This window comes from Eschrichtius robustus, chromosome 13, assembly GCF_028021215.1.
Source record: "Eschrichtius robustus isolate mEscRob2 chromosome 13, mEscRob2.pri, whole genome shotgun sequence".
In the NCBI taxonomy this organism is placed as follows: domain Eukaryota; kingdom Metazoa; phylum Chordata; class Mammalia; order Artiodactyla; family Eschrichtiidae; genus Eschrichtius; species Eschrichtius robustus.
In genome coordinates this window covers 91,039,457-91,100,404 of record NC_090836.1, presented here as the reverse complement: position 1 = coordinate 91,100,404, position 60,948 = coordinate 91,039,457, and the positions used below count along the sequence as shown (strand labels likewise).

General features: G+C 39.5%; 1 protein-coding gene across 1 annotated transcript; it reads right to left on the bottom strand.

Moving 5' to 3' along the window:
* Positions 1-214: 214 nt before the first annotated feature.
* TMEM263 (transmembrane protein 263) lies at positions 215-17,114 on the bottom strand. Its single transcript, XM_068560167.1, has 3 exons — positions 16,909-17,114; positions 6,466-6,535; positions 215-3,106 (listed from the first exon to the last, which is right to left on the bottom strand). Exons 2-3 carry the CDS (start codon positions 6,527-6,529, stop codon positions 2,820-2,822), a joined length of 351 nt encoding a protein of 116 aa, XP_068416268.1. The 5' UTR covers positions 6,530-6,535; positions 16,909-17,114; the 3' UTR covers positions 215-2,819.
* Between the last annotated feature and the right edge of the window lie 43,834 nt (positions 17,115-60,948).

The window sequence follows — 60,948 nt, the reverse complement described above, 5'->3', positions numbered from 1 at the left end:
TTAATCTTTATTAGAGTTGTTTAAAATATATTTGTATTTCATTGTTGTGTTGGCATCAAAATTCATATTTGGAGATGTTCTATCATGTTTGTGCATTAGTATCAAAAAATTTTAAAACTGGCTACAGTACTTTCTGAATTGCTATATAACTAAAATTTTAAGACTACCCTGTTTTAAAATTTCATTTCCTTAGATCTTTATGAAACAGTTCATCTTTTGCAGATCATAGTGCTTTATTAAAGATTCATGTCTTCTTTTCCCATTCCTTTAATACAAAAAAATTTATTCAATCATCAGTTATTTTCATCTGACATTTCACTAAGTACAGGATTAATAACGTCAACATTATTAGATCAGTCATTCAAGTGGGTCACACAAGTTTATCCTCATTGTGCTGAATACCCACTCAAAAGATAAGCTGAATAAGAGATGCCTCCAGGTGTATACAACAACAACCTTAGCTTCTTGAAGTGAACTAGTACTGTTTAACAGGTCAAATTGCTAGTCTACGAAATAAACTGAAGAAGACTCAAGTGTATAGCTTTACATATCATCAAATGGCAAGTTCATTTCAACAAGAACGTCTACAACTAACTTCATTTGTACAAGTTCTCTGCTATCATTGCAAAGCCTCTCCTGAACAAAGTTATAATTTAAAATTTAAAACAAACTTGATGAGATAAAATGTACCAGGTGGCTTTTCTGTAGCAGAAATTAATTACAACCATTTTTCCTCAAGCAATTTTAAAGACAAGCAAAGTTGAAAATAAATATTCAAGCATACAGTAAACTAAAGTCTATATTTAGAAATTCAGGTACAAAGCACAGCAGAGCCGATGAAGATAAGAAGATAATTTAGAAATATAAACTAGCAATGAAGCAATAATTTCTTTCAAATAGCAGGAAACAAATTCTTCAATACCATTACTTAGATCATTATTTAGTGTTCATCCATTAATTTTGGTTTTTGTTTTTTACATCCCCTTTGCTAATTATGACATTTGACCAGATATACCAACAGATATACCTTTAATCATACTGGATGAAATAAACAACAATTTAATTTTTGATTAATTTAACTCCCTAATGACTTTCCAGTTTTGTATATGGTAGAAAGGTTCAAGAACCTTTGTGGATTTACTTCAATCCCTGCTGGTATTTATGAAAGCTTTTAAAAGCTAAGTTTTGTTCTTACCCATTTGTTGATCCACATTATCAATGTACAACTCTTAGTGGGTTGCAAACACACACTTAAGCTTTGGGTGTTGGAGTGATCTAAGTTCTCAGGAATGCTATTTTGACTTACTCCAGAGCATCACCTCCTTTCTTCCCCTCGCTCATTAAAAAAAAAAAAAAAAAAGTCTACAGAATGGTGGCAAATTTCCAAACTTAAATGAAGGAAAATTAAGATTTTTCAGGCTGGGATTAAACCCTTAGTTAAGAGAAATGCCACTTTTAAAATTTTTATCAAACTGAACATGAAACGAAAAACAAAAAGATGAATTCCAGCTAAGTCATATTCTTTTAGAATGAATGAGACATGATGAGACGTTAATGAGACACAACACACTTACCATCCGCAACCAAAAAATTCAATTTCCCGCCTGAAGTTGACTTGGAAAATGGTACAAAGTTTACAGCTGCTTTAAAGGAGTGTAAGATGACATTTTAAAAGCCTGTCAAACACAGAAAGCACTTACATATATTTTACATTCAAAGCTAATCTATGGAGCCCATTCCGTTCAATTTAAGAGTCAGCCCCCACACATCTGTGGCTGCTTTCACTGTGTTTTTTGAAAGGGGTACTGCTAGTAATTTAAGCCATCCTGGAGACAAAATAGGTGTGAAGAATTTTTTATATCTTGGATGCTTTAGGTAATTCTTCAGAACTTAAAATGATTTATGTTTTCCTCCTTAATATGAAACTCTTTTATTAACATAGCTTCTGACCAGCAAAGAAATGTTCCTTAGGCACTGTGAGGTTTATTAATGATGGAGCATGAACCCAGGTTGAAGTGTACAATTTGGTTATAACTACTGACAGTTATCAAACACTATCCTATCTGCTGAGAGCAAGAAATGCCTTTACGCCACTAATCCTGAGATTCTTGAGGGAAAACTAATTTCACAAACAACTTTTGAAAGAATCCATGTATAATAATAATCCTAAGAACTGCACATATTCAGGGTATTAGAAAAGATGTTTTCTTTTGTAAGGCATCAATGATTAAATTAATATAATGCATATCTAACAAAAGATGGTTAATATTCATAAAACCATGAACCTTTTCTTTTAAACTTCTCTAGTTCCTGCTACTTTTACCATCTTGAATAAGAAAAGAATGCCTCTTCGTCTAATCAACTATGGTTATTAAAAAAACTAAGACATCTGAAACTATTAGGCACATCAAAGGTACGTTTATGTAGGTCAAGGTTCCCTTCTTAAGGGGCACATGAGTTACCTGGCACATTATACATATGGAACTGTAAAGATCATCCACTAAATTCAACTTTCACATTTTTAGTTAAACTGAAAGACTTATGTAGTAAATATTCAAATATACCTTATCTTCAGTTACAACTGAATAAGTGTAACATTTTACCAGATAAAAAGCTGGAATTTAAGTATGAGAAACCTTCATACACTGTGCTAGTATTGGTCTCTTCTTTTTAGACAAAAGCCAGTCAGTCATCAATACTTTCAACACAGCAGTTAGAAGATAAACGTCCAAAACAGGTGACTTGGTTGTAGTCCGTAATTTAGCAATTCAATGCCACTGGCATCATAATGCTGTGGAGAGCAAGTGTATCTCCGTATTTTAGTCAGATTTGTCTTTCTTCTTTCCTGTTAAGGGCACTTTGTTTACAACAGCAGAGCCAACAGCTGTAACACCTCCAGCCACAGCAGACACGCCCCCTTTCACCAGCCCTATTCCCATGGAAGGCACAGTTGTAACAGCTGTTTTGGTCACCTCCAGACTCTTTCCACCAATCCAAGCCACACCACCAATGGTGGCACCAACGGCTCCCTTTGTAACACTGAAGATACCCCCAGTCACACGGGACAGCATGCCTGGTTGCTGCTGTGGGTGATCTTTCATTGAACCTAATAAGAGAAAATATCATAAGACAGTCAAATGTAAGTCTTTGTAAGAACAATACAAATCACTGAGTAACCTTCCTAACAATCAGCAGATTGTATTGAAAAGGTCAACCACATAAATACATATCTGATCAAGACATCAAGAGCTCTTCCCTCAAGGGTATAGTTGTACATGTTTTTAAAACATCTTGGTCCAGTGCTAAGTCTTAGTATCTATGAGAAGAAATGCTTTAGAGACTAGACAACTTTCATAAAATAGAAGACTATTTTAAATGTCTCCTTGATTTACAGTTTTATTGCTGTTAATAAAAAAATCTTTATTTTATATCCTAAAAGGAGCATGAAAAAATAAAAATATAAATATATTTAGCCCTTATTTCCTTGATAGAATTCAATCAGTCATTACTGAAACAACCTTCATTTAAAGCACTGGTTCTCAAGGTATGGTCTGGAACCCTTGAGTATCCCCAGGACCATTTCGGGGTAAAAACTGCTTTCATAATAATATTAACATGTCATTTGTCTTTCACTTTCATTCTGTCACCAGTCTAAAACAGAATTTTCCAGAAGCTAAATGATGGGCAGTAACACAACAGACTAAACACAGAAGACTAAACTGTGAGAATCTAGCTCTCTTCTATTAATCCAAATATTAAAGAGATTTGCAAAAATTTTAAAACAATGTCGGGAATTCTCCAGTGGTCCAGTGGTTAGGACTCCGCACTTTCACTGCCAAGGGTCTGGATTTGATCCCTGATCGGGGAACTAAGATCCCACAAGCCGCACGGTGTGGCCACAAACAAATCACCCTCCCTGCTCACAATTTTTTTTTTTGTTTTGGAAAATAGTTTCATATTTTTCAAAAAATATGTTAATTATGTTAATATGTAATGGGCCTACTGAGTTCTTTTCATAATAAAATACTTAATTTCTGTTTTTAATTGTTAATACGGCAAATACCAACAAAGACATAAGCTCTTTGGAATCCTCAATTTTTTTTAAAGTAGAAAGCATCCTGAGACCAAATAATTTGAGAACCACTAACTTAAATATGTTTGGGTTTCTATTCTATGTGCTCCTTAATAATGTATTTAAAGAGCTAATATTATATGTAAAAATAGGAAAATTATTCATCACTTAAAATCTTGTTACCTACATATAATCTTTTTTGTAACATGGAGAGACCAGAGCTATGGTTAATACTTCCACTGCCTCAGTAATTTTTATAAAAGAGAGTATGTGATTTAAGTATCTAGTTTGTAAAAACTCTTCATATACCCCCAGAAAAGGTAACATCAATATGAGAAATTCAGATTTATTGTCACGAGTCTTTTCTCTTTGGTTTCTTTGTTTGTTTAATAGAGGCACTCAAACTGGCATGCAACCCCAAACTCCAGCATAAAATGACTAGCAGGAAGATTTCATAAAACTTGCTTCTGCCAGCCTCAAACACACACAGACCTTTTCTCCTTCATAATCTAATGACTCAGGCAGCGACAACACATGAGCAATAGTGTTTTTATTTTTTTTAATTTCATGAAAAAATACTTGGTAACTATACAGTTCAGGCTATAACCACTAAAAAGGTATAATCTCACACAAGAAAGGTAAATTCTTGGGTACATAAGTTCAACTAAGACACCCAAAGCTACTATAACCTAGCAGAATGTGGTTATCAGAGAAGATAACATTGGAAAACCAACAATATTTGAAAGAGAAAAAAAATCTGAAAATTGAGTTTCTTTAAATACACAGACACAAATTTACCTTGAGTAAGATTTTCTTTTCACTGTTTGGAGATTTTACATCCTTTCACAAGGAAGAAAGTCTCATTGATTAGCCAAAATAGCTCACTGATGAAAATATAGCAATGGCTAAATTTATAAAACCAACTGTTTAATTGAAACTGAGTAATAAGCATAGTTAATATAAAATTTTAAAATAGCTGAAATAAAAGACTTAAGACATAGATAAGCATTTGAATATATTAATTATAAAACTATGATGGAAAGGATTACGTAAGTGGTCATTCTTTTGTAATCAAGGTTAGTAACACTAGGAAAAGGGAGGAAAATCTTAATTTGAGGATAAAACAGATAACTACCTCATGCTGAGTACCTCATTAGTATTATCCTGCTATGCCAAATTTGGTGTACATGCATTTAATGAAGACAATTTTTCTTAGTGAAATCAGATAAATACTAATGCTGTTGATCTCATAATTACAGTGTACTCTTTTTTTTAAATTACAGTGTACTCTTAATTACCACCATATAAATTATCCACTTTGCAGACTACTTTTAACAGGTTGCCAATATAAAGGCATCCCTGAGGCTGTTCTCTTCCTTAACAATCATGCTCCTGGACAGCCTTTATCTCTTTCCTGACTTCTTTCTCATAAGTCCTTCCTAACTTTCTCATTGAGCCCTAACTTTTCTTTTCAAAACTCTAGACTTCTAGTCCTAAAAAATAAAGAGAGAAAATAAAGAAAACAGCTAGTCTGTTTCTGTACATAGTGAGGACATGCATGTGTGCATTTAGTGTTTCCAAAGATTTTTGAAGTAAAGGTAAGAATAAAATGATTCCTGGGCTTCCCTGGTGGTGCAGTGGTTGAGAATCTGCCTGCCAATGCAGGGGACACGGGTTCGAACCCTGGTCTGGAAAGATCCCACATGCCACGGAGCAACTAGGCCCGTGAGCCACAATTACTGAGCCTGTGCGTCTGGAGCCTGTGCTCCGCGACAAGAGAGGCCGCGATAATGAGAGGCCCTCGCACCGCGATGAAGAGTGGCTCCCACTTGCCTCAACTAGAGAAAGCCTCACACAGAAACGAAGACCCAACACAGCCAAAAATAAATAAATAAATAAATAAATAAACCCAAGAGTTTAAAAAAAAAAAAGATTCCTGATGTCACAATTTTCACACTAAAAAATAAAGCAGACTCTAAAACCATGTATTAAAAAAGGAAGAGTTACCCATTATAATGTAATGAATAATAGGATTTTAACAACAAATCTCAAGTGCCTCTTGAAGTGAGTTTTTGTATGCATGACATAACCTAGTCCATCCTTCCTCTGCACCTCACCCAACTCTTTACAAATGAAAGGATACTCGTGAAATGGTCTTAAAAGAATAAAAGAGTAGCAGAAAAATATTGATAGACCTTATATAAAAGTTAAATTGTGTCCCCATTTACCAATAATCTATGCTTTCTTATTAAAAGCTAAAAATGTTTAAGTATTTTTGGAACACATTTACTGACAAGGAAAACAGGTTATGTTACTTTAAAGTTAATGAAAACAATCAGAAGTTTAATTCACTAGGATTTTTTTCATTCTTAGTATTACAGATGCATACTTACCTTCTGGTGGTTCATCACTAAGGTATGATGGGATTTCTTGTTGATTTTTATCTGTCTGATTCATGATCTCCTAAAAAAACACACACATTTCATTTTAATTTCAACATCTGAGACTACCTCTTTTTATATGCTTGATCAAGACTTAATCAACTTTATTCAGATAAACAACATTCTACTTATTTTTTTTTTATTTTGGCTGAGCCGCACAACCAGGGATTGAACCTGGGCCACAGTAGTGAAAGCGCAGGATCCTAATTACTAGACCACCAGCAAACTCCTGATAAACAACATTTTTAAAACAACCATAACAAGACTACTTCACCTTGTCTGTCTCCTACTTTGTGGTGTTTGAGAAATACTTTCAAATATACTAGTGGACAACATAAATCTTATCTCAAATCAAGCAAAGATTGGCAGGCATGGTACAAGCTTTCCTATGTTGTTACTGCTGCTTCAACTTAAATTGAAAATTACCAACTGAAAGAAAGTTGGAAGGTGGGGGTTAGCAGACAAAAATTTTAAGTGCCTCCTCCTACAGATTTATTTCACAACAGACTCAAAGAAAAACCTATACTATGAACTAAAAAACATGTTCTATCTGAAAATTTCCTCAAAAACATGACATTCTTCTCCTATAAAGATGACAGCACCAATTTGAATCACTAAGAGAAGGATTTTGATTACTTTTTTATTGTTACTTTTGGAACTCGTATGAACAGAAGTAGCAAAAGAATTCAAAATCTACTATAAAAACATATATATATATACTATAGACTACATCTAAGTACAAGTAATAATGGAAACTAAGAAATAAAATAAGCTATGTTGGGATGAAGAACACAAACTTTCTTTTCCCAATCTCCTTACTATCTTAAAATATTTGATTTTATATTCCATTGACTAAGTAAAGATTAAAACAAGTCAAGATTGGTCTAGGGGCTTTCCTGGTGGCGCAGTGGTTGAGAATCTGCCTGCCAATGCAGGGCACACGGGTTCGAGCCCTGGTCTGGGAAGATCCCACATGCCGCGGAGCAGCTAGGCCCGTGAGCCACAACTACTGAGCCTGCAGATCTGGAGCCTGTGCTCGGCAACAACAGAGGCCGCGATAATGAGAGGCCCGCGCACCGCGATGAAGAGTGGCCCCTGCTTGCCGCAACTAGAGAAAGCCCTCGCACAGAAACGAAGACCCAACACAGCCATAAATAAATAAATAAATAAATAATTTAAAAAAAAAAAGATTGGTCTAAAAGCTTTCTTGCTTGGCCAGAAAACTAGGGTTGTGATCCCAGTAGTCAACTAAGTATTTCTTAGTCATAAAACCATGAAGCCTAAATTATTCTATCTGTACATATATAATACAACAGATTTTAAAGGATATTGTAAAATCCTGCCATCTGCAAAACAACATGGATGAACCTTGAGGACATTATGCTAAGTGAAATAAGTCAGACATAGAAAGACAAATACTATATTATGTCACTTATATATATGGAATCTAAAAAGGCCAAACTCATAGAAAGGTGGTTGCACGGGGCGGGGGGTGTGGGGTAGGGGAAATAAGATGTTGGTCAAAGGGTACAAGCTTCCTGTTACAAGAGGAATAAGTTCTGAGGACCTAATGCACAGCATGATGACTATAGTTAAAACTACTGCATTGTATACTTGAAAGTTGCTACGAGTAGATCTTAAAATGTTCTAACCATAACAACAAAAGTAATTATATGAGTTGAAGGATGTGTTAACTAACCTTAATCTGGTAAACATTCTGCAATATATATGTGTATCAAACCATTACATTATACACCTTAAACTTACACAATGTTGTATGTCAATTATATTTCAATAAAGCTCGGGAAAAAAATAATATTGTGAAAACTACCAATGTACTTTAATACGCTGATTAAAAAATTATTGAGTACCTACTAAGGGTCATGTTTTAGGTGCATGGGATATAGCTGTGATCAATACAGACCAAAAAAATCTCTGCCATCATGAACATTCCATATTGGCTAGTGGGGAAGACAATAAATAAATATTCAAAGAATATACTGTATATCAAATGGTGTTAAATGCTATGGAGAAAAAGGCATGAAGGGGAAGAGGATGTGATATTTTAAATGGGAGAGTCTGTGAAGGCCTCATTGTGGTGACATCCCAAAGGAGGTAAGGATACAAGATATCCTTTCTGCCTTGAGGGCTCTTGGGTCAAGAGCCCTCAAGGCAGAAAAAACAGGAAATGCAAAGGTCCTGAGGTAGGAGCTTACTACAGACAAGAAGGAACAGCCAGAAAAATGTGGCAGGGGCTGCAGCAAAAGGCAGTAGAAGAAGAGGTCAGAGTGAGGTCTGGATGACATAGGCCCATATAGACCATCGTGGCAATTAGCTTTTTAACTCTGAGATGGGGAGCCAGTGAAAGGCACTGACCAGAGGGGTAATGTGTTCTGATTTACACTTTTTAAAGATCATTCTGGCTGTGTGGGGAGAACAAGCAATCAGAAAGCAAGAACAGAGACAGAAAGACCAATTGGGAGAGTTAATGTTTTCAAGGTTCACACGTATTGCAACGTTTATCAGAGCTAATTTTAAGTGGTCAAAGAAGGGTCAGGGAAGTTCCCCTTTCCTTTATGACTCCTACTGCTTTCAGCACCAGATGATCAGATGAAAAGTCATTCATATTTCCTTCTATATTTCAATAATTCAGGCAAAAAACACTGGTGGCAAATGAGGGTGGCAGAGGTAGCAGTGTGAGAAGTGGGATTTTTCAAAGGTAATTTAACTTCATGTAATTCAACTTGAAACATCTTTCAAACCTAAACCCTGTGTAACATGGGACTTCACTGCACCCCACAGCATCCAGCAGCATATGTCCTGTGCTTAAATAAATATCTTTTAGTTGCTCTAGTGAAAACCCTGACTCAGACCACTGATCAAGAGCACCTAATCTTATGCTGGTCTGGTTTGTCAATTTAGCATATCGTCCCATATACACTTAAGATTTTAAAAGTAACAGTAAAGATATGTAATCTCTGACAAAAAAAAAAAACTGAAAGAGTATCAGCTGATGCATTACTGGGAGAAGGAGTTCCTGATTGATTTGCCTTAATCTTAAAACTCCCTTAAGCCAGAAATTTAATTAATTAATTAATTAAATTTATGTCCATTCATATTTATATTTCTTTAATTTATCATCATGGTAAGATCATGAAAAATTATACAGCATAGTGTTTAAAGTTCTGGGATCAGAGAGCCTGCAATTGAATCCCAACTTGACTATAAACTATATGGCTGAGGACAAATAACTTCATCAGATCCTTGCTGTTCAAGAAATAGAAATGAGGGCTTCCCTGGTGGCGCAGTGGTTGAGAATCTGCCTGCCAATGCAGGGGACACGGGTTCGAGCCCTGGTCTGGGAAGATCCCACATGCCGCGGAGCAACTAGGCCCGTGAGCCACAACTACTGAGCCTGCGCGTCTGGAGCCTGTGCTCCACAACAAGAAAGGCCGTGATAGTGAGAGGCCCGTGCACCGCGATGAAGAGTGGCCCCCCCTTGCTGCAACTAGAGAAAGCCCTTGCACAGAAACGAAGACCCAACACAGCCATAAATAAATAAATAAATAAATAAATAAATAAATAAATAAATAAATAAATAAATAAAATTTTAAAAAAAAAAGGAATTCCTTTAAAAAAAAAAAAAAAGAAATTAAAGATATTCTAGCCCTAATTCTAAGATGAGAATACTATTTAACAATTCAAAACAAAACATGCAGAAACTCCTGGCAGAATGGCCAGAAGTGTGTGTGTCCCTTCCTGAAGGATAACTATTTTGGAGTCACTTTCTTCCCCATTGGACTGTTAATTCCAAAAGGAGAGACACTTTGTCTAGCTTACTCAGCACTGTGATCCCAGTATCTGTATACCAAGAGATCATCTGGCTGATCAACTAATCAATAGATGTCACAGTATTATGTACAGAAATATGGGGATACTATATACACACATACATCTTACATATTTTAGCTGGAGTTTTAAAACAGGTGTGCTAGTAACTGCATATATTTTAAAACTGCTTTTCTGTATATATCCCACAAATCTCTACCAAAAGTCTTAACCTTTTCCTCCTAATACAGAATCCCTTTTTAAAAAAAAATAATTTTTCCACATATATCTATCTTGTAATTTAAAAAAGAAAAAGACCATCATTTTAAAAGAGTAGAGCTGCTTTATACAATGATAGCATAAAAGACGTATGCAATTCATCTAAATAGTATGAACTGACTTTATTCTGCCAGTAGGCAATGAGGAGCCATCAGCCGAGTAACACCGTCAGATCTGTGTTTTAAGAAGCTAACTAAAGCAAGATCAGATGGAAGGACACAGATTAAATCCAGTAAGTGGCTACTTGAGTAGTCCAGTGAGATGGAATAGCAGTCTGAACTCTGCCAATTTTTCCTGTCTAAATAAGTGTTTGGACCAAAATCCTAGGATTCACCCTTGATTTCCTCTAGTTTTACATTCCCCTTAAATCATCGGTAAATTCTCTTGCCTGAATAAATCCAGAATACATCAGCTCTACTGCTACCACTTTTAACTAAGCCATCATAATCTCTTATTTGGACAACTACAGAATCTTTTAACTGGCCTCCAAGCTTCCGCCTGTGCTCTTCCTTCAGTCTAGCCATGTCATACTCTGATTAAAACCCTCCAACTGCTTCCTATTTTGCCCAGAATAAAATCCAGAGTCCTTCCCTTTGCCTTTGAGGGCCCAACATCTAATACCCCGATAGCATCTCCTACCACTATGCCTCTTGCTCAATCCAGCTTGGTAACATGGGCTTCCTTGCTCATCTTTTCCTGAAAGGCTCTTCCCCAGTATATGTACCTGACTTGATTCCTTACTTCCTGCAGGTCTTTGTGCAAATGTCCCCTTCTCAGAGGTCTTCCCTGACCACCTTATAATAGATTAGCACCCTCCTTTCCCTATCATTTTCACCTAACACACTGCTCTATTTTCTTCATTGCTTTTATTGTCACTTGATATATATGTTTACTTTGTGTCACTCCCAATTAGAATGTAAGCTCTATTGGAACAAAGCTTGGTTTTGTCACTGCTCCATTCCCAGAGCCTTAATTAATGCCTGATGTGTGGCGGATACTCAAATACTTGACTTTTTTGTATGAAGTAGAACATAACTTGGGTATTAATGAGAGATAAAAGGAGAATATAGGGTGTAAAATTTCTAGCATGAGAAACTAAACAGAAATGATGATGAAGACAGGACTGGAGAGGAGAAGATGGACATTTTTTTAAATGTTTATTGCGGCAAGAACACTTAACAAATAAGTGTACACAGTATTGTTGACTATCGGTTCAGTGAAAGGACTTGTTCTTCAACAGCTATTTGAGACGCCTTCAGGCCATCTACAGGAGACTTTTAGCAGGCAATTGTATTTAAAAGGGCCTGAAAGTCAGCATGAAGTCAGAGTAAGAGTTGAGGTCCTGAGAATGGTCTGAAGTGATAGCTGAAGCTGCAGGGGGTGAGTGATATATGATCAAGGAAAACAGTAGTTAAGAGAGCAGACCGATAAGCTTATATGGACTGTTCATGTTTAAGAGGTGAGCAAAAGAGAAGCCAGCAAAAACAAACAAAATACACCTGAAGATAAATAGTCAAATGAGACAGCCTCATGGAAGGCAAGACATGAATTTATAAGCTTCCTAAAGATACATACAATGCAAACATTAAAATAATTTATGAAGATCAAATACTATGGATAAATGTTAATGTTGTATTTAGAGGATATAAAAGGCATGTATCATATGATACTATTTTTTTTTAAGTGCGCATAAAAAGACTGAAAGTAAATATACCAAAGTGTTAACAAAGATTGCCACTAGGGGGTAGAAATTATACATATGGAGGGAATAGATATATAGTATTTCTACATAGAGAGAAATATATATACTTAACATCTACATTTTAATTTTCTACCATAAACATGTATTGATCTTGTAATTAAAGAATAATACATATTTTTAAGTCTTAGAAATCAGTGATACTCATAAAGGATATTTTTAAAGATGATACAGTTCATCTACCTAGTTATTGTAGGTAGCTATTGTTATCCTCAAATCAAGTTGATCACCTTAAAAACAATGTTCTTGAATCACAAAATGCTGACTTGAAGGAAAGATCACTGAGTTTTATTCTCGGTTATGTTCCCCCACCCTCCCCCAGCCCGGTCCTGATAGCACACAAAGACCTCCACTCTTACAGCTCTTTTCCCTGATTTACAGTTTGAAAATCTTATTTATACTCTTACCATTTTTTTTTTTAAGTACATGTTTTGGTTGTAAGCTGACACATAGTATTTGTGTAATAAATGGGATAAAAATATCATCTGTATCCACATTAACTTTAAGCATCATAAGAAAAGATGCATACCAATATATGGTCCAAATTTTTGGTTTAAAAAAAAAAAAGATAACTTCAAGCTAGATTCATGCTCTTCAAATGTGCTTCTTTAAGAATACGCAGTGCTATGCCAGGGGCTTCAAGAACCACAGGAGAGACATGAATTTTACTACACAGTAATTTAAAATAATTTTGCTTTTAAATACACACTAATTAAAAAGTTAAATGAAAAGTGCTTGGGAATTTTTTAAGATAACTAGATTTTCAAGAAATTTTGTTCTTGCCTAGAGCCTCTTTAGGGTATACTCTCAGATTCACCAGCTCTCTCTTCCCTGCCCAACCACGCTCCCACCTCCCCTGAGTTTATTCCGCTCTTAAATTACATTCACAGTTACATTTACTAGTGTTACCAAGAGTTATAAACAGGATTATCAATAAAGTAGAAAATCTGGAGTTGTGCAGGCCAGAAGCCTGGCTACCTAGACCAGAAGAAATTGGCTTTGAAAGTCCTAAGAGGCCACAGAGATTGATTTTTGTTTTGTATACATATATTTTAATGTTTAAGTTTCTCGTATATCACTCGTATTAACAGCAAGTATGTAGTATTCAAATTCCTACAGAACTCTTAGGGGAATAAAAATTATGCAAAAGCTCTAAGTATATGGAATATATTTTTCTGAATCCCTAATTTGATCATAAGACACCAAGTTACCTTATAAAGGTATTTTTGCTAAAATCCTTAACTATCTGTAATGCCATCTATACTTTTTACTCACATAAACCATTCCCAACCTCTACATACATATATGTGCCAAACTTTTAGTGATATTACCTCTTTAGGATATTATCACTTTATCACTAGGAGAAATGCTTTTTATATTACCATGCTGTTCATTATCATCATTACATTTTTTTTTCTCTTAAATTAGGAATTGTGAAGACAAATATGGCCCTAATCTCCTAAAACTGGAAGAGGTAAATAATCTGCTTAGTAAAATTTTAAAGCATACAGGTAAAGACAAATAACAACTGACAGTAAAAGTATCAAAAAGACCATTCAAAAATGTTACTCTTAAACAACATTATTAAATTCTATGCAAACCATCTGCCCTAAACTCAACATATACTTGGGTCCCTGCTATGTGCCAGGCACCCTGCTAGGCACTAAAGTGTGATTCAGTGTGATTAAACACACAGAGGACTACACTAAGCCAGAGTTTACAATCCAGTGGTTATGTACTTTACCAGCATTTATCAATTTAGTTTCATTCAAAAACAAAAAAAAGTCTGCTCTGTAGGCACTCATAATGAACAGAAATTTCTATTAAAAAACATAGTTTCTTAAGGAAGGCAATAAAGACAGAAAACAGCCTTGAGATCAGGACAAATAATTTAACTTACTCTATGGACATAAATCAGTTTTACCATTTGGTCCTGACATGTGAACAAACTATTACAGTACCAATGAAAACTGGTCATGTTTTTTTTTAAAGAAATTATGAAATGTGAAAGAGTTCTTTGCTATAGACTGCAATTCATCAGCAGTTCCTTTAAGCATTTTAGGCCAGGGGGAAATAATTCTTGTCCAGTACAACAGTATCATAGATATAGGCAGCTGGTAAATATATTGAGGAAGGATTTATAACAACACTATTCCCTAGAGGGTAATTTATTCTAATAATAGAAATAAGTAAACAATGGACCCCCCCTTTTTTAAAAGGAAAACAGGTGAATCAATGTTGTTTGTGGATATCTGTAACATTTTATATATAAAGTTTTCATTAATAATAAAAACAAAATCTGAAAACAGTACTCAAATGTGCCTATGGCAACACCCCTCTGTGTACCAAGGGAAGTTAAAAAGCACTAATACATTGTATATGAAGCCTAACTACAAAATACAATGCACAACAGTTTACCTTCAAAGCCATTTCAAAAATTTCTTATTCAACAGTAACTGCCAATTTCCCTATAAGACAAAGACTATAAATGAATTAGCTAAATTTTTCTACATATTTTATAAATAGGAACTTTGCCACATCCTCACTCCTATGTTTTAGCTTCTTTGCCAAATAACTATAAGGAGCTTCAAAAAATACATTTATACAGAGCTTTAACTCACATACACCAACAAACTGCGTATATTAAAACACCAGCTTACTGTTTTTAGGCTTCTCTAGTTAACCAACTATCCTGAACAGGCTGCTTTTAAAAATGGCCCCTGCCCATTAAATCAACAGCAAGTGAACTACAAGAAACGCACTGAATGTGGCAGGAAAGAAAAAGTAATCTGCCAGTAAAACTTACACCTAGTGACAAGTAACAACTGACAGTATCAAAATGGCAATTTTTAAGTGTTGCCCTTAAATGAAACATTAAGGAGAATTACAATAACTTATCAAACCAAATAACCAGTACACCAGTCATTTTCACTACATCATACCTCATTAGTTCAACAAGTATTTGTGTCCCTACTATGTGTCAGACACTGTGTTACACACTGAAGTTTCAGCCTGAACGAGAATGTCAAGGCCCTACTCTGAGGGTGTTTATATATAAACCAGTAAGATACCTTCAGGAAGTAGCAAAACAACAACTACTCAATGACTAAAACAAAGAAAGGTAAAGATTTTCCTGGAGTTTAAAAAAAAAAAAAAAAAAAGAGAACCACACACAAGAACTACTTATACTTTTCTAACGATGTTCTCTACATAAGGGCATATTTTTACTGAGTTTGCTTTCTAGTACATATGTTATAACAAAGACTAAAGAAATGCAAGTGAAAAAAATCAAAATAGGATGCATGAGTTTATTAAAACTTCCTTCCTTCTTTCTTTAAAAAAACAGACATGGACACATACACGCAGACATATACCTGTTGATGTGATATCAATATTCCTGGGGAGCCCTTTAGAGCACCCAAACCAGTGGAAGGTTTAAAGGTTAAACAACAGTATAGAACAAATAATCACAGATAGTAAATAAAGTGTTTTCATTTGGAATTAGTTCACAAGGGCAGAATAAATCAAATAAACTCTCCTCCTTTTCTAGGTGTTTCTAAACCTTTGCCGGTGGCCCCTTCCGGAGCCCCCCCTGCCCCCCACTGATCCCTTTGGGCACTAGCAAGTTTCCTTTTTTTTTTTTTCTTTTAAGCAGAGGGAGTGACGTGGCAGGAGAGGCAGAAAATGACCCTGGAGGAGCCCTGGCTAGGGCTGAGCTCAGCACCTCCTCCCTCCGCTCCACGTTGTACACCCAGCAAACCCCACTCCCACAGGGTTCCAGAATTCCTGTCTTCTAACGTACAAGAGGCGATCTGTTTAGGAGAGGGGACCTGATCCTAAGTGGGAGCCTGGGGACCAGTCTTGAGGCTGCGTGTGCATAGCAGGCACGGTTTTTATTTAGACTCGGGAGGCAGTGATGGCACTGGTGGGTGCTCCAGCAGTCCCCCAGTCACCCCCCGGCGCCGTCAGCGCCTCTCTCCACTGCTACACTTCCAAGTTCAGATTAGGTGTGGGGGTAGGGCTACCTGGGAAGAGCACTGGGAATGTCCACTGGTCAAGGATCGTGTACTTGAACCCAAGAGAGTGGTTTATCAACAAGTTAGGAGTTAGCGGGGCGGGGAAGCCCAGCACGCAGCCCCTCGGCCGCATCCCTATCCTCTAGCAGGCTGCTGGCGCCCTCCCACCCCCATTTCCCCGGCCTGATACTCCAGGAGCTAAGAAGACAGGCGGAAGCGTCCAAGGAGGGTCCCCAATCTCAAGCCACGGCGGGGGAGTCAGAGACACGTAAATGGGGGTAACCCGGCCAGCGAACCTCCACCCGCCCCCAACATCGTCCCGCCCCTCCCCCTTCCCCGCTAAGCAGCAGCACCCCCCCGCCAAAAAAAAGGCCCCGCTCCGGGCACCCAGGCCCGGGCAGGGAGACGGTGAGGTGCAGAAGAGCTAACAGAGCTAACGGAAAAAGGCAACAGAGAGGAGGGCAGGAAGAAGCTGGGACGGCGCCCCCTACCCTCCCGGCCCGACTTACTCACCGCCGGGTCGGGGGCCGGCGCCGGGGCCGGGCGGAGGAGCGGGCAGCACCTAGGAGGGCTGAGGCGGCCTGAGCGGCGGGCACAGCCCCGGGAAGCTGCGGGCTCCGGAGACGCCTCCTCTGGCTGTGGAGCCAGAAGACAAGGTTGGCGACGGTGGCTTCTGGCTGCGGACGTGGCGCCGGACGCGGCGCCGGACGCAACCCGCCCCCTCCACCGCCTCCTCCGCCTCCTCCGCCTCCTCCGCCTCCTCCGCCTCCTCCGCCTCCTCCGCCTCCTCCGCTCCCGCCTCCTCCCGCGGCTCGCGCTTCGACGCGCACGCGCACCCCGAGCCCCTCCCGCTCCTATCCGGCACACGCCCACCCGTTTCTCGAACTGCCCAGCCCTCCCAGCCACCCCCAGCCTGTCGCCTCCCGATGTGCGCACGCGCGAGCCTCCCTCCCGCCCCGCCGGCCAACTCCCGCCCCTTCGCCTGCCTGGTGACACCGCGAGAATCCAGGGCCGGCCTGTGCGTTCCTCCTCCTGGGCCTCCCGCCCCTTTCCCCCGCCGTCCAATCAGTTCGGGCGAGGGGCACGGATCCTCGAGAACCCGTAGGCGGCGGCCTTGCGGCCCGGGCAGTAACGCCTGCGGCTCCGTGAAGTCCACGTTCCGCTGCGAGTAACGGTCGCTCCGAATTACGAACCTTCGTCCTAGGGAAGATGAGACGGTCGCCAGTTTCTCCGGCTCTTCGCCCGGGGCCTCGACATTCCCTTACCTGCTTCCCCTCCGGGGAGTGACGAGCTGGGCCTGCTCTCCGCCCTTCCCTTTGGGGCTCTTTACGAGCCTCTGTTTACTGTCCAGGTGACAGGGGTGACAAGAGAGACAGTGCTCACTTATTGTTGTTGTTGAGAGACATTACTCATTTATTATTGTTGTTGTTACCATTATTATTATTTGAAATCTCCTCTGCCCTAGAATTGAGCTTCTTGAGAGTAAGAACTCCGGTTCGTCGTCGTCACCCACCGCTTACCGCAGTGCCGAGGGTTCGCCAGGCGCTAGCAGTTTGCTGAAGAGAGTGGGTGTTTATAGTGAAAAGAGAAGTGAGTTGGAAATTAGAAAACCTGGCTTCGCGCGCCACCCTCGCCATCTGCCGCCTGGCGCGGCGCCTCTTGAGGTCTCCCCGCCTAGGCCGAGGCTGTGCTCGCGGTTCTGGAAGGTGTTGAGAAGAGTGTAGCGGTAAGAGGATAGTGTCTGGACCTAAACCCCTTGTGAGGCGAGGCATTTCGCTCTGCGCTTCAGAGCGGGGGTTGTGACGTCCACCTCGCGGGTGGTTGCCAGGAGTAAGCAAGTTGAGAAAAGGCTACTGAACTAGATGAAAGGTATCTGTTAACTTTTGTCTGCCTCTCTTTCCACACCTGTAAAACTAAGATGACAGGAAGTCCGTCATAGGTTTTTCGAGAGAATCAAAGGAGATGGTGGGTGTGCAAGGGATCTGTAAACTGAATTCCTATGTAGGTGTGAGATCTTCCTTCACCATTCGGTTAGCAAGACAAAACATACCCTCATGTGTGTAAATAACCTTACAAAGTGTTTCTTCGAATGCAAAATAATCAGGGAGGGGCAACTGAAGGATACATGTTGACAAGGCCCAGAAAAGGACATGTTAACTTAGCAAAGCATCCTGGAAGAAGCTGCCTTTGAGCCATGTCTTAAATAGAGTGGACCAAATATAGTCTGTGGTTTCACCATAATGACCGATTTTTCAAAGCAGCGGCTTAAATCCACTTAGACCATTGTTCTGAGACTATCAAGATATTTCAGTTTTCCAGACCTTAAAGGAGAAATGAAATAATCTTGTCACTTTAAAATATGATTTGGATGGTTAGCAGGATCTATGGTTTGTCGTGTTTACCCAGCATGTGAAGAGGTGTGAAGCAACTCTATTTTCTTGTTGTCACAGAGACCACTTAATATGTGACCTTTCCAGCGTGAATGCTAGGCAGACTTTACTGGCACCATTACCTGGACTATTTCTGGTTTTCCTTTTTGTGCCCCAATCCTCAATCTTTTCTGTGATATAATAATGATAACTAAGACTTATTTAACGTTAAGTTTCTAACATGTACTCCAACAATCCAATGAGGCAAGTACTATTACTATCCCCATATTCATATGAGGAAACTGAGGCATAGAGAAGTCAGATAATTTACTCAAGGGCCCACAGCTAGTGGAAGGCAGACCCTGGAATCAAACAATTTTTTCTGACTCTGGGGCCTTAAGCACTATATTCTGAGAAAGAGAAAAGCAGTCCCTGACATCGAGTAGCTGGGCTGGTGCTATCAGCTAGGTCTTTCTGTTGCTAGGAGCTGGCCTGGCACAGCTAGGCTTTGGTATCTTCTGTTGAATATAAACTGTTTCAGAGAACATCAGCATCCGAAAAGGCCATTTCATGATTGTGATGGATCAGGACAAAAATAAGACTACTCCATAATCATATCTGAACACAGACAAAAACATGAACCTTATCTAAGCCACCACATGAAATACACAAACTGAAAATATCAGACTATATGAGGGGCTGTTACTTCTTTACTAATTACAGCTTTATCCTCATTCTAGTCTTCCCTTTTTCTATATAATATTTATTAAGGGAGACTTCCTTGGTGGCGTAGGGGTTAAGAATCCGCCTGCCAATGCAGGGGACACAGGTTCGAGCCCTGGTCTGGGAAGATCCCACATGCTGTGGCGCAACTAAGCCCATGTGCCACAACTACTGAGCCTGCACTCGAGAGCCCGCAAGCCACAACTACTGAAGCCCGCGTGCCTAGAGCCTGTGCTTCACAACAAGAGAAGCCACTGCAATGAGAAGACCGCACACCGCAACGAAGAGTAGCCCTGCTTGCCGCAACTAGAGGAAGCCCGTGTGCAGCAACGAAGACCCAATGCAGCCAAAAAAAGAAAAAAAAAACGCTCTAAAAAAAAAAAGATTTATTAAGGTACCCAATTGTAGAATTACCCCTGCTTCCTGACAGCATCCAGTTTAGAGCAAAGTCCCCCAAATCACCCAACAAACCCAAATCTTAATATTTAAGTCCTTTCTAACACCCTCATATTGAGATGCCTCATGGTTCCCCATAGTGTGTGTTCTCCCTTGCTGCAGTGAGTAGTAAGCGTAGCTTGTTCAGCCACCGGTGTGTTCCTGGTGTTTGGCTAGAGAGCATTGATAATTCTTTCTGGACTATCTTATACCACGCATGTATATGGAGTGGAAAGCATACTGCTTAGCCATTTCTCGCCACAGAAATTGGAAACTGCCCTCCCATCTCCAGCCATAGGATTTTCACACCAAAGCTAGAGGGTTACCTTCCTTTTTGTAGATTCTGCATAGATTCTCTGCTAAATAGAACCTTATCAAAAGATAGTGAAAAGAAACAAATGATGCTGGAATAGTTGCACGTCATTTTGCAAGAAAAAAAAAGAACTTCAACCTGTTAACCCATACCGTGCACCATATGCAAAATAACTCAAAATGGATTATAAATTTAAATGTAAAATTATAAAATTTTTAGAAGAAAACGTGGAAAATTTTTGTCATCTCTGGTTAGGCAAAAAAAATTTCTTAGCTACAACACCTAAAGCACAGTCCATAAAAGAAAAAAATTTTTTAATTTATAAAAACTTCTGTTCTTTGGACGACACAAGAAAATGAAGCAGCAGACTAGGATAAAATATGTGCAAAACATATAAATGACTATATACAGACTATACGAAAAACTACAACTCGATAAAAGAGGCAAGTAAACTAATTTTTTAAACATCGGCATAATTGAATGACCACAAGAAATGGTGCTCAGTGTCATTAGTCATGAGGGAAATGCATATCAAAACACAATGAAGTATCACTACGTAGTTAAAATAAAAATAATTCCAAATGCTGTTGAGGATGTAGAGCAACTGGAATTCCCAGACATTACTGGTGGGAATACAAAATGATGGAGACACTTGGGAAAACAATTCGGCAGTTTCTTTTAATGTTAAATATACACTTGCCATAAGACCCAGCAATCCCACTCCTAGGTATTTACCCAAGAGAAATAAAAACTTCACAAAAAACCTGGACACACATTTTCTAATAGCCAAAAACTGGAAACAATCTAAGTGCCCTTTAATTGGTGAATGGATAACAAATTGTGGTACATATATACAGCGGAATCTACTCAGCAATAAAAGGAGCAAACTACTGATACAGCAACATAAATGATCTCAGATGTATTACTCTAAGTGAAAGATATAAACTCAAAAGTACATACTGATGCTTCCATTTATATGATATTCTGGAAAAGCCAAAATTATAGAGGGGAAAAAACAGATCAGTTGTTGCCTGGGCATTGGGAGGGCTTGACTGCAAAGGGGCTTGAGCGGGTTTTATGGGGGTGATGGAACTTTTCTATATCTTGAAGTGTGATGTGGATTACATAATGTGTGCATCTTTCAAAACTCATAGAACTGTACACTAAAAAGAGCAGTTTTGTTGTATGTAAATTATATTTCAGTAAGCCTGACTTTAAAAAGAAAAATGTTGAATGGGAAAAAAGTTGGGATGAGGCAGGGCCACCCAGTACCGTGAATATGAAGACATTAACAGTAGCTCCCCAGATGTTAAATTCTAAATCTAAAAAAAGAAAAGATAAATTATTAGTGGATAATCCACATCATGAAAGAACTTGTTCTTTTTGTGCAGTAACAAAGTTCACAGGACACTGAAATTTTTTTTACAAATGAGGAACTCCTTGGTTTATAGTGGAGTAACTTAAAACTGAAGTTGAAAGTCACTGCTGGCTGATGGTCAATCACAGATGAATATAAAACATCTCTGAGATCGTCAGAACTGTGGGAAAATAAAATTGCATTTCAAAAACTCTGACTTACAGTTTTTCAGGAACATGTTTATTGCACAAATGAGGTTCCTGTACTATACTGTAGAGGTAAGGGCATTTGAGAGCAGAAAGTAACCAATAGTGGTAAATAGTGGTGAGCAATTAGGCAAAAACATAAGAGCAAATAGTGCATCTTTAAACTCAGGTCATAATTACTGAAATTACCATGAAGTTGTGCCCTTTAAGAGCATAAATGGCTGCTCTGCTTTAGACTTTGGGAAAGGGAATGAGGATGAGAGGGAATAAACTAGAATGATTTAAAATGTGCAAATACATGTTGTAACCCCTATCATGTGATTTAGAGATCTAGCAGACATACAGGTGGATTAATTTGAGATTAATTTCACAGTTCATGCTAATAGTTCTACTATTGGAAGTCTATAATAATCTCTGCCACAGTAGGCAAAGTTCTCTCTGGCTAGTAGAAACAAACAGCCATCCTGGGCCTCACCCATCAGTTCTCAGAAGGCCTGTTGTTGATAAACTTTCTAATTTCCTGTTTCTCTAGTGGCAGTTGTGGCCACCGTCTTCATTCTGCTTAAGTGCTCCAGGCTCCTAAGAGGCCCTTAGAGAAGACTGCATAGTACCTGGAAACCTTCCAGTTTCACTTAGAGAATTCAGTCTCACTCATAGTTCCCTGGGTGAGTACGAAACTTCATCAGACATGCCATAGAACTGTCTCTCTGCTTAAAGGGTCTCAGTGAGCCAGGTTGGTTTATCTACCAACTCTTCTAGCATCAGTAGCTACTGTTGTCTTTGTTTTCCTGAAGTTTCTTAAGGACTCTGCCAAGGTAACTTTTTCCTGATGCAGTAAAACTTTGGGGTCAGGGATTGCATATCTAGGATGTCTTTGGGGTCAACCGGTTGCACTTTCATATTTTTCATACAGCCATCTTTAATTTATATAATCCTAATCAGGGACTCCATACCACCAGACTTCCCTAGCATCTCTTCCCCCTGCTCAGCCACAGTGAACTGTAAAAAAGAAACTGCATCTTATTTACCCCCCGTTTTTTAGTCACGAGTTCAAGTTCATCTTTGGCATTAGTTCTGTTTCCAGCTCTGCAATTCTCTCCAAGTCTCCTAACCTGGACCTGCGACAGAGAGTCTATAATTGTTGAAAGATTCTCTCTTATCCTTTCTGTCAATTGCTAAGTTTGGTCTTCTTTTCTTCTTTCAGCCATTGAAGGTTTGTCTGGCTCATCTCTCCCTATGACTTCGAATTTTCTCAAGCTGGGTGTAGTCTGCATTTTTTGCGTTCCCTTCTCTAACCCCTCCATGGTCAGAAGAGACAGTGCAGGCTACAGTGTGTACACTGAAGGTGATGTTCTCTCTTCTCAATAGTTCCTAAAAGGAGGGACTTCAGTAAAAAGAAAGAAAGGTAAAAACCAATTTTAATAAATATCATGGTTGGGTTGAAATAATTTGGGTGCTTTAGTAGACTAATGCTGTATTGTGATCTTAATAAGGAACCATTTTATAGTAGGGAATTGGTTTATAGAAAGGGATCATTTTATTGTAAGAAAGAGAAACCCATTTCAGCTAGAGTCAAAAAGGAGGTGGAATTGAGGGGATGACTGTAGACGTCTCACTGAAGGCAAGGGCACTAAGTGCAACGAGACCTCATGAGCGTCTATAACCATGAACTGGTAGGCATTCCATGATCAAGGAAACTAACCTCAGCTTTTCTCAGTCTCATGCCTAGCTTCTCTTTTGAGAATTCTCTCTCATTCCCAGTGTCATTATCTTTCCATATCCTTTACCGTATCAGCTTCAAACCAGCTTTCCTGCTAGAATCATTGGGACCCAAGTCTGTATGCCTGGGAGAAATAACCTAAGTGCCCCAGTTTGAATTTGGTTTTTCTCCTGGCCCTACTTTCTACGGTGGTAGAATACTAAATATCCTATAGCCTGATTCTACTACAGACCCTGCTCTTCCTATGGGCTATTTGGCTTTGTCTGGTTTTTCTTTCAGTAGTCTCCCTCATTACTTGAGGGAACTGTAGCCTTTGTTTCTTGTAGCCAGGAGAATCTAAGCAAAACACTGGGCATTTCTTATATACCATTCCTGTGTGTAGCACTAGAAGATAGATGACATAAATCTTATCCTTTAAAGAGTTTACACTCTTAAGAAAGACATGCACATCAAGCATTTATATATCATTCAAGGATAATTTATATTAAGTAAGTGCCAAAATGAGTCATCAGAAAATGAGGACTGATTGAATGCAGAAAAGATAGATATGGATATGGGCTGCAGAGAGCATCTGGGACAGGAAGGGAGGAGGAAGTTATCTTTTAAATAATTATTAAGTACCTACTTTTATAAGGTCTTGAGCTGGATTCTTAGAGTAGAATGATTACTATTTTCCACCTACATCTAGTATAGGTGTTAGACCCATGGAGGGGACTAGTAAAAAACTTAAACTACTTCACCTTTTGGGGCAAAGCACCCAAAATGATAATATAGTTCACCAGGCATAAGTCTTTTCAATGGTAAAGAGTTAAATGGGGATTAGTGAAGATGGGCAAGGTGGAGCTTTAAAAAAAAATACGAAGTAGAACCCAGAGTTGAACCATAGGGTCTTTATTGTCATCTGGAATAGTCAGATTGAAAGAACATGTATGTTTACCATGAGATGGGAGACTTACTGTGTTAACATTTTTCATGTGACCCCAGAACACAATATGGTTTGCCTAGGATTTGTGTGAACTACACTAAGGGAACCTCTCAAGTGGCCTGTGTTTGGGAACAATTGCCCACCTATGATTTAGGCAATGCTGTATGCGTTCTAAGGGGTATGATCCCTCTTTTTTTAGGTGAAGAGAAAGCCTGAGGATACCTAGCATCTTAAATCAAGTCCTCTGTAACCAGGGTAGGTGGATTTCTCCTAACGTGAAATACTGATATCAAACAATGTGCAAAGGCAAATGAGTTCTAGGAGGGGAAAACCTGTTTTAGGGCAACTTTTAAAATCTGTCCTTTATACTAACATTGAATGTGAGGGAAATAGCCACAGATCTTTCACCAAAGTGTAAAGGAGCCAACATTAATTGCTTACTAGATCTAAAACTGTCCAGCTAAAATTTGTCATCAGTGACTGCTTGACCTACTTTCCTTCCCTGATTTGAGAGCACATTCTTACATGGGGTCTAATCATTTATTTGCCAAGAGATTAATTAGCTTTTCAGAGCCTCTGTGCTAGTTAATAGTCCCAAAATAGACCACTAGTCCCACTGCCCATTGCTTCTTAGGAGGACTGATTGTAGGAGTGACAGAATTTGAGCAAGATATGTCTGTCAGTGCCTCTATACTTGTGGAAGATTTGACTTGCAACCCTCTTGACTCAGTTGGTCTCTGTTGGGTCACCTTAATTATGCCCCTCCCCCCTTCCCTCAAGATTCCTGGAGTCTTGAGTAGATTAAACCTGGGTTTCAAGGTGATGTGACTAGGCAATATGATATGGTGAATCAAAGTCCAGGTGCTGTAACCAGACTGGGATTTTAATCATGACTCTGCTGCTTTGGTCAGGTTACTTGTCTGTGCTTCTTTTCCCTGATCTCTAAAATGTGGATTAATAATAGTCTTCACTTCCTAAAATTGTGGTGATCATCAAGTAACATAATGTATTAAACTGCTCACCCACAGAGTAAGTACTCGGTACATGGTAGCTGTTTGTATTGTGATAGCCAGTTGAAGGCACAACATCATCTCCCTTCAAGCTGTTGAGGCCTGTGAGTAAATTAGATCTGCTAGGGCTGTCAGAGATTCATAGGGCCTAAGGAATATGGATGTCTTTGATCACATAGTAAATTAATATAGAAGAATCTAAATTTTGCACACTATACTTAAATGTTTAAAACATATAGCACCCTATTTTCTGTAACTTGCCTTAATGCTCCCATTCCCTTTGATGGCAGGGGGAAAATCACAAATTTGCCAGTCATTAAATGTAACCTAGTCTCTTTCCATTATAAAGAGTCTTTTTAGAGTCAGTTCAGCCTCTTTTGGGATACTTAGTCTTTCAGGGTAGCCTTCCCCACCTTTCCCCTTTTCAAGAGACTATCCTCTTACTGTACAGGACCTCATGGCAATGTAGAAGAGGAGGCTGCTCTGTGAGTGGGTTCTTGGGCTTTCCACTGGGTCCTCACTGCTGTTTCAGGTTCCATCTGTATTTCATGTTTTAGTGCCTTCTCATTCTGACTTACTAAACATTTGTGTCCCAGGGCTCAGGCTTCAGACATCTTAATGGAAAGTAACTCCCTAGATTGAGTAACTAAAGTTACTCATCTAATTTTAGTATTATGGCTTTAAATATTATGAAGGTACGGATTACTTCTAAATATATAACTAGTCCAGACCTCTCCCCTGAATTCCAGACTATATGTATAATCAGTTGTCTACTGGAAGTCTCCACTAAGATGTATGACAGGCATACAGACTTGATTTCCAAAACCTAATTCCTGATCTTGACCCTCAAACCTTGTCCTCCAGCAGTCTTCCCCCAACTTAGTTGATGACAACTGCATTTTCTAGTTACTCAGTTCAAAACCCTTGGAGTCATCTTAAGCTCCTACTTTTGCTCGTGTCCCATATCCAATCTTTGGGGAAATCCAGTTACTTAATAACCTTCAAAGCATATTCTGAATCTAGTCATTTCTCACCACTTCCACTGCCTATAACTGTGGTCCAGGCCTCCATCATTTCTCACCTGAATCATTGCAGTTGCCTCCTAACCAGTCTCCTTACTCTCACCCTTACACCCTTACAGTCAGTGCTCAACAGAGTGGTCAGAGCGATCCTTCTAGAATTTAAATCAGATTGTCAGCTCCTCTGCCCGCAATATTCCAGTGGTTTCCCATTTTATTCAGAGTAAAAGCCAAAATGCTTTCACTTCCTACAAAGGCCTTATTGGAACTATATTCCTTCTCCCTTGCCTGCACCTTGACTTTATCTTCTATACTTTCCCCCTTAAACACTCCGTTCCAGCCGGATTGGCCCCCAGCTCTTCTTCAAACATGTCAGGTATTCTCCTTCTTCAGGGTCTTCATACTTGCTCTTCCCTCTCCTAGAATGCTTGGGATTTCTGGCTTGCCACTTCACTTCCTTCAGGTCTGCTCAGATGTACCTTTATTAGGGAGATCTTTTGCGACAAACCTGTTTGGTACTGCAAAATCTAGAAGTTGCCCTCCTCTACCCTCCTTAGGAATCTATAGCTAATAGATTTTTTCAGAAAATCAAATACAATTTTAAAAAATCCTCACAATGAAACTGTAAGAAAATGATGGAAAGGGGCAACAAAATGTCCCTGAGGACAAAGAAATTCAACAGAAAAATGTTGACCTAAAGAAAAAGAAAATGATTAGATTATCCAGCATCCCACCATGAACTTTGAAACTTAATGCTTCAATTGAATCTAAGAAGGAAAATCACACAGCAGAAGTAAAAGACCTCAGGAAAGAAATGGCCAGGTAATAGAAGGTGACAGCTAGATGATGGGAGAGGGTGAAGCATAAAACAATAGGTGTCAAAGGAAAAACAAGGAAAAAACAAAACCATTTCAAAAAACAAAGATTAAATTATAAAAAGCACAAGGAAAACTAAACGTAACCAAAAAGCACAGTTAGGGACAGAGTGATTAGTAATGAGAACAAATAAAAGAATAAATATCAAAAAAGGATTATAGAGAAAATGACAAATAATAGAAGATAGGCAAAATATTTAACTGAAGTCCCCTACAGAGAAAAGCAAAACAATGGAACATACAAATATTTATAAGCAAAATTTTTAAAAATATTGTTCCTGAAAAGAACATTTAAAATTCTGCATTTTGACTGGTATGTCATAATCTAGGGGAAAATTTGCTCAATAATGGCCAACATAATATTCTCCTAAAATCATTGGATTGTAAATGATAAAGACTATAACTTCTAGAAGAAAACAGGAGAAAATTCTCATGACCTTGGGTTAGACAAAGTGCTCTTAATTACAACACCAAAATCACATTCCAGAAAAGATAAAACTAGACTTAATCAAAATTTAAAACTTTTGTACTTCATTAAACACCATTAAGAAAATGAAAAGATACAATAGCCAAGACACAGAAACAACCTAAATGTCTATCAACAGATGAATGGTTAAAGCAGATGTGGTACATATATACAATGGAATACTACTCAGCCATAAAAAAAGAACGAAATAATGCCATTTGCAGCAACATGGATGCAACTAGAGATTATCATACTAAGTGAAGTAAGTCAGAAAGAGAAAGACAAATGCCATATGATATCACTTATATGTGGAATCTAAAATATGACACAAACGAACCTATCTATGAAACAGAAACAGAATCAGGGACATAGAGAATAGACTGGTGGTTGCCAAGGGGGTGGGGGTGGGAGGGGGTTGGATTGGGAGTTTGGGATTAGCAGATGCAAACTGCTATATATAGAATGGTTAAACAGCAAGGTCCTACTGTATAGCACGGGGAACTATATTCAATATTGTGTGATAAACCATAATGGAAAAGAATATGAAAAAGAATGTATATTTATGTATAACTGAGTAACTTTGCTGTACAGCAGTAATTAACACAACATTGTAATTCAACACTACTTCAATAAAAAATAAATTTAAAAAAAAAGAAAATGAAAAGACAAGCCCCAGAAAAAATATTTGCAAATTATGTATCTGATAATGGACTTATATCCAGAATACAGAAAGAACTCAATAAGAAGACAACCCAATTTTAAAATGAGCAAGATATTTTAATAAACATTTCACCATAAAAGGTATATGACTGACTAATAGGCACATGAAAAGTTGCCCCAAATCATTAGTCATTAGGGAAATGAAATCAATACCACAGTGAGATACTACTTCACACCCACTAAAATGGCTATAATCAAAATGTAGGCTATAAAAAGTGTTGGTGAAGGTATGGAGAAACTCAGACCCTGAGACATTGCTGGTGGGAGTGTAAAATGTACAGCCACTTCAGAAAACAGTTTGGTGGTTTCTTAAAAATATAAACAAACTTACCATATGACCTAGCAATCCTACTCTTAGGTATCTGCTAAAGAGAAATGAAGGCATATATATCTACACAGAGATGTGTATACAAGTGTTCATAGCAACATTATTCATAATAGCCCAAATGTAGAAACAATCACAATGTCCATCAACTGATGAATAGATAAAATATAGTACAGTCAATTCTCATTATTCATGGATTCCACATTTGCAAATTTGCCTACTTTCTAAAACTTACTTGCAACCCTAAATCAAGACAGTGATTTCCTGGTTCTCAGACATACACATGTGCAGAGAAGCAGAAAATTTGAGTCACCCAACAAACGTTCCCATCTGAGGTCAAACAAAGCGGCACCCTGCCTTCTTATTTCAGCACTTTTGCTGTACACAAGTGTTTATTTTGCAGTCTATTTAGTGCCATCTTTTTCACATTTTTGTGCTTTTTGTTGGTGATTTTGTTTAAAATAGTATCCAAGCATAGGGCTGACCTGCCGTCTACTGTTCCTAAACACAAGAAGGTTGTAATGTACCTTATGCAGAAAATACATGTGTTAGATAAGCTTCATTCAGGCACAAATTATAGTGCTGTTTGCTATGAGTTCAGTGTTAATGAATCAACAATATATATTAAATAAGGCATCTTTAAACAGAAACACACACAAAACAAGGTTATGTATTGATTAGTTGATGAAAATGACATTTTGCAGGAACCTAACCCTGTATTTCCTCTAGGGCCAATAATTCAGGATTCACTAATTCAGTGTTTGAAGCAACTTTATAGAACATAACTACCAGGAATAATGAGAATAGGTTATATATCCTTACAATGGGGTACTGTTCAGCAGTAAAAAGGAACAAACTGCTTATACATGCTACAGAATACATGAACATCAAAAACATTATGCTGTTTATGTAGGAGAAATAAGAGATTGAGACCCAAAGGAACATGCCAATTCATAAACATAGAATTAGATAAATTTATTATTGAGCAAAAAAAGTACCAGAGTGCATGCAAGTTACTCAAAAGTGGCCATAAAGCTATAGTGGATTTTCAGTTCTGGAATTAAAGGTACAGTTATTACACATCATCCAATTTTTAATAAACAGAAGCAGTTACATAGAGCTTACTCTGATATCATCTTTTTCATAATTCTTTATCAGGCTTACTCTGATGTCCTGATTTTCATAATTTATCAGCCTTACTCCAGTATTTTGTTCCTCATAACTCTTTATCAATACCTCCTGTTTGCCTCTGCATCTAGGACATATGATTAGTGACATGCTTTGGCATTGTTCAGTAATGTTGTCCACCTGTGAAAGAAACCAGATGCAAAAGACTATGTACTATATGATTGCATTTATGTGAAATTTCCAGAAAAGGCAAATATTTTTAAATTGATTGATATACAGCATTGTATTAGCTTTAGGTGTACAGCATAATGATTTGATATATGTATATAATATTGCAAAATGATTACCACAATAAGTTTAGTTAACATCATCACACATAGTTACATGTTTTTTCTCGTGATGAGAACTTTTAAGATCTACTCTTAGCAGCTTTCCAATATACAATACAGTATTGTTAAATACAGTCACCATACTGTATATTACATTCTCAGGACTTATTTATCTTATAACTGGAAATTTGTACCTTCTGACCACCTTCACCCATTTCACCTACCTCTCCCACCCCACCTCTGGCAAAAACCAATCTATTCTCAATATTTATGAGTTCAGTTTTTTTTTTTAAGATTTCACATATAGGTGAAATCATACAATATTTGTCTTTCCCTGTCTGGCTTATTTCACTAGGCAGAATGCCCTTAAGTTCCATCCATGCTGTTGCGAATAGTAGGATTTCCTTCTTTATGGCTGAATAGTATTCCATTTTGTATATATACTACATTTTCTTTATCGTTCATCTGTTGATGGACACTTAGGTTGTTTCCATGTCTTGGGTATTATAAATAATGCTGCACTGAACATGGGAGTGTAGATATGTTTTCAAATTAGTATTTTCTATTTTTTGAATATGTACCCAGGAGTGGAATTGCTGGATCATATGGTAACTCTATTTTTAGTTTTTTGAGAAACCTCAATGCTGTTTCCCTTGGTAGCTGCAACAATTTACATTCCCGCCAAGAGTGTACAAGGGTTCCTTTTTCTCCCATCCTCGCCAGCATTTGTTATTTGTGTTCTTTTTGATGATAGCCATTCTAATAGGTGTAAGGTAGTATCTCATTGTGGTTTTGATTTGCATTTCCCTGATGATTAGTGAGCACCTTTTCATGTACTTGTTGGCCATTTGTTTGTCTTTTTCAGAAAAACGTCTGTTCAGATCCTCTGCCTATTTTTTTTTTTGGCTGCACCTCGCGGCTTGGAGAATCTTAGTTCCCTGATCGGGGATTGAACGTGCGCCCTTGGCAGTGAAAGCGCAGAGTCCTAACCACTGGACTGCCAGGGAATTCCCTCTCTGCCAGTTTTTTAATTGGATTGTTTGTTTCTTTTTTCTGTTGAGTTATATGTGTTCTTTAAATATTTTGGATATTAACCCGTTATCAGATATATGATTTGCAATTATTTTCTCCCCTTCAGTAGGCTGCCTTTTCATTTCGTGGATCTTTTCTTTTGCTCTGCAGAAGCTTTTTAGTTTGATGTTGTCCCACTTGTTCACTTTTGCTTTTGTTGTCTTTGCTTTTGGTGTCAAGTCCAAAAAATCATCACCATCATCATCTTTTTTTGTAATAGAAAAGACTGGAAGCAATCCAAATACCCAGCAATAGGAGACTAGTTGAATAAACTTTGGTACATCTACACAATGGAATCATAGGTACCTGAGAATAGGAATGAAGATGATCTCAGTATACTAGTATGGAGAGATTTCTAGAATAGGTCATTAAGTGAAAAAAGCAAGGTAGAGAAAAGTGTGCACTTTAATATATGACTGTTTAAGAGAGAAATACAATTAAACATTTACCAAAGACTGCTAGTGTCCTGTCAGAAAGACTCAGGAGGCAGACTGAAGAGGCTTGCACTGACCAAAGGTGAGACAATTTGAGCATCAATAAAATGACAAATGCAGTGGAGTAGAACACATCAAATACCATTAAATCTGTGAGGTTATTATGTTATTCAAACCAAAAAACTCATAGTTGTTTTTGGAGGTTGCTAGTGAGCCAACTAATCTTCCTGAAAATTAGTAAATAAGGAGAAAAAAATGAAGCATTTAACCTGCCTTTGTTATATGAACAACCAAATAGTTGATGAAGGAAAGCTTTTCTTTATCCTGGCTAAGAAAGGAAGGATTGATAAAAATTAAAATATCACCATTCTGCAAGCCATTAATAAAATAATGGGTCTACCAATGTTGATCATTAATGGCCAGTAACATTACAAAAAAAAAGACAACAACCATTAAATGCCTGCTGATGGAAGTATACACCTCCACCTATGAAGGAGGATTGTTGCCACATAATCAAACCTGAATCTGATCAAACCTCCAGTTCTTGCCAGATGTTTTCAAGAACAGGAACAGAGAAACATGTTAAACAAGTGCACGTGGATGAGATCAACAAATCCAAACTGTGAGAAGTTGTACAGGGAAAATGACCCATTTTGTCAATTTATTGCAAGGGAAAAAAGAAACTGAGTCATATCAACCAAATGAAGTCATGGACCTTGTTTGGGTCCCATTTTAGACAAACCACTGTTCAAAAATTATAAGACCCTAAGGGGAATTTGAACACTGACTGGATATCTAATAATATTAAGGAGTTATTAATTTTTTAGTTGTGATAGTGATATTGCGGCTATGTTTTTAAAAGCCCTTAATCATTTCACAATACATATATGTATCAAATTGTCACATTGTACACTTTAAGCTTGCACAATGTCATATGACAATTATATCTCAATAAAGCTGGAAAAAAGAGTCCTTATAACTTATTACCTCCTGTAATTTTTATGAATTAAATAATGTATATAATGTCTGGGATTTACCTAAAAGTAATCTGTGGGTAGGGGAGTCCTGGGGGTGTAGATGATACAAGACTGACCATTAGTTGATAATCATTAAAGCTGGATGATGTGTACATGAGGGGATGTGTTCTATTCCTTCCACTTTTGTGTATGTTTGAGATATTTTATAACCATTTTTTTAATTTAGAAAGAACTGGGGGTCAATTTAAAGTGATTCTCAATGGAAAAGATAGGACAATTTGAACGTCAAAAAGATTAAAACTGTTCATATATTCATTTAACCTGATTCTAATAAAAATATCCATCATTTTTTAAAGTCTAGGCAAATTGAATCTGAAGTTAATACGAAAAAATACAGAAAAGTTGCCCTAGAAAACTCTGAAAAAGAAAACAATGAGAGGAAACTGGTCCTATCAAATATTAAACATGCTGTGAAGCATCAGAAACCAAGGAAAGAAAGAGTTATAGGAGTGTGGGAGAAAGAAGTGGATAACAGTCGTAAATGCTACAGAAATACCAAAAATGACAATTGTCAGCTTCCTTTGCACACTGGTAGCTTAAAACAAAGCAAAACAAAACCCGAGACCCAGGTACTGCCCTAGGCTGCTTAAATCTGAATTTCTGAGGCTAAGGGCCAAATCTCTGGTGATTTTAACATACAGTTAGGATAGAGAACCAGTTGTGCAATTGTTAAGCAGACCTTTTTCTGTCACCCAGGAATTGACACTAGGACCTCAGCTGAAAACTATAGACTCTAGCTCTCCCCTGACAGAGGCCCCCCATGTTGGGGCTAGACCTCTAGATCCCTTCAGTGGTAGGAGTGGAAATGCAATGGTTGTGGGGAGATGCTTTCCTCTTCCTAAAGCCAAGAGAGGGGTGGTCTCAAAAATCACTTGTAAATATCGAGGTGCCTGCAGTAAGAGAAGAATAACATCTTATTCCCAGTCTTTCACCTGCTTAGGGAAGGCTTTACCGATCCTTCCCTGGGCCTACCTGACAGTGGGAAGAGAATGGAGAGGGCAGGTTTTCCCTTCCATGAAACCAAGAATTGCTTGGAAAGTTGGTTGCCGGGGTAGGGGGAAGAGGTACGTGAATTGTCCATACCTTTCCAAGCATCACTTCCTCAAGGAAGTCTTTTGTGGTCCCCCCAGTGTAGACTAGCTTCCCTTGTCACCTATTCTCCTGGAACAATTTTCCTCTGGAGTATTTATCTCTTTATGATTATTTGTATGTTTCTTTTAGACTGTTAGCTTCACAAGGGTGGTGATCATGTCGTTTTTGTTTCTGTTTTTGTTTTTTAACCTCATCCATTGTATCTCTACCTGGCACAAAGTAAGCATTTGCTAAATTTAATTGAATAAATGAATGAATTCTAAAAGGAAGGAAATCTATTGTTTTGACAAAAGTTATATATAAAAGTACAAATATGTACACAATACAAGCACTAAAAATACTTGACAGATATGCACAAAATGTTACATTGATTTTGTTTCAGTTGTAAGATATCAAGTTATTTTTATTGCCTTTGTAATTTATAAAATTTCTACAAAGATGTTAAGTACTTTTCTAATCAGAAACGGAAATTAAGCAAAGAATACACCAGCTGCGGGGCGTATGTTAATGTTAATGTTTAGGCCCTGGAGCCAGAAAGGACTGGATTTGAGTTCTGCCTCTGCTACTTACCACCCATGTGACCTGGGGCAGGTTATTACCTCAATGACTATCAGTTTCCTCATCTGTAAAGTGGGGATCATCAAAGAACATTGGCTTAAGGTGGGTGTGAGGATTTAAGTTGGAGAACACATGCTGCACTTGGTAATAAATGCTTAAGAGTTGACTGTTACTATTACTTTGGAAGAAAAGACCTCTTTCCCTTGGCACTATAATGAGTTTCTACTGTAAATATGTGTGTAAATCCATTAGGTTATAGTTAATAATATTTTAATACTTAACTTCAGCTTTGTTTAAAATTTAAAATAATTTAATGCATCACCAACAGGTGGCAGCATATCATGGTTTCTTCACAATATTGGGCCTGCCTTGGTGTTCCTTACTGGACAACTTTCCTTGTTAGAATCTGTTTTAAAAGGAAGAGACTGTTGAGTTTATCTAATTGGACTCCTTCAATTTACATATATGGAAACCTGGAGATGAAGTAAAAACAAAGAGCACAACCTATTCATTTGCCAAAAAGGGCGGGTTTGGGGGAAGAGGTGGTGAGAACAGTCTGTGTGTACGTCACACTGAATTTGGGCTATTTCCACAATATTCCTTTTAGCTAGTCAAATAAACTTGGAATATATGGCAGAAAAATTTTTTTTCTGTTCTCAAATGGAAATATGAATTTGGGGAGTAAAGAATATATTTCTTAGTCATGCAAAATAAATGGTTGATGAGCCTCAAAATATGGAGATTCCCCTACCCCACCTCCTTTAAAAAATATTTTCCAGTTGACAGAGGCATTGCCCTTTGTTAATCAATGGACCTTCACAATAAGGGGGAATGATTATCATTTCTATTTTACAGACTAGGAAATGGAGGCTCAGAGAAAAAAATGCCCTCATAGGCAGAAGACATGAATTCAAATCCAGCTCATTCATTCATCCATTGAAAACAAGTATTTATTAAGCTCCTGGTTTGTGCCAGTACTTTGCTAGCTTCTGAAGGTACATAAGCTAACAAGGAATACACCTCTAAAAGGTCTTGGTCTCTGTCCTTATAGGACTACAGTGTCTGAACTTCAGGACACCAAATTTCTGCCTCTTTCCACCACACACACATCTGCACATTGCCCTGCACACATAGTTGATACCCAGCAAATACTTGTTAACATTGAGCAGCCTGGGCATGCCCCCCAAAGGCCCTTGAGGCCAGTGAATTGCAGTGAGGGTTTTACCATTAGTCAAACATTACAGGCTCAAAACTATTTTTTTTTAAATTTTATTCAATTTACTTAAACTAAAAAAAAAACCCAAAAAAACCAGTTCACTCATTTCTCCCACCCCCCCACTCCCCACCTCTGGCCACCACCCCCCACCCCCACCAGTCTATTCTCTGTATCCATAAGCTTGGTTTTTGGTGGGGTTTCTTGATTTGTTTTTTGTTTTTAGACTCTACATATAAGAGAGATTATATGGTGTTTGTCTGTTTCTGTCTGACTTATTTCACTTAGCGTAAGATCCTTGAGGTCCATCCGTATTATCATAGATGGCAAGATTTCATTCTTTTTTATGAATATATTTATACATATATATGTGTATATATATATTCACAAGTTCTTTATCCATTCATTCATCAATGGACACTTCGGTTGTTTCCACATATTGACTGCTGTAAATAAAGCTTCAGTGAACATGGGAGTTCGTATATCTTTTGAATTAGTATTTTCATATTCTTCAGGTAAATACCTAGAAGTGGATTGTATGCTAGTTCTGTTTTTAATTTTTTGAGGAAACTTCATACTGTATTCCACGGTGGTTGTACCAATTTACATTCCCACCAACAGTGCACAAGGGTTCCCTTTTCTCCACACCCTTGCCAACACTTGTTAGTTCTTGTGTTTTTGATCATAGCTATTCTAACAGGTGTGAGGTGATATCTCATTGTGGTTTTGATTTACATTTCCCTAATGATTAATAATGTTGAGCATCTTTCATGTACCTGTGGCCATCTGCATGTCATCTTTGGAAAAATGTCTATTCATACTTCTGCCCATTTTAAAATCAGATTGCTCGGGTTTTTTTTTTCTCTATTAAGTTGTATGAGTTCTTTATATTTTGGATATTAGCCCCTTATCATATATATGATTTGCAATTATTTTCTCCCATTCAGTAGGCTGCCTTTTCATTTTGTGGATCTTTTCTTTTGTTGTGCAGAAGCCTTTTACTTTGATGTAGTCCCACTTGTTTATTTTCGCTTTTGTTTTCTTTGCTTTTGGTATCATATTCAAAAAATTATTGCCAAGACCTATGTCAAGGAGTTTACCGCCTGTGTTTTCTTCTAGGAGTTTTATGGTTTCAGGTCTTACATTTAAGTCTTTAATCCATTTTGAGTTAATTTTTTGTGCACAGTGTAAGATAGTGATTCGGTTTTATTCTTCTGCATGTGGCTGTCCAGTTTTCCCAACACATTTATTGAAGAGACTCTCCTTTCTCCATTATATATTCTTAGCTCCTTTGTTGTAAATTAATTTACCATATATGCTTGGGTTTTTTTCTGGGCTTTCTTTTCTGTTCCATTGATCTATGTGTCTCTTCTTATGCCAATACCATACTGTTTTAATTACTACAGCTTTGTTATATAGTTTGAAATCAGGGAGCCTGATGCCTCCAGCTTTGTTCTTTCTCAAGATTGCTTTGGTTATTTGGGGTCTTTCATGGTTCCATACAAATTTTAGGATTGTTTGTTCTATTTCTGTGAAAAATACCATTGGAATTTTGATAGGAATTGCATTGAATCTGTAGATTGGTTTGGGTAGTGTGGACATTTTAACAATATTAATTATTCCAGTCCATGAGCATGTAGTCTTTCCACCTATTTGTGTCTTCTCAATTTCTTTCATTAAGGTGTTATAGTTTGCAATATACAGGTCTTTCACCTCCTTGGTTAAATTTATTCCTAGGTGTCTTATTCTTTATGATGCAATTGTAAATGGGATTATTTTCTTAATTCCTCTTTCTGATAGTTTCTTATTAGTGTAAAGAAAAACAACTGATTTTTGTGTATTGATTTTATATACTGCAACTTTACTGAATAAATTTATTAGTTCTAACAGTTTTTTGATGGAGAACTATTTTTTTAATATCTAAGGATTTATTTATATATTTATAATCTCTGCCACTCCAGAAAGCACTTAGGGACTGCAGGATATCTGCATCTCCAACAAAGTCTTTGCGTGTTTTTTTGGTGTGTGTTTATTTATTTATTTATTATTTATTTATTTATTTATTTTTGGCTGAGTTGGGTCTTTGTTGCTGTGCATGGGATTTCTTTAGTTGCAGTGAGTGGGGGCTACTCTTCGTTGCAGTGCACAGGCTTCTCATTGCGGTGGCTTCTCTTGTTGTGGAGCACGGGCTCTAGGCACGCAGGCTTCAGTAGTTGTGGTGCTTGGGCTCAGTAGTTGTGGCTCGCGGCTCTAGAGCTCAGGCTCAGTAGTTGTGGCACACAGGCTTAGTTGCTCCATGGCATGTGGGATCTTCCTGGACCAGGGCTCGAACCCGTGTCCCCTGCATTGGCAGGTGGATTCTTAACAACTACGCCGCCCAGGAAGTCCCGTTTGCGTGTTGAATAATGGCCCCAGACTTCTTTTTAAATGCCCAGGAAAAGCTGGACCCACACAGTCCCAGTTGGACTGCTAGATGGCAGTAGAAGCACACGCTGTCTTTAGATTCTGGTCAATAAATCTCACAGAGTGGAAGGGGCTTTCAGGGGTAGCTGGTTCATTCCCTGCCATTTTACAGGTAGGAAAGCTAAAGCCCCAGGGAAAGACACTGACCAAGGCTGGGTAGATAGCCAAACAATCTAAATTGTATACAGATTGCTGAATTTTGTGATTTAATATTTGTAGGAAAAATTTCCTTATGGATTTATTTGAAAACTATTTAAAATATCTGGTGTAAAAAAATTGGTTTAAGTAGCAGTACAAACAAATAGAAATGAGATTAAAAGTAAGTCTGCCTCCCACCTGAACCCCATATTCCCACAGGTGTCTTCCCCAGAAACCCTGCTGCTGGCAAGTTCTTGAATAACTATCCAGAGATATATTTAATTAAACACACACACACACACACACACACACTTGGCTGTGGCACATTTGTAATATCCAGACTGTGTGTGTATGTGATCAGATGGATATAATGTGTGCATGGAGTATAAAATAATATGAACAAAAGTGGTAAAGCTGTGGACCCCAGGAAAATGTCTCCTTCACCTTCTCAATCTTGCTGGAAAAAAAGAAAAGAAAAAGAAAGTTCATGAAGTGGTTTCTAAACTCTGGAGTGGCTTTATTTTTACCATTTCTCTGTTGATTTAACAGATTAAAACTGCCAGCGACACCTATAGTATCGATCTTGGTAAATCCTGCCTTCTGAAGCTCTCCCTGATGTAATTAAATTACTGTAAATACAATTAGAAGGCCCCTCTAGGTGGTCTGTGTGACACCAACCTTAAAGGAATTGTCTTGAGATATTTGAACCAAAGTAAAGAGCAAAGTGGCGGAATCCCCTTAATCTTTGGGGGTCAATCCTTTGAGGATTTGTGGCCATGAAATAACAGGCAATCGGTTTTAGACGTGGAAAGCAGCCCTTTCAGGAGATATTTTTCACAGCCCTCACTGGCCTTCAGGGTCAGTGTAGGGGCTCCAGCCCCTGTTGCCAGCTTCCTGACTCCCCCAAATCCCTCCACCAATGATTTGCAAATTCTGCTTCCAATCTGGGAGAGGAAAGTCTGAGTAGTTAGTACTTTGCATCCAACACCTTTTGCATAGCGTTGGGAGCTGTTGCTATGTGGTCCACGTGTGTTGCTCAACAAGCTTAAACTTTGCATAGCCCGTGCTAAACTAATTTGCGTCAATTTGTCTACATCATGCCAACAATCGTTCTGAGAGTCTTGAATAGAACATACAAGCCTGCTGATAAAGGCCCTCGGAGCAGATGCCGCCGGCCATTCTGTGGGGCCTCACTGTGGCTAGTTCTTCACCATGGTTTCTTCATATCCTAGTGACAATGTTAGTTTTTCCACCCTGGGGTTAAAACTTTTTTTTTTCTAAACAATGGACAGCACTATACAACTGGCACTCCAACTGACTTTTTTTTTCTTTTTTTTTTAAAGAAAGACATGGCTGTGGCTGAATTCTAGCCCTAATGTTTCCTAATCACTTTCTTTCCCCCAAGTTTCAGAGAAAGCAAGTGGAGTTAAGTTATTTAGAAAGGATTTGTGCAACTGTGACAAGGTGCTTTTATTATTTGTCATTGTTTTGGACTAAAATTTCAAGCTAAAAACATCACTTGTAACTAAACTTGTATCACTAATACAAGACAGCCAAAGTAATTTGTGCTATATGAACTCTAGGAAATAATCTCACATTTAGGAGAAACTTAGATTTTTTTTCAAAGCCAGATCTGGAAATGTATTGCTTTGGTTAGTTGGGGAAGGCACCAGAGACCCTGGGAGAGCTAATTGAATCTCTCTATGAAATCCACTCAGTCTGTGGTTTATTCACCTGTTTGTGGGTTTTGTCATTTTGTAATGCCTCTTCCCACATTAACCCATTTATTTAATGATCTAAAAACTACCCTGCAAAAACTAATAAATGTCTAAATGTTTGCAATTGTGTTGTGTCAATATGTCTAGGTAGGAGTAACCAGTAAGAATTTATTAAATTCAGTAAGTGATTATTGAGTGCCTACTATATGCCAGCCACCCTTCCAGGCACTTTGGATATAGAAGTGATACAGTCTTTGCTATTGTGGCGTAAGAAACAGACACTAAACAAACAGACTAGTAAATAACAGGCAGTGGGAATGCCAGTTAGTAGGGATTGTTAAGAAGAAAACAATACAAGAGGGAGGAGATATGGGGATATATGTATATGTATAGCTGACTCACTTTGTTATACAGCAGAAACCAACACACCATTGTAAAGCAATTATACTCCAATAAAGATGTTAAAAAAAAAAAGAAGAAGAAAACTTAAGGGAAGAAGGTGGGCAAAGAGCTACTTTGGTTACAAAGGACAGAGAAGATATCACTGATGAGATGATGTTTGAACAGAAACTCAGGGGAGGGAAGGAACACATCTTGAGAATGTCAGTGGTCCTGGCAGAGGGAACAGTGGGAGCCAAAGTCCCCTAGGTGTGGGAATGGCTTTGCATGTTCATGACCAGCGCAGCTGGAGAGCAGGGAACTAGGGTGCAAGAAGGCAGGAGATGAAGTCCCCAAGAGATGAGGATAAAGAGAAATGGCAAATGCTGTAGCATCATGGATATCTGCACTATTCAGTGTCACAGTGAATCTAGATATCAGCAGACTGATCCCTGGTCTCTCAAGCTGTACTTGCAGACAACTGTAGGAAAAGGTGGGCTGGCTGATAGGATCTGGAGCTGATTATAGCTATTTCAACTTGAAAAAAATTAGATTTGAGCTGCTCAAAATCATTAGTAATTGTTATGAACTGAATGTGTCCCCCCTAAAATTCACATGTTGAAATCTTAATCCCCAGTGTGATGACATTAAGAGGTGAGGCCTTGTGAGAGGTAATTAGGTCATGAGGGTAGAACCCTCATGAATGGGATTAGTGCCCTTATAAAAGGGACCTCAGAGAGCTTTCTGCTGTCGCCACCACAGGAGGACCCAATGAGAAAACGGTTATCTGCAACACAGAAGAGGGCCCTCACCAGAATCCCACCATGCTGGCACCCCGATCTCAGACTTCCAGACCAGAACTGTGAGAAATAAATTTCTGTTGTTTACCAACCTATGGTATCCTGGTATAGCAACCCAAATAGGCTAAGACAATAGTTAAAAATTTCTTAAAGTTAGAGCAACAATGAGATATAACTTTTCAACCAGTGATCTGGCAAAAATTAGAAAGCTGAATAATGCCAAGTTTCAGTGGAGACAGGGGGACAGTGGAACCCTCCTGTACATTTCATGTGATGGTAGACAAGTACAGCCATTCTAAAGAACAATCTGGAATTATTTATGCAAATTAAATATCTGAGATATCCTATGACGTAGCAATGCTGTTCCTAGTATTCATACATTCCATAGACATTCTACTGTGGAAAAAAGACGAGAGCCTAGGAATTTAAAAAGAGGACTTTGTAAGAATTGCATTGCAGGGAGAAGGGAAGGAAGTGCTCACCAACCAGGACCTGGGGGGCACCACATCCTGGTTTCATATTACATCAACACTATATACTTCCTTTTTACCATAAATACAGCTTGTGATCCCTCCAGGAATTGCCAGTGCAGATCTCATACATACTGGAGGGCTGGGCCACTCATCTTCCAGCAGCAAGGTTGACTACTACCCCTCCTCCCTGACTCCTTCAGGGGTCAACCCACCTCCCCAGCATGCGCAGGGCCAAGGCCAGGGTACAAATGGAGACCTACATACCATGAATAAATCTTTAAAATTTATAAAGAAAACAGTCAAATATGTTCTATCCTCCTGCCTTGACAAATATTCCTTCATGACAACCTAGAAGGTAACATTTGAATTTAGAGTTCTTGGATTCCCTGGAACATAGAGGAGCCAGCTCCCAGCCTGCAGCCTGCTCCTCTGCTCTTTCCACTCTGGACTAGCCTGCACCAGGAGGAGAGTTGAGTGCATATGTGAGGACATCCAACCTGCACATCCAAGCTCCAACCATACTCCCACTTCCCACTGAACAGCTGCTGCAGGGCTGCCCCTCAGGCCTAGCAGCACTATTGTTTTTTTCAGAAAGACATTAAGGAAGAGGATTTCACAGGCCCCATAGGTGAACTTGGGATACTCTGAGGTCCAGAGGTAGCATGTCTCCTTAACCCTGTGAACTCTTTGTCCCATGAGGTGTGATACAGCTAGAAAAGGGTCAGAGTGGAGCCCTGTAAAATGAGGGGACCAGGGCATAGGCCCCACTTTCCTGGGTATGAAGGTAGTACTTTTAGAAAAGTAAGTGGGGCCAGGTTGTGATGATAGGGCTTTGAATGCCATGTTATGGAATGTAAACTTTATTTCTTGAGCAGTTGGGAACCATGATGGTTTTTTTTTTTTTAATTAATTTATTTATTTTTGGCTGTGTTGGGTCTTCGTTGCTGTGCGCGGGCTTTCTTTAGTTGCGACGAGCGGAGGCTACTCTTTATTCCGGTGCACGGGCTTCTCATTGCGGTGGCTTCTCTTGTTGCGGAGCACGGGCTCTAGGCGCTGTGGCTCCCGGGCTGTAGAGCGCAGGCCTAGAGTTGTGGTGCACGGGCTTAGTTGCTCCGCGGCATGTGAGATCTTCCTGGACCAGGGGTCAAACCTGTGTCCCCTCCCTTGGCAGGCGGATTCTTAACCACTGCGCCACCAGGGAGGCCCAACCATGATGGTTTTAAAGCAGCGCTTTATGATAGTATAACTAGACATAATAGTAGAACCATTCTGAGACAATTAAAAGTCAAACTGCCCAAAATACTAAGATACCACTTACTAGCTATGGAGCCTTAGGTGATTCTCCTTAACTTCTCTGGGCTTCAGTCCCCCATCTGTAAAACAGGTGAATTGGACAAGATTAACAATGTCAAAAGTCCCTTCTGTCAGGACCTCAGTTTTTCTTATCTGTAAAACAAGTGGGTTGAAGCGGATCAGGGATTCTCAACATGGGCTCCACTGAGGGGTCATGCCCTTCCCCCACACCAGACTATGTAAACCAGGATCTCATTTTTTTTAATATGTATTTATTTGGTTGCACTGGGTCTTAGTTGCGGCAGGTGGGTTGCTTAGTTGCGGCTCGCTGGCTCCTTAGCTGCGGCACACAGGCTCCTTAGCTGCGGCATGTGAACTCTTAGTTGTGGCATGTGGGATCTAGTTCCCTGACCAGGGGTCGAACCCGGGCCCCCTGCATTGGGAGCGTGGAGTCTTAACCACTGTGCCACCAGGGACGTCCCAGGATCTCATTTTTTAAAGTTCCTCCAGGTGACTGAGCACCCCTAGACCTGAAGATACTCTTCAAGGTCTCTCTTCCCTCTCCACCTGAATTTCTCCGTGTGAAAAAGAGCACTTTGGGTAATATCATCAGTCTTCTCTTATGTATAAAGCTTCTCTTATTTTGGGGACCCAAGACCTTCCTGAGGCTCAGTGATTCAAACAAGCCAGGGCTTTGTCAGAGGAGGAACCACGGCTCTGAGGGAGGCCCTTCTGGTCATGGGGTCACCTGCATTAGTGTGAAGCAGCGAGTGGGAGCTGGGGTTTGAAGCCTAGGCAGACAGGTGCTGCTCATGAGAACCCATGGATGGAGCTGCCAAGGTTGGGACTTGGCACAGGGGAGGCCACTTCTCAACCAGAGTGAATGGCCTGACGCTTCCTGGCAGCTCCTCGGTTAGGCCAGGCACCTGCAGGCCACCCCTTCTTGGCAGGTGAGGAGGAGCAAGGAGAATAGGGCTTTTCTCGGGCTGTTCCCCAGAACAATATCTCTTGACATCTGGGGAGACAACGGGTGGAAAAGATAAGCCTCTGCGTGTTCCTCTCAGCCTGCAAAATCCTTGCGGGTGGGGTTGGCAGGAAAGGGAGTTTGTGTTGAAGTGCCACTTTCCAGCTCTACATCCGGAGCTTAGCATGTTCCGGGCACCGTGAATGAGTCCGGCTGATGCTTTGTATTAAATGTAAAGTGGCCTCTTTTCCACGGTTGGCACTGGGGGCCAGTGACTACTCGGTAGGATCCAGAGCTCGCCGGGAACTTGACAGGGCCGAGCATGGGGCCTGAATTGCGTCTCTGTGAGGCAGCAGGGACAGTGCCATCACCATAGAACAGGATTCTCAAGCCTGGAACGGATGAAGTCCTTCTGTTAGAGACCAGTGAGTTCCCTCTGTCACCGTCCACCCCTCCTGGAGCCCAGGCCTCAAGTACAAGGACCACAGATTCCACACAAGACTCTGGGACATGACGTCTCAGTTCTGGAGATTGGATACCAAAATATTATAATGTCCAGGATAATCTCACAGTTTACGTGAACAACAGGAAAGAATACTATTTTAATAAAGATTGTCCCTGGAAATCTGAGGTTCACATTAAAGTAATATTTACCACTTATTTTTCATGAATTAAGGAGAAATTTTATTTCCAAGCTCTTCAAAGATTATTACGAACATAAACTATCCTTTTAAAAGTGTGTCGAGTTAAATCAAAATGACACCATCAAAGTTAAACACTTATGACATTAAGAATTCTTTTAGGTTGTAATATTTTCACATTACTTTGTTTTAACCATTTGCAGTGTTCTGCAGGTCACATTTTAAACATTTTTTAAAGACATGAAATAATGTAGTATTTTCTAAAAGTACAACCACAACCATAAAGTAGAGGAACTTGAGAAGACCAAGATCAAATATATTTCATATACCACATGGGACAGTCTAATACACAACACAGCATTAATCTTTCTAAACATGTTTTCTAAGAAATAGTTCCCATGTTTAGTGTTAAAAATAAAATAATCTTCTCATTTACAAAAACAAAGACATCATTTGATTAGTAAAGCCTATTCTTCCCCCAGTTTTGTATTTGCTTGTCTTCGTTTAGAAATTGTAAATTCATGAGAAAAGAACAAATTTTTGTTATAGTATAAAAAACTTAGGAATAATTACAGATATTCAGTTTTTTAAAAAATAAAAATGTTTTCCTTCTTAAAATGTAACCATTCAGTAAATAAAACATATATAATATTCCAGGTATAGAAACACCAGTAATTCACTTGTGAAAGAGATGTACTTAAATATATTTCATGATAATGGTTTGGTTTGCCTTAAGTATAAAGCACTTCACCAAAAGAGCCAGGTCATTATTATTTAAAAGTTTACTCCTTCACCCAGTTTCCTTATTTGAATTGATTCATCAATTTCTATAGAATTTTGGCCACAGGAAAGGTCTGAAATATCTAAAAGTCATTTGGCTAGAGAAAAGTGTTAATCTTGATTTGTGGAGGCAGTTATTCACTACTTTGTGCTTGAAAGTATTCCTCAGCGAACTTCTTCCCCACAGTCTTCAGAGCAAAGCCCAAGATCTGGATTCCCAGAAGGGGTTGACTCCACCTGGAATTTGGACCAGCAGGGCACCCTTGCAGGCCTTCTGCAAGCAGTACTGCCTGAGGCCTTGATCTTCTCCACCCTGGCCTCCCATGTGAGCTGCTCCACCAGGGGAGTGCCAGGCTCCCAGGGTGGATAAGTGGGGCTGGGCTGAGCCTTGAGGTCTTCACCCTTATTTATACCTTCTCTGTGCTGGTTCATCTTCTAAGATCCTTAAAAAACAACCTACAATGGTGTTATGGTCTGAATTATGTTCCCCCCACCCCGCCAAAATTTTATGTTCATGTCCTAACCCTCAATATCACAGGATGGGACTGTATTTGGAGATAAGGGTCTTCAAGAAGTAATTGAGTTAAAATGAGGTCATTAGAATAGGCCCTAGTCCAATATGACTTGTGTCCTTATAAGAAGAGGAGATTAGGACAGAGACAACACAGACAGAGGGACAACCATGTGAAGACACAGCCATCTACAAGCCAAAGAGAGAGTCTCAGGAGAAACCAACCCTGCTAACACCTCGATCTTGGACTTCTACCCCCCAGAACTGTGAGAAAATAAATTTCTGTGGCTTAAGCCACCCACTCTGTGGTGTTTGTTATGACAGCCCTAACAAATTATTACGGATGGAGATACTATTATTCCCATTTTACAGCTGGGGAAACACTGAGGTTCAAGGACGTGAAGCTGCTTGCTCACGTCTATGGATCCCTGATTCAAACTCCGCTCTCATACTGAAACCCAAGCCTCTCCCACTAAGCTGTGCTTCCTGTAAATCCAGGAAGCAGGTGGGAGAGAGTGTGTATACAGCAGAGCTTGTTACTAAGAGAAGACACGGGTGGAAGAACTTGTTTGTGCTCCTCAATTTGACCAGCTATAGAGACATTTTTGGTGTCTGAGACTTCATAAATATCATCATTAAGGCTTCCAGGGAGGGTTTAGAAAAGTAAGAGATTAAAAGAACTGGATCAGTTTGTTTCTATCTTAATCAGGGTTCATGTGATTGCTAGAAACAAAAACCTATTCTCCCTGCTTAATCAAAAAAGGGGTGGGAAGGATATGGGGCTATCTCATGTCCTCCAATGACAGGAGATGCAGTCAAGCCTCAGAAAGTACCAGAACTAGAAACTGTGTTAGCCCCTCTCCCACCTTGCATTTGATAGATGCTCAGAGCTTTTATGGGGAGATTCTCCAATTCACTATTGACTGAGGGACTTTGTGAAATTTCCCATTTGTAGAAACTCCTGGTCTGGCAGTATGGAATCAAGAAAGAGTAGTTCTAAAACAGAACTAGAGTGAAAGGCCTCTGGCTTCTGGAGCAAAGATAGACTGAGGTGTGCAAGCAAACCCTGCAGCCTACTTACTAGCTAAGTTATCTTGGGAAAGCTTTGTTGCTCAGAGACTCAGTTTCCCCCATTGGAAAATAAGGATAATAAAGCCTGTTTCAAGAGGCACACTGCCTGCCACATAGTGTCAAATGTACGTACCTTCCTCCCCCCATCACTTCCTGAGATAGAGGTGGCATCTGCTAGAAAACCCCTGTGGGGTTACGATCAGCCAGGAGTTCTCAATGTCTGACACTAAAGGGCAACCCCACAGCTGGAACTAGGGGATTGCAACTGTCACTTAGGAATGGTGATGTGAACTTTTTCTCTTTACATATTAACACTTGCCTAGGGTAGGAATCTATACCACCTTCTCTTCACCAGAAAGGCTTTCTTCCCTTGCTTGAAGCCCCAGAGGCTCTGGCTGGGCTTCAGGGAGAACTAAGAAGTAAAATATCCATCATACAATTTTTATAGATAGGAGGAAAAAAAGGGAAGAAGTGGTTTTGTATATTACTCTAATTGGCAAAATCAGGAAGTAATGCAAACCACAATGTGACCTGCATTTTAAAATTCTTTTCTGGTAGCCTATTTTATTTTATTTTATTTCATTTCATTTTATATTTTAACATCTTTATTAGAGTATAATTGCTTTACAATGGTGTGTTAGTTTCTGCTTTATAACAAAGTGAATCAGCTAAACATATACATATGTCCCCATATCTCCTCCCTCTTGCATCTCCCTCCCACCCTCCCTATCCCACCCCTCTAGGTGGTCACAAAGCACTGAGCTGATCTCCCTGTGCTATATGGCTGCTTCCCACTAGCTATCTATTTTACATTTCGTAATATATATAAGTCCATGCCACTCTCTCACTTTGTCCCAGCTTACCCTTCCCCCTCCCTGTGTCCTCAAGTCCATTCTCTACGTCTGCATCTTTATTCCTGTCCTGCCCTTAGGTTCTTCATAACCTTTTTTTTTTTTTTAGATTCCATATATATGTGTTAGCATACGGTATTTGTTTTTCTCTTTCTGACTTACATCACTCTGTATGACAGACTCTAGGTCCATCCACCTCATTACAGATAACTCAATTTCGTTTCTTTTTATGGCTGAGTAATATTCCATTGTATATATGTGCCACATCTTCTTTATCCATTCATCAGTCAATGGACACTTAAGTTGTTTCCATGTCCTGGCTATTGTAAATAGAGCTGCAATGAACATTGTGGTACATGACTCTTTTTTTTTTTTTTTTTTAAATCTTTGAGTATAATTGCTTTACAGTGTTGTGTTAGTTTCTGCTGTATAACAAAGTGAATCAGCTATATGTAAACATATATCCCCATATTCCCTCCCTCTTGAGCCTCCCTCCCACCCTCCCTATCTCACCCCTCTAGGTGGTCACAAAGCACCCAGCTGATCTCCCTGTGCTATGCACCTGCTTCCCACTAGCTATCTATATTACATTTGGTTGTGTATATATGTCCATGACACTCTCTCAATTCGTCCCAGCTTCCCCTTCTCCTTCCCCGTGTCCTCAAGTCCATTCTCGACATCTTTATTCCTGTCCTGACCCTAGGTTCATGAGAACCATTTTTTTTTATATTCCATACATATGTGTTAGCATACGGTATTTGTTTTTCTCTTTCTGACTTACTTCACTCTGTATGACAGACTCTAGGTCCATCCACCTCACTACAGATAACTCAATTTCGTTTCTTTTTATGGCCGAGTAATATTCCATTGTATATATGTGCCACGTCTTCTTTATCCATTCATCAGTTGATGGACACTTAGGTTGCTTCCATGTCCTGGCTATTGTAAATAGCGCTGCAATGAACATTGTGGTACATGACTCATTTTGAATTATGGTTTTCTCAGGGTATATGCCCAGTAGTGGGATTGCTGGGTCGTATGGTAGTTCTATTTTTAGTTTTTAAGGAACCTCCATACTCTTCTCCATAGTGGCTGTATCAACTTACATTCCCACCAACAGTGCAAGAGTGTTCCCTTTTCTCCACACCCTCTCTAGCATTTGTGGTTTGTAGATTTTCTGATGATGCCCATTCTAACTGGTGTGAGGTGATACCTCATTGTAGTTTTGATTTGCATTTCTCTAATGATTAGTGATGTTGAGCATTCTTTCACGTGTTTGTTGGCAATCTGTATATCTTCTTTGGAGAAATGTCTGTTTAGGTCTTCTGCCCATTTTTGGATTGGGTTGTTAGTTTTTTTGATATTGAACTGCATGAGCTGCTTGTAAATTTTGGAAATTAATCCTTTGTCAGTTGCTTCATTTGCAAATATTTTCTCCCATTCTGAGGGTTGCCTTTTCATCTTGTTTATGGTTTCCTTTGCTGTGCAAAAGCTTTTAAGTTTCATTAGGTCCCATTTGTTTATTTTTGTTTTTATTTCCATTACTCTAGGAGGTGGATCAAAAAAGATCTTGCTGTGATTTATGTCAAAGAGTGTTCTTCCTATGTTTTCCTCTAAGAGTTTTATAGTGTCTTGTCTTACATTTAGGTCTCTAATCCGTTTTGAGTTTATTTTTGTGTATGGTGTTAGGAAGTGTTCTAATTTCATTCTTTTACATGTAGCTGTCCAGTTTTCCCAACACCACTTATTGAAGAGACTATCTTTTCTCCATTGTATATCCTTGCCTCCTTTTTCATAGACTATTTGACCACAGGTGCGTGGGTTTATCTCTGGGCTTTCTATCCTGTTCCAATGATCTATATTTCTGGTTTTGTGCCAGTACCATATTGTCTTGATGACTGTAGCTTTGTAGTATAATCTGAAGTCAGGGAGTCTGATTCCTCCAGCTCTGCTTTTTTCCCTCAAGACTGCTTTGGCTATTCTGGGTCTTTTGTGTCTCCATAAAAATTTAAAATTTTTTTGTTCTAGTTCTGTAAAAAAATGCCATTGGTAGTGTGACAGGGATTGCATTGAATCTGTAGATTGCTTTGGGTAGTATAGTCATTTTCACAATATTGATACTTCCAATCCAAGAACTTGGTATATCTCTCCATCTGTTGGTATCATCTTTAATTTCTTTCATCAGTGTCTTATTGTTTTCTGCATACAGGTCTTTTGTCTCCCTAGGTAGGTTTATTCCTAGGTATTTTATTCTTTTTGCTGCAGTGGTAAATGGGAGTGTTTCCTTAATTTCTCATTCAGATTTTTCATCATGAGTATATAGGAATGCAAGAGATTTCTGTGCATTAATTTTGTATCCTGCTACTTTACCAAATTCATTGATTAGCTCTAGTAGTTTTCTGGTGGCATCTTTAGGCTTCTCTATATATAGTATCATGTCATCTGCAAACAGTGACAGTTTTGCTTCTTCTTTTCCAATTTGTATTTCTTTTATTTCTTTTTCTTCTCTGATTGCCGTGGCTAAGACTTCCAAAACTATGTTGAATAATAGTGGCGAGAGTGGACATCCTTGTCTTGTTCCTGATCTTAGAGGAAATGCTTTCAGTTTTTCACCATTGAGAATGATGTTTGCTGTGGGTTTGTCATATATGGCCTTTATTATGTTGAGGTAGGTTCCCTCTATGCCCACTTTCTGGAGAGTTTTTATCATAAATTGGTGTTGAATTTTGTCAAAAGCTTTTTCTGCATCTATTGAGATGATCATATGGTTTTTCTTCTTCCATTTGTTAATATGGTGTATCACATTGATTGATTTGTGTATATTGAAGAATCCTTGCATCCCTGGGATAAATCCCACTTGATCATGGTGTATGATCCTTTTACTATGTTGTTGAATTCTGTTTGCTAGTATTTTCTTGAGGATTTTTGCATCTATATTCATCAGTGATATTGGTCTGTAATTTTCTTTTTTTGCAGTATCTAATTCTGGTTTTGGATCAGGGTGATGGTGGCCTCATAGAATGAGTTTTGGAGTGTTCCTTCCTCTGCAAGTTTTTGGAAGAGCTTGAGAAGGATAGGTGTTAGCTCTTCTCTAAATATTTGATAGAATTCACCTGTGAAGCCATCTGGTCCTGGACGTTTGTTTGTTGGAAGATTTTTAATCACAGTTTCAATTTCATTACTTGTGAGTGGTCTGTTCATATTTTCTATTTCTTTCTGGTTCAGTCTTGGAAGGTTATACCTTTCTAAGAATTTGTCCATTTCTTCCAGGTTGTCCATTTTATTGGCATAGAGTTGCTTATAGTAGTCTCTGAGGATGCTTTGTATTTCTGTGGTGTCTGTTGTAATTTCTCCTTTTTCGTTTCTAATTTTATTGATTTGAGTCCTCTCCCTCTTTTTCTTGATGAGTCTGGCTAATGGCTTATCAATTTTGTTTATCTTCTCAAAGAACCAGCTTTTACTTCTATTGATCTTTGCTATTGTTTTCTTTGTTTCTATTTCATTTATTTCTGCTCTGATCTTTATGATTTCTTTCCTTCTGCTAACTTTGGGTTTTGTTTGTTCTTCTTTCTCTAGTTCCTTTAGGTGTAAGGTTAGATTGTTTATTTGAGATTTTCTTGTTTCTTGAGGTAGGCTTGTATAGCTATAAACTTCCCTCTGAGAACTGCTTTGCTGCATCCCATAGGTTTTGGATCATCGTGTTTTCATTGCTATTTGTCTCTAGGTATTTTTTGATTTCCTCTTTGATTTCTTCAGTGGTCTCTTGGTTTTTTAGTAAAGTATTGTTTAGCCTTCATGTGTTTGTGTTTTTTGTGTTTTTTCCCTGTAATTGATTTCTAATCTCATAGTGTTGTGGTCAGAAAAGATGCTTGATATGATTTCAATTTTCTTAAATTTACTGAGGCTTGATTTGTGACCCAAGATGTGATCTATCCTGGAGAATGTTCCGTGCGCACTTGAGAAGAACGTGTAATCTGCTGTTTTTGGATGGAATGTCCTATAAATATCAATTAAATCTATCTGGTCTGTTGTGTCATTTAAAACTTGTGTTTCCTTATTAATATTCTGTTTGGATGATCTGTCCATTGGTGTAAGTGAGGTGTTAAAGTCCCCACTATGATTGTGTTACTGTCGATTTCCTCTGTATAGCTGTTAGCAGTTGCCTTATGTATTGAGGTGCTCCTATGTTGGGTGCATATATATTTATAATTGTTATATCTTCTTCTTGGATTGATCCCTTGATCATTATGTAGTGTCCTTCCTTGTCTCTTGTAACATTCTTTATTTTAAAGTCCATTTTATCTGATATGAGTATAGCTACTGCAGCTTTCTTTTGATTTCCATTTGCATGGAATATCTTTTTCCGTCTCCGCACTTTCAGTCTGTATGTATCCCTAGGTCTGAAGTGGGTCTCTTGTAGGCAGCATTTATATGGGTCTTGGTTTTGTATCCATTCAGCAAGCCTCTGTCTTTTGGTTGAAGCATTTAATTCATTCATGTTTAAGGTAATTATCGTTATGTATGTTCCTATGACCATTTTCTTAATTGTTTTGGGTTTGTTTTTGTAGGTCCTTTTCTTCTCTTGTGTTTCCCACTTAGAGAAGTTCCTTTAGCATTTGCTGTAGAGCTGGTTTGGTGGTGCTGAATTCTCTTAGCTTTTGCTTGTCTGTAAAGTTTTTGATTTCTCCATCGAATCTGAATGGGATCCTTGCCAGGTAGAGTAATCTTGGTTGTAGCTTCTTCCCTTTCATTACTTTATGTATATCATGCCAATCCCTTCTGGCTTGTAGAGTTTCTGCTGAGAAATCAGCTGTTAACCTTATGGGAGTTCCCTTGTATGTTATTTGTCATTTTTCCCTTGCTGCTTTCAATAATTTTTCTTTGTCTTTAATTTTTGCCAATTTGATTACTATGTGTCTCGGCGAGTTTCTCCTTGGGTTTATCCTGTATGGTACTCTCTGCACTTCCTGGACTTGGGTGGTTATTTCTTTCCCATGTTAGGGAAATTTTCGATTATAATCTCTTCAAATATTTTCTTGGGTCCTTTCTCTCTTTCTTCTCCTTCTGAGATCCCTATAATGCGAATGTTGTTGCATTTAATGTTGTCCCAGAGGTCTCTTAGGTTCTCTTCATTTCTTTTCATTCTTTATTCAGCTCTGCAGCAGTCAATTCCACCATTCTGTCTTCCAGGTCACTTATCCGTTCTTCTGCCTCAGTTTTTCTGCTATTGATTCCTTCTAGTGTATTTTTCATTTCAGTTATTGTATTGTTCATCTCTGTTTGTTTGTTCTTTAATTCTTCTAGGTCTTTGTTAAACATTTCTTCCATCTTGTTGATCTTTGCCTCCATTCTTTTTCCGAGGTCCTGGATCATCTTCACTCTCATTATTCTGAATTCTTTTTCTGGAAGGTTGCCTATCTCCACTTCATTTAGTTGTTTTTCTGGGGTTTTATCTTGTTCCTTCATCTGGTACATAGCTCTCTGCCTTTTCATCTTGTCTATCTTTCTGTGAATGTGGTTTTTGTTCCACAGGCTGCAGGATTGTAGTTCTTCTTTCTTCTTGTATTTAATTTTTGATAGTTTGATTAATATGTGTCTTGGCATGTTTCTCCTTGGATTTATCCTGTATGGGACTCTCTGTGCTTCCTGCACTTGATTAACTATTTCCTTTCCCATATTAGGGAAGTTTTCAACTGTAATCTCCTCAAATATTTTCTCAGTTCCTTTCCTTTTCTCTTCTTCTTCTGGGACCCATATAATTTGAATGTTGGTACATTTAGTGTTGTCTCAGAGGTCTCTGAGATTGTCCTCAATTCTTTTCATTCTTTTTTCTTTATTCTGCTCTGCAATAGTTATTTCCACTATTTTATCTTCCAGGTCACTTATCCGTTCTTCTGCCTCAGTTATTCTGCTATTGATTCCTTCTAGAGAATTTTTAATTTCATTTATTGTGTTGTTCATCATTGTTTGTTTGCTCTTTAGTTCTTCTAGGTCCTTGTTAAACGTTTCTTGTATTTTCTCCACTCTATTTACAAGATTTTGGATCGTCTTTCCTATCATTACTCTGAATTCTTTTTCAGGTAGACTGCCTATTTCCTCTTCATTTGTTTGGTCTGATGGGTATTTACCTTGCTCCTTCATCTGCTGAGTTTCTCTGTCTTCTCATTTTACTTAACTTACTGTGTTTCGGGTCTCCTATTCACAGGCTGCAGGTTTATAGTTCCCGTTGTTTTTGGTGTCTGCCCCCAGTTGGTAAGGTTGGTTCAGTGGGTTATGTTGGCTTCCTGGTGGAGGGGACTGGTGCCTGTGTTCTGGAGGATGAGGCTGGATCTTGTCTTTCCGGTGGGCAGGACCGCGTCCGGTGGTGTGTTTTGGGGTATCTGTGACCTTATTATGATTTTAGGCAGCCTCTCTGCTAATGGGTGGGGTTGTGTTCCTGTCTTGCTAGTTGTTTGGCATAGGGTGTCCAGCACTGTAGCTTGGTTGTTGAGTGGAGCCGGGTCTTAGCGTTGAGATGGAGATCTCTGGGAGAGCTTTCGCCATTTGATATTACGTTGGGCCAGGAGGTCTCTGGTGGACCAATGCCCTGAACTCGGCTCTCCCACCTCAGAGGCACAGGCCTGACACCCGGTTGGAGCACCAAGACCCTGTCAGCCACATGGCTCAGAAGAAAAGGGAGAAAAAAAGAAAGAAAGAAAGAAAAAAAGAAAATAAAATAAAGTTTTTAAAATAAAAAGTAATTATTAAAAATTAAAAAGTAATAATAAAAAAAAGAAAGAAAGAAGAGAGCAACCAAACCAAAAAACAAATCCACAAATGATAACAAGCGCTAAAAACTCTACTAAAAAGAAAAACAAAAAACAAAAAACGGACAGACCAGACCCTAGGACAAAATGGTAAGAGCAAAGCTATACAGACAAAATCACACACAGAAGCATACACTTACACACTCACAAAAAGAAAAAAAGAAAGAAAATATATATTGTTGCTTTCAAAGTCCACCGCCTCAATTTTGGGATGATTCGTTGTCTATTCAGGTATTCCACAGATGCAGGGTACATCAAGTGGACTGTGGAGATTTAATCCGCTGCTCCTGAGGCTGCTGGGAGAAATTTCCCTTTCTCTTCTTTGTTCGCACAGCTCCCGGGGTTCAGCTTTGGATTTGGCCCCGCCTCTGCATGTAGGTCGCCTGAGGGCATCTGTTCTTCGCCCAGACAGGACGGGGTTAAAGGAGCAGCTGATTAGGGGGCTCTGGCTCACTCAGGCTGGGGGAGGGAGGGGTACGGATGCAGGGTGAGCCTGTGGCCGCAGAGGCCAGCGTGACGTTGCACCAGCCTGAGGTGCGCCGTGTGTTCTCCCGGGGAAGTTGTCCCTGGATCACGGGACCCTGGCGGTGGCGGGCTGCACAGGCTCCCGGGAGGGGAGGTGTGGAGAGTGAGCTGTGCTTGCACACAGGCTTCTTGGTGGCGGCAGCAGCAGCCTTAGCGTCTCATGCCCGTCTCTGGGGTCCATGCTGATAGCCGCAGCTCACGCCTGTCTCTGGAGCTCGTTTAGGTGGTGCTTTGGATCCCCTGTCCTTGGGCACCCTGAAACAATGGTCTCTTGCCTCTTCAGCAGCTCCAGACTTTTTCCTGGACTCCCTGCCGGCTAGCCGTGGTGCACTAGCCCCCTTCAGGCTGTGTTCACGCTGCCAACCCCAGTCCTCTCCCTGGGATCCGACCTCCAAAGCCCGAGCCTCAGCTCCCAGCCCCAACCCGCCCCGGCGGGTGAGTAGACAAGCCTCTCGGGCTGGTGAGTGTTGCTTGGCACCGATCCTCTGTGTGGGAATCTCTCCGCTTTGCCCTCTGCACCCCTGTTGCTGTGCTCTCCTCCATGGCTCCAAAGCTTCCCCCCTACCACTCCCTGTCTCCACCCACGAAGGGCCTTTCTAGTGTGTGGAAACTTTTCCTCCTTCACAGCTCCCTCCCAGAGGTGCCGGTCCCGTCCCTATTCTTTTGTCTCTGTGTTTTCTTTTTTCTTTTGCCCTACCCAGGTACGTGGGGAGTTTCTTGCCTTTTGGGAGGTCTGAGGTCTTCTGCCAGCGTTCAGTAGGTGTTCTATAGCAGCTGTTCCACATGTAGATGTATTTCTGATGTATTTGTGGGGAAGAAGGTGATCTCCACGTCTTACTCTCCTGCCATCTTGAAGGTCTCGATCTCTGGTAGCCTACTTATCTATCATTTTGTGATGCCCATACGTGCCCCCACATAGGAGGTAGGCAGGTGTTGGTGGTTCTCCCCTTCCAGAGGAAGAAGCGGGTATACAGAGAGGCTAATGGGTGTGCCCATGAACAGAGCTAATTAGTGGCCATGCAGAGAGAGGATACAGACGTCCTAAGTGCTGGCCCAGTTTCCTGAATCTGCCAATTCTGCCTTCCCCTGCCCTTGCTCCCTCCACAACTGGGTCCATCTGGACTGTCCAGGCAGCTTTCTTTCACTGTCAGTCCTCAGGAAGGGCCTAATGCTAGTTAGGAAGTGGAGTTCCAGAGCTTGCTGCCCTCTGGGCACTACAAGCAACATCAGGAGCACAAGAGTTTGGCCCAATAGCTGCTGCCAAGGACTGCTTTCTGCTTCACCTGGGATGGGGTCCAAGTACCTCAATGGACAAAACTGGAAGCCTTTGGAAAACAGGTTAGGGAGAAAGAGAGGTTGAGAACAACAAGAACTTATGAACTGCTGTAGGGAGTGTAGATTGATACATCCACTTTGGAAAACCACTTGCCATTATCTGCTGTTTTGGAAATATCCATATCCTATAGTTTAGCATTTCCACTCACATGTGTATAGCCTACAAAGTGAGCCTCAAACCAACAGGAGACATGTACAAGAATGTTCTTGGGAGCATTATTTGTAATAGCCCTAATCTGGGAACAGTTCAAATGTCCATCAACTATGGAAGGGATAATTGAATTGTGGTAGTCATGGAATGGAACATTACACAGTAATGGAAATGAACACATCACAGATACATGCAATGACATGGATCAATCTCACAAACACAATTGAAAGAAGGAAAGAAGCCAGACCCCAAAGAATTCCTACTGTAGGCTTCCATTTATACAAAGTTCAAAAATAAGCAAAAGTATAAATCACTGTTTAAGGATGCACACTGTGATGGCAAAATTATAAAGAAAAGCATGGAAATGATTACAGTAAAAGTCAGTGTTAATCTTCCATAGAGGGTGGAAAGGGGATGGTTTACAACTGGAAAGAAGTGTGAGGGAGGTCTCTGGAGTGCTGGCAATGTTCTAATCTTTTGCTTTAGAGTTTCACAAGCATGCACTTGATGATAATTCATTAAGCTACACCGTTGTGTTTTGTGACTGTCCGGATGTGTGTTACCCCTGTCCCTCCCAACACATAGATTCTCACAGGTGGCAATTACGCAAACTAGAATTTGAGTCTGGGTCTCCCTGATCCTTCCACAACACGGACTCTCAGCCATGGTCTTGGGACCCTCTGTCCAGCCTTCTTTACCTAAATTTTCTTATCTTCTAAGCTAGGGGTTCTTAACCTGGGGTCCCAAATCCATTTCAGGAGTCTGTAACTACCCTGTTGATCTTTGTCAAATTGTGTGCACATGTGCCTTTTTCTGGGGCATGGTTCCTATGTCCTCTTAGGATTCCTAGAGTGGTCTGTGGCCCAGGAATTGTTAAGAACCATTGCTAGAACCCATACAGCTGGCTTAAACAAACAAACAAATGGATAGAAGTACACCAGGCCTTAAGATCCTGGAAAGTCCTGGCTGTGGTGACTCTCTGGCACTCCAGAGCCACGCAGTCTTTGTTTTCCTTCCCACTCTGTGTCTGCACTCATCCTTGTCTGTGCCACCTCAGCTGGGGCCAGGGCTGGCGGGCACAGGTGTTACCAAGAAAGCTCTGCATGTGGGTGGAGTGGGAGCAGCTCATAGGGAAGCAAGAGGAGGCCGAGTGGGCACGGAAAAAGTGTCTGCTGCAGCTACAAGTGGGAGGACCGTTAAATGAAGAGTCCAGAAAGCCTGAGATTTGAGGAGATTGTCCTTTGAGCTGGGGTTTTCCCAGTCGATTCCCAGGCCTCTTTCCCAGCCCATTCCAGTTTTGTCCAGATTCAAATGAGTGTTCCAGGGCTCACACCCACAAACTTGCATGCTTGCTCCCATGTGCCCCTCCCACCCCAGAGCTCATTTGCCTATGTCAGCTTCTTTCCCTCCTTTGTTCCACCTCTCCAGGGCTGCAGGGCTGGCTTCCAACACAGAGCCCACATTTTTACCACACTTGTCCACTCTCCTTTTTTCACCTTAAAATGGCTTTCTGGTTTTGTTCACATTCACTCTCCTGAGACCCTCATAATAGGAGACCTTGAACTAGGACTTCAGAAAAGGAGTCTTTATTAGCTAACTTCTCAGCATGAGCTTCTCAGGCAGAGCCAGAGTTGTGGCCTGGGCCCCTGGAAGTCAGGATATCTGGGCGCCTCTCATTTGGGTTCTTTTAGTAATTTTCTAAATTTGCTCTGGGCAGATCACTGCTCTCTGAGGATGGGATCTTTAAGGTTTATTCCAGTTCTGATTCTCTGTGCTTTTAGGGCTCTTCTGGCACTCAGTATATGGTGGTTTGTGTAAATTTTATAGCATTCCCTGAGAAGCAGCCCAGGATTTTATAGGTTCATGCAACTGTGGGAAACAGGGGTCCAGTTGAGCCTCAGGGACACGCAGAACCCAGATTATCACCACCCTCTCTCCATCCCTGCCTCTCTTTACTGGTCTCATTTTCTTAGATCAGCTTTCTCCACTGGGCTGGAAACATGGCTATTAGCAGTCTATGTTTCATATCTTTTCTGCTGGAGAAAGATTAGGTCTCTCTCCTCACTTCCACTCAAGAAATGTTAGGGGTGTATTATTCAGGATAAGCTAGAATATACTGCAGAAACAAACATCCTCCACGATCTCAGTGCCTTAAAACAATGAGGTTTACTTCTCAACACCTGTTCCATGTATCTCATGACACTTAGGGTCAAGTGGCAGAGATGGACCAGTGAGCCTGCTCTCAAAACCAGCCTGACTGGGGCTACTCAGATGGAGATGAGGTTGAGATGCTATGGGAGAAAACAGCACCTATCTTCGCCTTGGAAAGTGAGAAGAGAGTGACATGGATGCTTCCTTAAAGGAGCTGATGCTTGAATTGAGCTTTAGGATATAGCAGAAATGAGCAAGGTGGAGGTGGGGAGGGAGGGTTCTGGCTTAGGTAAAGGAAAAAGCATCTGTAAAGGTTTGCATGCAAGACATACATGGAACATTCTAGGGATTGTAAACAGTTCACTGAGGCTTCCCCAGGTCCTCTGCTGATGAGATGTGTGATCTTGGACAAGCCTCAGCTTCCTCTTCTGTAAATTAGGGACACTAATAGTTATCTATCTCCCCAGGTGGTTATGAGGATTCAGTGATAATGCCTATATGTCTCTAGCGCTGTTAGTTGTAAGCTCCTGATAAATGTTATAGATATGACCAGCGTTGAGAGGCAAGCAAGTGTCGTGGTTAAGAGTGTGGATGCTGGAACCTGATTCCCTGGGTTCAAATCCCTGCTCTGCCATTAATCCCTCGGTGTAAGAATAAAGATAGTAGGTAGCTAAGTGGGTTTGTGTGAAGATTAGGTGAGGTAACACATGTTCAGTGCTGGTGCTTGGAACACTCTGGGTGTGTCTGTGTGGCTGTGGGTCGGTGGGTGGCAGATGGAAGAGGTCAGCAGGGGCTAAGGCGTGCCCTTCAGTTACAGAGATAGAGACAGATCCACGTTTGTGCATCCTGATGCTTAGACAATTCTTGTTGCTCTCTAAGAAAAGTATGCAAAATGATGAATACAAAGTTAAGCATGAAAGTGAATGTTTGGTCAGAAGGATGAAAGGAATCATAACAAGTACAAAAATTTTCAAGGTGTCCAGTACTGCAAACATCATAAAATTCAGAAAAATACACAATATTTTTTATTAGTTATCTGATATCCTCTATTATTATTATTTTCCTACCTTGTTTGGCTGTGTACTCTTTAATCACCTCTTCATCTTGACAGGGATTTTATTTTTTCTGTAGAGAGAATAGAAAGATAATTCAGTGTGGTTGATCAAAATTTGTTATATGGATAGTTTGGAAATATTTATTTTAACCCCACAACAAGTGTCATAAACCAGTGATGTCATATAAGTTTTTTTAGGACTGTTGTCATGAATGAACTGACTGTAAGATTTCAGGGCATTTAAAGTTTTCTTGCACAGTGACTGCTATTAAATGCTCATTGAATTGATGGTTCCCATTCGCCGGCATGTCCTTACTGTTCTCATGGTAGTGTGTATCAGACGTTTTATATTATTTTCATAGTTGTCAGTATTTGACAAATCAGTAAATAATTCTATTCTCAATATGTTCCTGTGATTCACTCTTCGTCCTTAATTAGATTATTAATCCAAAGGCCTAATTATTATTTCTATTTGAAATGTATCTCTCCTCAATCAATTACTATTTTGGGTATTATGGAAAATTGATTTTGTTAATCTTCTCAGTGTCAGATAATTTTCTTTGATTTCTTTGATTTGCTTATCTTTATTTCTTTTTGTTTCACGTCATTTTTTTATGATATGAATTTCCTCTAGAGGATTTCATAAATATATTTAAAGATGCAAAAGAAGGTATTCTTCTTATATATCCATATCAGGAGTCTGGCAATTTCTCACTTCTTTTATTTAAAAGTTCTCAAAGCATCTTTCCAAGTTGTGATTAAAACAGAATATTCCCAAACTCAACCTTCTCTTAGCAAGACCCCAAAATGCCCTCAGCCAGGACAATGCCACATAATGGAAGGAAAATGTGATAAAGGAAAGATGGGTTGAAAAGAAACAGTGATTTTAATAGATAGCCATTAAAATATCTTAAATTTTCAAATTTTACAAAAACATATAATCACGTGACCCTTTGCTAGGGTCTGTCCCAGGGCCTTAAAGGGGCCCAGAGGCTTAATCTTCATTGCCTTCAAGGTAAGCCTGCCTCTGTCAGGCTACATCTTTGCCTCCTCCAGGAAGCCCCCTCTGATTGCTCTCAGTGAACCCATCCTTTCCCTCGCTCACTGCACTGATCACATGGCCTG

Bases quoted from the DNA above. Each gene is read 5' to 3' on its own strand.
- TMEM263 (XM_068560167.1), bottom strand. From the start codon at position 6,529: ATGAATCAGACAGATAAAAATCAACAAGAAATCCCATCATACCTTAGT. The intron at 3,107-6,465 runs GTAAGTATGCAT...TTCTCTTATTAG, and splicing joins TAGTGATGAACCACCAGAAG to GTTCAATGAAAGATCACCCA.